The sequence below is a fragment of the Desmodus rotundus genome, chromosome 9 (genome assembly GCF_022682495.2).
Source record: "Desmodus rotundus isolate HL8 chromosome 9, HLdesRot8A.1, whole genome shotgun sequence".
In the NCBI taxonomy this organism is placed as follows: Eukaryota; Metazoa; Chordata; class Mammalia; order Chiroptera; family Phyllostomidae; genus Desmodus; species Desmodus rotundus.
The window spans coordinates 44,066,276-44,138,364 of NC_071395.1; the positions used below are offsets into that span (position 1 = coordinate 44,066,276).

General features: G+C 39.8%; 2 protein-coding genes and 5 pseudogenes across 4 annotated transcripts; 4 read left to right on the forward strand and 3 right to left on the reverse strand.

Annotated features, from left to right (window-relative positions):
• Nucleotides 1–1,935: 1,935 nt before the first annotated feature.
• LOC112301427 (olfactory receptor 7A5-like) lies at nt 1,936–2,858 on the forward strand (annotated as a pseudogene).
• A 7,526-nt stretch (nt 2,859–10,384) lies between these two features.
• On the reverse strand, nt 10,385–11,770 carry LOC112301428 (eukaryotic translation initiation factor 3 subunit E pseudogene; annotated as a pseudogene).
• A 6,053-nt stretch (nt 11,771–17,823) lies between these two features.
• Nucleotides 17,824–18,744, forward strand: LOC139440274 (olfactory receptor 7A5-like; annotated as a pseudogene).
• Nucleotides 18,745–29,728: 10,984 nt separating this feature from the next.
• On the reverse strand, nt 29,729–31,042 carry LOC128781571 (eukaryotic translation initiation factor 3 subunit E pseudogene; annotated as a pseudogene).
• Nucleotides 31,043–32,442: 1,400 nt separating this feature from the next.
• Nucleotides 32,443–38,559, forward strand: LOC112301459 (olfactory receptor 7A10). 2 transcript variants are annotated; one of them, XM_024556906.3, is made up of 2 exons: nt 32,443–32,611; nt 34,422–38,559. In XM_024556906.3, the coding sequence occupies exons 1-2, from the start codon at nt 32,562–32,564 to the stop codon at nt 35,356–35,358; spliced, it is 987 nt and encodes a 328-aa protein (XP_024412674.3). In that variant the 5' UTR covers nt 32,443–32,561; the 3' UTR covers nt 35,359–38,559. The 2 variants fall into 2 exon arrangements, with proteins under 2 accessions (XP_024412674.3, XP_045048388.2); XM_045192453.2 differs by having other exon boundaries at nt 34,490–38,559.
• A 7,162-nt stretch (nt 38,560–45,721) lies between these two features.
• On the reverse strand, nt 45,722–47,059 carry LOC112301430 (eukaryotic translation initiation factor 3 subunit E pseudogene; annotated as a pseudogene).
• A 1,389-nt stretch (nt 47,060–48,448) lies between these two features.
• On the forward strand, nt 48,449–56,707 carry LOC112301470 (olfactory receptor 7A5). 2 transcript variants are annotated; one of them, XM_053930533.1, is made up of 2 exons: nt 48,449–48,619; nt 53,946–56,707. In XM_053930533.1, exons 1-2 carry the CDS (start codon nt 48,504–48,506, stop codon nt 54,880–54,882), a joined length of 1,053 nt encoding a protein of 350 aa, XP_053786508.1. In that variant the 5' UTR covers nt 48,449–48,503; the 3' UTR covers nt 54,883–56,707. The 2 variants fall into 2 exon arrangements, with proteins under 2 accessions (XP_053786508.1, XP_053786509.1); XM_053930534.1 differs by having other exon boundaries at nt 48,532–48,619; nt 53,630–56,707.
• The last annotated feature ends 15,382 nt before the right edge of the window (nt 56,708–72,089 follow it).

The following is a 72,089-nucleotide window of genomic DNA, read 5'->3' on the forward strand; positions in this document are numbered from 1 at the left end:
GAAGCCATGCTTCAGATCTGACATCATTTTTTTCTGTTTTTAAATTAGCAGATTTTTTTTTCCAATTGTGAATTTTTATATTTTTTTATTTATATCTCCACACTATTTTTTTATTGTTATTCCAGAAACGTTGTCTCCATTTCCCTGCCACCAATCTCCCTCAACCCATTGTGATGGTGAAGGCAGAGTACGGTAAATTAAATGTTTGCAAGATAACGTGGTTGGGCTTAAGTCCCATAAAGAAAGTCACTCAGTGTAACAGGTTGGATTGTCATGGTGTGTGCAGGCTTTATTGCTCACTTCCTGAGGAGGCCTTTGCATGTTGGATGAAGACCAGAAGCAGAATTAGACAGTGCCTACTGATTTCCCAAAAATGAGGTCCAAATCCAAAGTCCAAGAAAAAGAAAGGGGCCACTTGAGAAAAGTGAGGGAGGGTTTTGTCTCATCTGCATTTTAACCTTATAAAAACCCACTGGTCAAATAACTATAGAATAGACACAGGAAAAGCCAGTCTTCCACTGCTTGATATTAAAAAGGTTTCCTTTTGTAAAATATAGTTTGTTTTGTTGGTCACTTTTCACTATGTAGTCAATCTGCAAGGTGTTTCCACACAATATGTACATAAGTACCTTTGTGTTTTGGATAAATACATCTTTTGTCCTTTATTATTTTTGCTTGACTAAAAGGGAGTGTAGTTAGGGTTAGAAAGCTGCCAGAATCCAAATACATTTCTTCCTCATCATCTCTCAGAGATCACTTGAACTTATTATCAATAGATATTTTTCTACCTCATATCCATTTTATTCCTCTCTCTCCCTCTATGTTTATGTTTCTTTAAACACAGGGCACAAAATGGACATTCCTGTATGGGACCCCAAGCTTATTTGTGCATGCACCCTTACCATACCAGTATTGAGGTAGTATGTCTAAATTTTTTTTGGAAAAGATACTTGATCTGGACTCATGAGTGGTATCTAGTCACAGCCTACATAGTGAGTGAGACAAACATGGAAACCACACCCATGAGGAGACCTGGTGTGTGTGTGCACCTGCCTCGTAAGCTGAGAGCAGTGCTCAGAGTAGGGCTACCTGGACCCATGTATTCCAAGGTGACGTATCACACAGGGGCCAGAACTCCATCAAGAGAAGGGACTAAGGAGGAAATTCTTTTCAGTTCACAGGATGCTTTTCCAAGCAGATTAATAAAGTGCAAGAATTTCATAGGTTGCAAAAGGGACTCTCTGTGACTTGAAGTTTCAACAGCAACATGGAGGCCCCCCTTTTTATTAATATTCTCTGACTCCATCTCTCTGGGCCCAGACACACTGGCGTGTTCTGAGCCTTGATTTTCTAAAACAATCATCTTACCCAGGGTCTTTGCTCTGTCTGTATCCACTGCCTGGAAAACACTTGGTCCTCCTTAGCCTCCCACTAACTCTTCTTTGAGGTTCCTGTTAACGTGTTGCCTGTTGGTAAGTCTTGACAAAAAATAGAACAACCTCTATCAACTTTCTTCACTTATCGAATTTGCCTTTCTATATAGCATCTGCACTACTAGATATTATTATTTTTGTTTTATTATATTTGTCTATGATTTGTTTCTAGATACTCTTGTTTTCGTCATCCTGTACTCTGAACAGTGCCTGAAACATAGTCTAAAGTCAATATATGAGTATATTCCTCAGAAGCTTGAACTACTTCCTTAATTAAACAGCAATATACATTGAGTTTGAAGAATAGGTTGATGGTAGAAAAGGAAATTCTAATGAGCAATGGCATAGGACATGCCGTAACAGGAAACAGATCCTACACTAAAAATGTAAATTTTTTTGGATTCTAAAATATAAAAGTAGCATTTATTTTAGTTACTAATGTTTACCAGTGTGAAAATTAATTATTCATTTGCTTCTATCTTTTGGTAGTCACCTGCACCACATGGAACCAGGCAATGTTACACAGGTTTCAGAATTTCTTCTCCTGGGATTTTCAGAGACACCTGGACTGCAGCCCCTTCTATTTGGGCTCTTCCTCTGCATGTACCTGATCACGGTGTTGGGAAACCTGCTCATCATCCTGGCTGTCAGCTCAGACTCCCATCTCCACATGCCCATGTACTTCTTCCTCTCCAACCTGTCCCTGGTAGACATCTGTTTCACTTCTACCACCATCCTGAAGATGCTGGTGAACATCCAGACACAGAGCAAAGGCATCACCTATGCAGGTGCATCACCCAGATGTATTTTTTTATGCTCTTTACAGTGTTAGATGACTTCATCCTTACCGGCATGGCCTATGACAGGTATGTGGCCATCTGTCATCCCCTGCATTATACAGTGATCATGAACTCCCAGCTCTGTGGAGTGCTGGTTCTGGTGTCCTGGATCATGAGTGTCCTGAATTCCCTGTTACAATGCTTAATGGTGTTGGATCTGTCCTTCTGCTCAGACTTAGAAATCCCCCACTTTTTTTGTGAACTCAAACAGGTGATCCAACTTGCCTGTTCTAACACTTTTCCTAATGACCTGGTGATGTACTTTTCAGCAGGGCTGCTAGGTGGTGGTCCCCTTACTGGGATCCTTTATTCTTACACTAAGATAGTGTCATCCATATGAGCAATCCCCTCAGCTCAGGGGAAGTATAAAGCATTTTCCACCTGTGCCTCTCACCTCTCAGTTGTCTCCTTATTTTATGGTACATGCCTAGGTGTGTATCTCAGCTCTGCTGGTACCCGCCACTCACAGTCAAGTACCACAGCCTCAGTGATGTACACTGTGGTCACACCCATGCTGAACCCCTTCATCTACAGTCTCAGGAACAAGGACATAAAGAGGGCCCTGGAAAGATTCCTTGGCAGGTAGGCTTTTCAAGGGCCAACTGTATGAGGGTGAAGAAATGTCCATGAATGTTCAAAGCTGCCCAGCAAGATGTTTGACACAAGTTAATACAATCTTTGGGCCATATGTAATTACAAATTCTCATGTATCTCATGGATTAACATGAATTACTTTAACCTAATTTATTGTCTTATGACATAAGAAAATTTATTTTCTTATATCATTCCAAGTAATATTTGTGTTGTTTTACTAAAAGAATAGTCATGAATTCTACACTCCTATGGCCCAAACTACACTTGGATACTGAGGTCATTTACATAATTTTGTTGTAGAGGAATATCTGAGACCAGAATTTTCACTTCCATGGTCATCACTATTTTCTATAGCAGTACCTTTACCACACTTCTTGACAATGTAGACTTGAACATGCTGGTATGTTTTATAGCTGGCCTCCTGGTTTTATACACTTAATTCTGTTATTCAGCTGTGTGTCCACATGCCTACCATAGCCCCTGGAAAAAAATGATTATCAAATCCATATGTTCAAGATGAGTCTACCAAGAGACATACATTTTAATAAATAGACTGATCTAATATGTAACAGTTGACCATACATATAATGAAGCAAAAATTGGCAGACTATTTATTATTGTTCAAACTATTTTTCATGGTGCACATCTACTCATTGAAGTGTGGAATATGATTTCCATGTGTGAGGGCTGAAGAATTATGTGGAATATTTTGTGGGTTTTTTCTGATCTATTTTCCTGTTTCTGCTTGAATGCTTTCAACTGCTCCCTACAAATGGGACTCCTTCTAGTGCTCTAAATGAAAAGTCTCCCCTTTTCTAAATGTTTTTAAATCCACCAAAGGGATAGTGTGTGACCCATATGAATGTCATACAATATATATCTCCTTTATACTCCAGAATATCTTCAGTTTTTTCCATCAAAGGATGTATCACACAGGAATTAAAATCCTACCCATTCATTTGAAAAGTGATCACCAATTTTCCTGCACAAAGGTGCACGTCATTCCACCCTGTCCTGACTACCTGGAAGGGAATCTTAGTGGATTTGCTTTTATGCAGTTATCTCAAATACATTTGAATAAAGGCATGATTGTGAATCCTGTCCTCCATGAGTACAAATGCTAAAAGTAAGTAACTGATTATTATAATTATCTCAGTTGTGTTTGCTTTGATTATAATATCAGTTTGTTATTGCTATATAACCAGCCATCCCCAAAGGGAACAGTTTAATATAATTCCTTTATTTTCTAATGCATTTTTATAGTGGGGAGGTGTTCCGATGTCTTCTGGTCTCCACATGAGTCTGTAGTCAGCTATGGGTCAGCCAGGGTGTGTCTGCTGACCTTGGCTGTGCTGTGGTATATATTAGGGGTTCAGGTATTGTGGCTGATCTAGAGAGGCCTAGATTGAGATAAGTGAGCTGTGTGCAAACGTCCTCTCCTCTGGAAGGCCCACCTGGTATGTTCACACAGCTGAGCCAAAATTCTGAGTGTGAGCAGCCAAAACGACGAGTCCTGGGAAAACACAGTCACTTCCACCATATTTATTGGCCAAAGCAAATAAGAATTCATAAGTGTATCCCAGTTCCAAAGGTAGAGAAATAGACTCTGCCTTTGTATGGGAGGAGATTCACAGTCACATTGCCAAAGAATACAAACAAATAATTGGGACCACCTTTGCAAACAGACTACCTACCATTTATGTAAATTTCAATTCAGTCATGTTTTATTTCTGCATCCCCCACCTCAAACTGAATGTTGTTAGAGAATAAGGTGAGACTAAAAATATGTTTAATGAGCAGATGTGGAAATTCCACTCTAGAGGGTCAAACAGCTCTGCATATGAACACCACCACCCTCTCCCCCTGCCTCCAGCTTGCCTTTTCTAGGCTGAAAAGAAATAAAACTTTCCCTCCAGAATTCTCGAGTCCAGGGACTTAACTCATGGATTAACAGAGCTAGGGAGCTCTTCCTTTCCTTGAACCATCTCTTTGGGCTTCCTCATGTAGACAGTGCTTTTCTTTTTATTGGCCTCCTCTTCACATATTCATAATGATTCCCAATCTGATACTTGTATTTGCCTGGGGTGGGCGCCTGATGGACAAAGGCGGCATTTGAAATGCAGATAGAACAGAGAATGGAATTTGAAAGAAGAGGGGGCGTTTCTGTGTAAGTTCCACTGTGAATACCTTGAATGGGAAGGTTGAAGAGAGATGAGAATCTCTGGAGACTACAAGTAACCCAGCAGGGAGGGCAGTAAGTGATGTCACAAGTGCCCATCCATGCCAGGTTCCTTTCTGGTGGAGGGCAGGTTCTGTGACCACTAAGACTTTACTGACGCAGAGAAAAAATCTCTAAACTTTTCATTTGGTTTCCCTATGGCATTTTGGGGATTTATTTTTTAATTATCTTCAGGATTCTTATTTCTCAAGGCTTTTTAAAAACATGCCCTCACCCTAGGATTTGTTTATTGATTTCCAGAGAGAGGAAGGAGGGGAGGGAGAGAGGCAAACGTCAATGTGACAGAGAAACATTGATTGGTTGCTTCCTTACGTACCCCAACCAGGATCAGACCCTTAACCTACTGGGAATGTGCTCTACTGGGAATTGACCACAACCATTTGGTGTTCCGGACGATGCTCCAACCCACTGAGCCACTGGTGTTCACAAATTACAAAAATACAGATATACTTTTTACGACAGTGTGTTAAATCATGGATGGCCTAGCTCAAAGGATCTGCCATAAAAAGACTTTTATAAATTAAAACTACTTTTTTGTAAATCACAGATGTAGAGTTAGGGAGGAAGTTCATAGCTACTCTGACAGTCTCATGAAATTGTTAAAGAAAGAGTCTTATTTTATACGCACCAAGATTCTTTCTGTGAGTGTTTTGTCCTCGAGGTCACAGACTAGCTGCTGTATTTCCAAACAGTCAAACTGTCAGCCACACAGGAAGTCTTGGAGGAATTCAGAGGGTAGTATTGGAGAGTATGAGAAGGGATTTTTATTCCTTTGAAGTGCAAAGTACTTATGGAATATTATCATATCAAATGTTCAATGAACTTTCACAAACCTAATATATTCTCTGTAATTGTAACTCAGACCAAAAAATAGTACATGTCCAGCCACGCAGTAGCTCCCTTTGTGCCTAAATCCAGTTACCACTTGTCGCCACTCTCCAGATTTCTAACAGCATAGATTACTTATTGCACCTTTGGACTTCATATAAACAGAATGTTACAATGTATATTTTCATGGCTGCCATTGTTTGCTCAATATCATGCTTGCATTGCTGAATATTATGCCAGTTTCTATATTGATATTTTGATTAAAAATATTATTTAAATTAAAAACTACAGGATTTCCAAAAAGTTCCACCTAACAGACTTCCATTGGCATGTCTTTGGCCAGAATCCTGTCACATAATGTGGCAGGCAGAATAATGGCCTCCCAAAGACGTCCACCTCCTGAACCCCAACATTTGTGATTATAGGCTACATGAATTAGATGATAGATGACATAAAGGTGTCTAATTAGCTAACCTTCAATCAGGAGAGTATCCTGAATTATCTGAGTGGACCCAAAGTAATCATATTTCCTTACCTGTGAGAGAGGAAGGCCAGAAGTGATGTGATGCAGGAAAGACTTGCTCCCCCATTGCCGACTTTGAAGATGGGGATGGGCATAGAGCTAAGGAGTGTTGTCATTCTGCAGAACTAGGAAAAGGTAAACAGAGAGATTATCCTTTATTTTCCCCTAAAGAGAACACAGCTCTGTGGACACCCTTACCTTTAATAAAATGAGGCATGTTTTGGACATTGGACCTTATGAACTGAATGATAATAATAGTGTGTATGTATTTTTAAATATAATTGACCTTTAACATTATAGTAGTTTCATCTGGACAACATAATGATTCACCAAATAAGTCAAGTTACCATCCATCACCACACAATGTAACAAAAATATTTTTCTTATGATGAGAACCTTTAATAGGTACTCTCTCAACAGCTTTTAATACACAGCACACTGTTATCAGATGTTGTCATTGTGGATTACAACCCCAGAACTTACTGATTTTGTAACTGGAAGTTTCTACCGTTTGACCCACTCCATCTGTTTCACCTATGTCCCCATCTCCCACGTCTGGCAATAATCGATTTCTTCTCTGTGTGTATAAGCTCTAGTGTTTAGACAGAGATAATACACAGTTTTTGAATTTCTATGTCTGACTTATTTCCTTTAGCACAATGCCCTCTACATGCAACCAGGTTGCCACAAACAATACAATTTCATTCTTTTCTAAACGAGTAATATTCCATTCTATATATGTAGGTCATCTTCTTTACCAAATCATCTATCGATGGACACTTGGGTCATGTGTTCTTATTCACTCAGCCACCCTATGTCTTTTGATGAGAGCACTTAAAGTAATTATTGATAGGTATGTAGTTATAGAATTCATATCTAAAGAGCAGTGACCTCCTTCTCGGAAGAAAGGGGACAAAGACATAAGAACCCAAAGAGGTCTCCCAGGACTAAATCGGGCACAAGTTTGCATTCTGTTTTTCTCTCCTAGCTCCAGGCAAATGAATCTCTCTGGAAACAGAAAGACAAAAGAAAATGTCTTCAGTGAGGCACATGGGAATTGAGCTCCTCAAGCCACAGAAACCCTTAAATGCTTCCACTCAGTGCTCTCAGGTGTACTCTACCAATCGCAGTTTATGGGAAACACAGTTATATCTTCCAGAGGTCACATGAGTGCTTCAACCTCCCTGCCCTTTCTTGGGGCTATAGAACAGGAGCCCCACAAGAAATGTTCTATTCCTGAGTCTGGAGGGAGTTTCTGGGTTACCAGAGTGTCTTCTTTCTCCCATCTGTCTTTTCTGGCATTAGCCTTTGTCCTAGGCATCCCTCCCCTTGTTTCATTGCTCCTCATTTCCCACCATGGAGGACGTATCTGTTTCCCTCACTCAACTCTCTGGTTTTGAGGTCTCTGCAAATATTTATTAAGCAATTACTGTATGGTAAGCACTAAAATATATTCTGTGGAGGGAGAAAATAGTAAGATTTGCTCCTTCTTTTAAGCTCAGAGTCTAAACTTGGGCAAAGTCATGTAAATGAATAAATTAATACTGTCAGGTGTTACTGTACTCTTGTTGATAGTATCCCCAAATAGTCAACTCCTCTTGCAGGTCCACCAAGGCCCCAGGCCAGCCAACAGTAGCATTGAAACTTGAAGGACGAGGGGAGTTATATTCCAGGTGCAGTAGGAAATAAGCACACACCAGAAAATGCTACAGAAAAGTAATTGGGCATTATAATGAAATGTTAAAGTGTTGTTAGCAAATGAAAAATAGCTGGTAGTACATGATGAACAATGAGGAGCAGATGATAAAAACTGACACATGAGTCTAGCTATGTGGGCAGTCACCAGATAACAGAGAGTCTTATATTCTGGCTACAGAATTGTTGACTAATTCTAAAATTAGTGGAGAGTCAGTGCAGGGTTTATGGCAAGTGACCTTGAGAATCAACCTCACCCTGTGGAAAGGTCATCCGAGATCAAGTTTTTATCTTCATGTGATGAACATATTATATGAAAGTCATAGATAAAAGTGAAGTATATATACTTTGATGGCAATAGGCAAATTGGTAGAGGAAAAGAGGTTACCAGAGGATGAGATAAGAGAAAATGATGGATAATTGCTTCAGAGATACAGGATTTCTGTTTAGGATGATGAAAATGTAAGGTGGTGATGGTTGGACATCGTGAATGTACTTAATGCCACTGAATTCACATTTAAAAATGGCTAAAATGGGAAAGACAATTGTGTGTTGATATTTTCTTGCACTTTGTTGAGTATTTTCAGTATTGCAATCTGAAATTCTCTGTCATTTTTAATACATATATCCATGTGTTCTACTTTGCTTTCTGGAGACTTTTGTTTTCTTTCTAAGCTGCTTCGTTACCGTGGTTATTCAATCTATTTGATGGGTTCCTTCTGTGTCTAGGCATCTCTGTATGTGTGGCACTTCTATAGTAGAATCCTAGGAAGAGGTCTTGCCATTATTTTCTAGGATGTGGCACTGAGTCTACAGTTTTTGAGCTGTGTGAAATCCCAGAATTGACCTCAGTAGCTGCTGTCACTGTAGCAGCAATGCTCGGGGGTGGGATTTTCTACAGTTACCAGATTCACTTTTTCTTTTGCCCTGTTGTTGTAGGTGAACTTGGACCTCCGTGGGGCCCCCTCAGCACCCAAACTTGGGGTCAATGTCAGAGTGAAATCTTTACTCAGGAGAAATAGTGATTGTATAGTAAGCATTATTCATTTTGCACATAAAGTACTCCACAACCTGACACCAAGTGTGACGGAAGGTGAGTTTTGGGAGTCCATAGTATGGAAGGACTCAGTGGTTCTTTTTCCTTTTCTGGAATGCCAACTGCCTGAAAGCCACAGCCGAGCCCCTGTGCTCTGTCCTTTTCCAGGTCCATCATATATTCTTCCCTCCTCTGTTTGTTCACTCTGGCCCACCTTAAATGTTTCAATGTGTAGGTCTCTGAGGCATACATGTCCATTGAGCAATGAATCCTTTGTCAAATTATAGCTGTTCAAATTGTTGACATTTCCGGGGAGACACCAAGGGGATCTCTCACACAGCCACTTCTCTGACATCACTCCCCTTTACCCATCTTTAAAGCCAGCAGTGTAGCATTTCTAATCCTTGCTCTGATACCAACTATGTCTTTGTCCTTCCTCTTGTACCTTCAGAGAACCATGGTGATAATTTTAGCCTCACCTGTGTAGTTATGGCCAATTTTATGTTTTTAATTTATTTTTAATTACAGTTACCATACAACATTATATTAGTTTGAGGTATATAACATAGTGATTCAATACTTATATACCTTACAAATTGATGAGTACAATAAGTCTAATAACCACATGTCACTGTACATAGTTATTGCAGTATTATCAACGCTATTGCTTATGCTGTACTTTACATCCCTATACTTATGTTATAACTAATGTTTATACTTCATAATCCCCTTCCTGTTATTACCCAATCCCATTCCCTCCCTCTCTAGTAACGTTAGTTTGTTCTCTCTATCTATCAATTTGTTTCTGCTTCGTTTTGTTTATTTATTGTCCTTTTTAGAGTGCACTTTGCGTTTTTCCCAAGTAGAAGAGATACCTTCTACCATTTCTAAGTGTGAATCAGCTACCTGAGCTCTAGATCCTACTCCAATCCATGCACTGCTATGCTTTTTTCCTTCTAAGTAATTTATTGAAGTATCATTGTATAATATAACTGGAACATGATTCAAATATTCAATGTGATGAATAAAAGTCATAAAACTTAAAGTCCATACCTGACATTTCTAGTTGTGTATAAGTCAAGAAAGTGCACAATAAACTTTTATTTAATGAAACAGGCAGTTTTATTCAAATTCTCCAAAATTTATACTCAAGATGTTGTTTCTAAAATGTATGTCACCATTTATATAATGGTTTTATTATTTCATCTTTCCTTTACAGTTTCTGTTGTTGTTTTTTTGTTTTTTTGTTTTGTCTTTATAGTTCTTCAGTAGAAGGCAGTCTTGAGTTGCCCAGTTAGGAGCCTCTGAGCCACTATTCTGTTTAAGTTTCTTCTCAATATTCATGGCCAACATCTGCCTTCTAAATGAAAGGCTTTTGGTCTTTTCAATCACTTCCTGAGAGGATGAGACTACATTGTTACCCATAATCACATGACCTAATTTAGAATCAATTTTGTCATCCAGTCTTGCATTTCTAATCAAATTTGCATCCACCTTTCAACTTCTTCTGGAGTCATGTTAATGCTGATGCACTGGTGGATGCAACAATGAGTTTCAAATATGAAGAAATGAGCATTTTCAATAAAATCCTCAATATAATCCACTAAGAAGACGTCATTCACAAGCACTCATTTACAAACCCTCAGCTTTTTCTGAACTCCATGAAACACAAAGTTAACACATAAACATTCAACAAACTCTGTAATTGGGTCTTTATATGTGTAAGACTCCTGTTGAATAACTTTAACTAGATCTTTTAGCACCTGTTCGCATTGTCCAACATCTTTGTTTGTTATGACTGCTGTAGTTAAATAGCAAAGAACATGTGGACACATTGAATTGCATTAAGATACTGTGGCTGGTAAAGGAAGAGATCAATAATATTATCATGCCCTTTGGGGTGGTTGAAGAAAACAAACAGAGACCAGTGAATGAGCCGTGTTCACTGCTGAAGAGACTGGAGTGGAGAACTCACAGTATTATTATCGATGGTCTCTTTTAACTCGGTAAGGTCTTCCATGGCTACATCCCAATTCTGCATTAAGATTTCAGATGCCAGTTTCCCACAGAGTAAACTCAAAGCATCTCTATCCATTGCTGGAACCAATACTCTAAATAAGTAGAGCTATTCTTCTGCTCCAGAATAATTTCTACATTCATATTGGAATTTTGCATACCTGTAGAGTGTGTCTAAATATTCTTGCCTAAAACCATGCTTGTCTGACAGGCAGTCAGACAGCATCCGACCATCCCTGCCTGACTGCATTTGCCTTGTAGTTTCTGGATCTTCAAGCATCTTCACAGTTGGTTCTGTTTATGCCTGAATCTCTTTCAGGTGTGCAACAACTGTGGTTCTTTTTCTCTCAAAGCATGAGGAATATCACGAGAATAAAGGTTTTTGTTTACATCCATAGCAAAGTCTACCATGTTGGTATCACTAAGAAGATCCAATTTTCCTTGTAATAATTTCTTTTCATTATATGACTCCTTTATGGAAAGAAACTAAAACAATGGAAAGACTAGATGCAGATCCAAAAAATGCACGATGACAGTGGTCAAGTGGTACTCTGGAATGTTGCCAAAGAAGAGGCCCAAGAACGTTTAATGGCTTCTCAATGTAATTGTTAAACTTGAGCCTCAATTTCCTTATGTCTGAAGGTAAAGTAGGATAGCTAACAAAACTTGAGATGAATGTTGGAAGAAATAAATGAGATGTGGATGTTTTCTTGACTCCAAATAAACTGTTCAAGGTAAAGTTGTATGTATGCATATAAGTATATTTGTGTACATTTTATTTCAAATAAACACACACACATATGTAGAAAACCACACACCCATATATACTCTCACATTTGTAAGGACACTTAAGAGAAAGTTGAAATGATAAAAAAGAAAAGGATGAGTATAAAAGATAATATAATAAAATTTTGCTATAAAATTTAAAGATGGAGAAATTTAGACACAAAGATTTAAAGTAAATGCTACCCCGAAATTTAAATGAATCTTTTTGTTATATTAATATTTGGAAAGCATAAAATATGAAGTCCATTGACACTTGGATGACAAGAAATTCACTACCAGCCAGAGAAGCTGAATATCTACAAAATGATTATACATGTCTTGCAATTAAGGGGGGAATACAATACAAAATGCCTTTATGCAGGTGAGGCTAAATGAATGAAATGAGACACTTCCTCTCAATTTTCTAAACACATTCCTTTAGATAAATGTCTGATTTCAATTATTAAGGCTAATGTAAAATTACCACACTAGTGATTTAAAAACAAACACATTTATGCTGTTACAATTCCTGAGGTCTCCTGGGCTAAAGTCAAGCTGTTTGCAGACCTAACTTTCTTCAGGAGACTACGTGAAGAATCTATTTACTTTTCTGTTCCAAGCTTAGATTATATTTAAAAAAATTCTCACTATATTTCTTATAAGCAACAAATATTTCATTGTGAGGGACTAAATGACAGCTCTTGTGATATGAGGTTGAAATTCCAAAATGTTTTGGTCAATGTGTTATTAAACCCAGTGTGTAACCCTCATGGTTTAATCAAAGGAACTTAGTTCTCCCACCTGTTGAAAAGAAAATAGGAATTTTCTGTGGACATCAGGGGTTGTCTCTCTAACACAAATCAATATTTAGAGATTTGAGTTTTTCTAATCCAGACTGGATCCTCAGTCTTAAATTTGGAAAAGTTTTACATGAGGGTTTCGATACAGTGTTAGGAGGTTAGTCTTTTTGACCCCACAGTCTTTATGAGGAGGAACTAGTAAAAATAGGATTCACTGGACTTCCAAGCTCGTCTTTTGGGAACACAGAATCTCCAGGAATACCGTCCCTTCTGTCTAGACCCTCAGGGAAAGCATGCAATTACAGGTTGGAAGAACAGAATGGAAATGTACCTAATGAGCAGACATAGGGAGCTGTAAATAGCTTCTCATCTCCAGCCTATCAGTGTGTGTGACTATGGGCTGGATGGGACCTGACTGTTGCTTTGGAACCCTAAGATTGTCTAGGAGACCAATGCTTCCATCCTTCCTGCTGTCTTGTCTGAGCTGAGAGCTTCCCCCTCCATTGTCACCCATCCAGGAGGTTAGACTTCCTTTACTGGGAGTCTACCCTCTCAGAGCTCGGGATCAGGTGAGCCTATCCTGTCAGAGCTCTGGTTCAGGTGAGACCAAGGGTGTATTAGGGCGTCCAAGAAAGGGTCAGAGAGAGCCAAAGCCAAGTACATTCACCTGAGGTCTCTTGACAGCCATCAGCCTCTGGTTATTTGCTTCCCTGATTAACTAGTTCATGAGTTGTTTGTGATGCTAAAAAGAGAAGTGAACATGGAAGTCAGCAACACATGTGTCATGGCTCACTACTCCCTGATGGAAGTCCAACTGAGGTGGCAATGGGAGGCATAAAGTATTTCAAGTGAAAGTAGAACAGGTACAATGAGTTTTCATCTAAAGGGAGTAGGAAAATAGAGTACTAGCTGTGGAGAGCTGTGCAGTAAAGTGAGGGCAGTTCTTTATTTTTATCATGGGGCATTTTAAACACTGTTTCCATATTGATGACACGGATCCATATTCAGTACACTTCTTGCAAATATTACCTTGCAACAGTGGTCATGAGCAGTACATTCCACAGTCTACTTTCATTCTGGGTATTCAATTAGCATGAAAGAGTATGTGTTTGATAAGTAAGAAGAGGTGTGCTAAATAGTTTGACTTTGCCATTACTTCATTACCTGTGACCCCATACACTTGTGAGTTAGTTATTCATTGTTTCTTCTAGTGTAAATTGTCTGCAAATTCCAGACATTTGCAGGGTGGGGTCGGCATACTTTGGTTCCTGTTTTTTATTGCTTTCTTCTAAACAAAGAATTGGGGAAGTTTTTTTTCTACCAACTTTCTTGTTGTCATTGAATCCTTTTCTATACATATATGTGGAGAACTGTGAGCATTTATGAACTGTGTAGGCTCAAATCTATCACTCAGTCACATTGTATTCTCTCCATTGCTTTCTTATTTTTTGCTTTTCTTACTGAGAAAAAAATACTGCTGTTACTTTTATATTCTTCACTTGTGAATCCTTGCTATAAACAAAACATGAAAGTGAAAGTTCTTGTGTGTAGGTAGCACTAATAAATCACCTACACACATACTGCCCCTTGTCCACGTCTCCTTCATTCTGTATTGCTCCTTTGGCTTCTGTGGTCAGCTCCACTTTCAAAATGGGCATCATCTTCTACCATCCTCTGGAAGGTATTCTTTATAAAGATTTGACTAAAGATTATCTGTAATTTCCATAAGATATTTGAGTCCACATATCTCTATATAAGAAGAAATTCTAACTTAGATACTGCTCTCTCCCTGATTTTAAAAGCCTGTTTATAACATTCTTTTATTTCCAAGTTTTGAAATTTAATCTGTGATTAGTTGCCTTTTCTCTTGATGCTTTTAAGATTCTCTCCTTATCTTTAATCTTCAGTAATGTAATTGTGATGTGTCTCGGTGTGTGCTTTCTTGGGCCAAATTTCTTTGGGACACTTTGAGCTTCCTGGAAGTGTATTTCTTTTGCCAGATTGGGAAAGTTCTTCTGCATTATTTTTTCAAAAAAGTTTTCAATTTCTTGCTTTTACTCTTCTCCTTCTCACACCCCTATGATTTGGTTGTTGGAACACTTAAAGTTGTCCTGGAGGTTCCTCAGCCTGTCCTCATTTTTTTTTGAATTACTGTTTCTTCATTCTGTTCTGGTTGAATGTTTCTTTCTTCCTTCTGCTCAAAGCCTTTGTTTTGAGTCCTGGTTTCCTTCCCATCACTGTTATTTCCCTGTACATTTTCCTTTATTTCACTTTGCATAACCTTTACTTCTTCCCTCTTTTGTGACCATACTCAACCAATTTTGTGATCATCCTGATTACCAATGTTTTGAACTGTACATTTGATAGATTGGCTATCTGTAGATCACTTAGTTCTACTTTTGGAGCTCTCATCTGTCCTTTCATTTGGGCCATATTTTTTTCTCGGTATGCCTGTTACATAGTAAGGGGCGAAGCATTAGGAATTTTCTAGGGTAGGTCAACCCAAGTTGCCATGCAGTGGCACTGAATATGGGAGAGGGGTCAGAGAGGGAATAATGCCTCTTGGTCAGCTCTCTATGGGCTTTCAGTCACTTTTGCCACTACCCACAAGCAAATTGGGCCCTTCTGGTGCTGATTCCAAGGTGGGTGGTTTTGTGTATATTCTAGGACCCTGTGGGTCTCTCCAACGAACTCCCCTGTGAGGCTGGGAATTTTTTCCACCACCTCAGCCCTCACAGGTATTTTAGTCAGAAGTTCTGAGGCTTTATTTCCCTGCATTGAAACCTGGTCTGTCTCACTTCCCAGTTGTTCCTCCCAGTTTATCTTCACACAAAGGTGGGACCACCCACTGTACCATCCACTGCCTTGCTAGGAGTCCTCTCTGCCCAGCTGCCCATCTCCACCCCTCCTACCAGTCTGGATGAATGTTCTTCTTTAAATCCTTGGTTGTTGGACTTCATTACAGTTCAATTTTCTGTCAGCTCTGGTTGTTATTTCTTTTGAAATTTGTTGTTATCCTTCTTTTGGATGTGTGAGGAGGCACAGTATGTCTACCTATGCCTCCATGTTGGCCAGAAATCTCATTTTCCTCCATTCAATTTTCTTTAACACAGGTACTAAATCACTCTGTTTAAGCAGGTTTTATTCTGCTTGCCATTTCTTTCATTTCATAGCTTCACATTTACTTAAATGGGTTCCTAAGTAAGTGCACATATATATACATACTTTTTGGAAAATATAAATGTGAACCAAGCAAGTGAAGCTGTGCTTGCTCAGATCTGGGATTGTGATGGTGAAGGCAGAGTACAGTGAAAGAAATGTTTCGGTGATAATGTGCTCAGGCTTAAATCACATGAAGAAAGTTACTCAGGGTAACTTTACATGATTTATTGTCATGTGCAGGCTTTATTGGTCAGGTCCGGGGAGGCCTTTGCATGTTGGCTAAGGACCAGAACCAGAATTAGACAGTGCCTACTGATTGGCTAAAAATGACATCCAAACCCAAAGTCCAAGAAAGAGAATGGGGCCACAAGGAAATGTGAGTGAGGTGTTTGTCTCATCTGTATTTTAACCCTGTAAAAACCCACTGGTCAAATAACTATAGAATAGACACAGGAAAAGCCAGTCTTCTACTGATTGATATTAAAAAGATTTCCTTTTGTAAATACTAGTTTATTTTGCTGGTCAGATTTCATTTGGAATAGTCAATCCATAAGGTGTTTCCACACCATGTGTTGGTAACTACCTTTGTCTTTTGGACAAATATGTACTTTCTACATTATTATTTTTGCTTCACTTTAAGGGAGTATAGTTAGAGTTGGAAAGCTGCCATTATCCAAACAGTTTTGTTCCTCATGATCTCTCAGAGATCACCTGAGCTTATTATCCATAGATCTTTTTTCCTCCTCATGTCCATTTTATTCTCTTTCCCTCTACATTTATGTTTCTTTAAATACAGTGCATAAACTGGACATGCCAGTACGAAACCCCAAGCTTATTTTTCCATGGGAAGCTTCCCATAGCACTATTGAGGTAGTATGCCTAAATTCTTTTTGGAAAAGATACTTGATCTTGACCGATGAGTTGTATCTAGTCATAGCCTAAATAGTGAGTGAGACAAACATGGAGACCACACCCATGAGGAGACCTGCTGTGTGTGTGCACCCACCTCGTAAACCAAGAGCAGTGTTCAGAGCAGGGCTACCTGGACACATGTATTCCAAGGTGACCAATCACACAGGGGCCAGAACCCCATCAAGAGAAGGGACTGAGGAGGAAATTCTTTTCAGTTCAAAGAATGCTTTTCCAATCGGATGAATAAAGTGCAAGATTTTCATAGTGTACAAAAGGGACTCTCTGTGAGTTCAGGTTTCAACAGCAGCATGCAGGTCCCCTTGTTTCCTAATATCATCTGACACCATCTCTCCTGCCCCTGACACACGGGCTCAGTGTGAGCCTTGATTTTCTAAAACTACCATCTTCCTTAGGGCCTTTGCACTGTCTGTTCCTCCTGCCTGGAAAAGACTTGCTCCCCCTTAGCCTCCCACTTAGTCTTCTTTGAGGTGCCTGTTAACGTGTTGCCTGTTGGAAGTCTTGACAAAAAGAACAACCTCTATCAACTTTCTGCATTTAATGTGATTTACCTTTTATATAACATGTGCTCATTGGTTGTGTTGTATTATTATTTTATTTGATCATATCCTTTGTCTATGATGGTTTCTAGAGACTCTTGTTTTTCTTCAGCCTGGACTCTGAAGAGTAACTGGAACATAGTCTAAAGTCAATATATGAGTATATTCCTCAAATACACAAAATACATCCTTAATTATACAGCAATACACATTGTGATGGAAGAATAGGTTGATGGTACAACAGGAAATTCTAGTGAGGAATGGCATAGGACATGCCTTAACAGGAACCAGATCCTGCACCAATTATGGAAATTGTTTTTGGATCCTAAAATACAAATGTAGCATTTATTTCAGTTACTAATGCTTGTCAGTGTGAAAATTAGTTATTCACTTGCTTCTATTTTGTGGTAGTCACCTGCGCCACATGGAACCAGGCAATGTTACACAAGTTTGAGAATTTCTTCTCCTGGGATTTTCAGAGACACCTGGACTGCAGCCCCTTCTATTTGGGCTCTTCATCTGCATGTACCTGATCACTGTGTTGGGAAACTTGTTCATCAAACTGGCTGTCAGCTGAGACTCCTACTTCCACATGCCCATGTACTACTTCCTCTCCAACCTGTCCCTGGTAGACATCTGTTTAACTTCCACCACTGTCCTGAAGATGCTGGTGAACATCCAGACACACAGCAAAGCCATCACCTATGCAGGCTGCATCACTCAGATGTATTTTATTATGCTCTTTGCAGGGTTGGATGACCTCATCCTGACTGTCATGGCCTATGACAGATATGTGGCCATCTGTCACCCCCTGCACTACATGGCTATCATGAACCCCTGGCACTGTGAGCTGCTGGTTCTGGTGTCTTGGATCGTGAGTGCCCTGTATTCCTTGCTACATTATTTAATGATTTTGGATCTGTCCTTCTGCTCAGACTTGGAAATCCCCCACTTTTTCTGTGAACTCAAACAGGTGGTCCAACTTGCCTGTTTGACACTTTTCCTAATGACCTGGTGATGTACTTTTCAACAGGGCTGCTGAGTGGTGGTCCCCTTACCGCGGTCCTTTATTCTTACTCTAAGTAGTGTCCTCCATATGTGCAATCCAATCAACTCAGGGGAAGTATAAAGCATTTTCCACCTGTGCATCTCACCTCTCAGTTGTCTCCTTGTTTTATGGTACAAGCCTAGGCATGTATCTCAGCTCTACTGGTACCCACAGCTCAAAGTCAACTGCAACAGCTTCAGTGATGTTCACTGTAGTCACACCCATGCTGAACCCCTTTATCTAAGTCTCAGGAAGAAGGACATAAAGAGAAACCTGGAGAGAATCCTTGGCAGGTAGGCTTTTCAAGGGCCAACTGTATGTGGCTGAAGAACTGCCTGTGAATGTTCCAAGCTTCAGAGGAAGAAGTTCTGACACAAGTCACTACAATCTTTGGACCATATGTAATTACAAATTCTCATGAATATCATGGGTTAACATGAATGACTTTAACCTAATTTATTCTCTTATGACATTTATTATTCTAAGTAATATTGTTCTTGTTTTACTGAAAGAGTAGTCATGTATTATACTACTTGTACGTACTAAACTACACTTGGATACTGAGGTCATTTATATAATTTTGTTATAAAGGACCATCTCAGAGGACAGTTTTCACTTCCATGGTCATCACTATTTTCTATAGCATACATTTACCACACTTCTTGATAATATGCACTGGAACATGATAGTAGGTTTCATAGCTGGTCTCCTGGTTTTATACACTTCATTCTGTTATTCAGCTGTGTGTCCAGATGCCTATCATAGCCCCTGGAAAATATTAACTATCAAATCTATGTTTACAAGAAGAGTATTATGAAATATGTTTTAAAAACTGTTTGATCTAATATGTAATAGATGAACTTACATATAATGAAACAAAAATAGCAAGACAATTTATTATTGTACAAAATATTTTTCATGCTGCACATCTACTCACTGATGTGTGGAATATGATGTCTATGCATGAGGGGTGAAAAATTACAGGGAGTGTTTTGTGGTTTTTTTCTGAATTATTTTCCTGTTTCTGCTTGAAAACTTTCAAAGTGTTCCCTACTAATGGGACTCTTCCAATGCTCTAAATGAAATGTCTCCCCTTTTGTAATGTCTCCAAATCCACCCAAGACACAGTGAGTTACTGGTATGAACTTCATACAATATTTATCTCATTTATACTCAGGATGTCTTCAGTCTTTATGATCAAAGGATGAATCACACAGGAGTTAAAATCCTGCCCAGTCACGTGAAAAGGGGTCACCAATGTTCGTGCACAAACGTGCAGGTCATTCCCCCCTGTCCTGACTGCTTGGCAGGGAACAACTGTGAACTCGCTTTTGTGCAGTTATTAGAAATACATCTGAGGAAAAGCAAATTCTGAATGCTATCTTCTATCAGTACAAAAGCTAAAATTAAGAAGTAACAGATTATTAAAATGCCCTCAGTTCTGTTTGCTTTGATAATAGTATCAATTTGCTATTGCTAGAAAACAAGCCATCCCAAAGCCAATGGTTTAATAAAAGTCTTCATTTTATTTATTTATTTTTATTTTTTTATTTTTATTCAGTTACAATTATCTGAATTTTCTAATTGGTTTGTGTAGTAGGGAAGTGTTCTGATGTCTGCTGGTCTCCTCATGAGTCTGTAGTCAGCTATGGGTCAGCCAGGGTGTATCTGCTGACCGTGGCTGGGCTTTTTTTTGTTGTTGTTGTTATTCAATTACAGTTGTATGCCTTTTCTCCCCTTCCTTCCTCCCACCCCAGCTGAACCCACCTCCCTCCCCCACCCCCACCATCCCCCCCGATTTTGTCCATGTGTCCTTTATAATAGTTCCTGCAATCCCCTCTTCCCACTGTCCCCACCCCACTCCCCCCGGCCACTGCTAGACTGTTCCCCCCCTCAATGACTCTGGTTGTATTTTGTTTGCTTTTTTCTTTTGTTCATTATGTTCCAGTTAAAGGTGAGATCATATGGTATTTGTCCCTCACCGCCTGGCTTATTTCACTTAGCATAATGCTCTCCAGTTTCATCCATGCTGTTGCAAAGGGTATAAGCTCCTTCTTTCTCTCTGCTGTGTAGAATTCCATTGTGTAAATATACCATAGTTTTTGGATCCACTCATTTGCTGATGGGCACTTAGGTTGCTTCCAGTACTTGGCTATTGTAAATTGTGCTGCTATGAACATTGGGGTGCATAGGTTCTTTTGGATTGGTGTTTCAGGGTTCTTAGGGTATAATCCCAGCAGCGGAATTGCTGGGTCAAAGGGCCATTCCATTTTTAGTTTTCTGAGCAAATTCCATACTGTTTTCCACATTGGCTGCACCAGTCTGCATTCCCACCAACAGTGCACTAGGGTTCCCTTTTCTCCGCATCCTCTCCAACATTTGTTTGTGGATTTGTTTATGCTGGCCACTCTGACTGGTGTGAGATGGTACCTCATTGTGTTTTTTTTAAATATATTTATTGATTATGCTATTACAGTTGTCCCATTTCCCCCCCCACTCCAATCCATCCTGCCCACCCCCCTCCCTCCCACATTCCCCCCCTATAGTTCATGTCCATAGGTCATACTTATAAGTTCTTTGGCTTCTACATTTCCTACACTATTTTTCACCTATCATCTATGCTACTTATTCTCTGTACATTTCCCCCCCCTCCCCCTCCCACTCCCTTAATGACAACCCTCATCTTCTAGTTGTTTGCCTAGTTTGCTTTCGTTTTTGTTTTATGTGTGGCCGTTAATAACTGTGAGTTTGCTGTCATTTTTACTGTTCCTATTTTTGATCTTCTCTTTCTTAGGTAACTCCCTTTAACATTTCATATAATAAGGGCTTGGTGATGATGAACTTCTTTAACTTGACCTTATCTGAGAAGCACTTGATCTTCCCTTCCATTCTAAGTGAAAGCTTTGCTGGATACAGTAATCTTGGATGTAGGTCCTTGCGTTTAATCTTGGGTAATGTAATTATGGTGTGCCTTGGTGTGTTCCTCCTTGGGTCCAGCTTCTTTGGTAGTCTCTGAGCTTCCTGGACTTCCCGGAAGTCTATTTCCTTTGCCAGATTAGGGAAGTTCTCCTTCATTATTTGTTCAAATAAGTTTTCAATTTTTTGTTCTTCCTCTTCTCCTTCTGGCACCCCTATAATTCGGATGTTGGAACGTTTCAAGGCGTCCGGGAAGTTCCTAAGCCTCTCCTCATTTTTCCAAGTTCTTGTTTCTTCATTCTTTTCTGGTTGGATGTTTGTTTCTTCCTTCTGGTCCACACCATTGATTTGAGTCCCAGTTTCCTTCGCATCACTATTGGTTCCCTGTACATTTTCCTTTGTTTCTCTTAGCATAGGATTCATTTTTTCATCTGTTTTTCAAACAGATTCAAGCTATCTCTTCCTCGCTTAGTTGTATTTTTTCTGGAGCTTTGAAGTGTTCTGTCATTTGGGCCTTTTTTTTTTTTTTTTTGTCTTGGTGCCTCTGTTACTTTAATGGGTGGAGCCTAGGTGTTCACCAGGGCGGGGTAATGCTGCGCTGTGACCTGTACGTGGGGGAGGGGCCGAGTGGGAGCAATGGCGCCCACCTCACTCTCCTCCGGCTTTCAATCTTTCACTCCGCTACCCACAATCAAACTGGGCCCCTCTGGTGCTGGTTCCTGAGTAAGTGGGCCTGTGCACACTCTAGCCCCCTGTGGGTCTCTCCAATGACCTCTCCTGTGAGGCTGGTAGTCTCTCCTGCTGCCGCCCCAACCCCCATGGACGTTTTCAATCAGAGGTTTGAGGCTTTATTTCCCTGAGCTGGAGCCCTGGGTTACGCGGTCTGCTTCGCTGCCCGCCATTCGTCAGGTTTATCTGTGGGCGAATGTGGTGCCGTGGGGTGCTACCCGCTGCTCTGCCTGCCCCACTCTCCGCCACTCTGAGTCCGGCCCTCTGGGTTTATCTGTGCAAATGTGGGGCCGCAGGGTCTGCTAGTGCTCAGACTGCCTGCGCCATTTGTCCCACACTCCGCCAGTCTCAGTCTCGCCACAGCCACGCGAGTCCTCTCTACCCCAGTGCCATCTCCGCCCCTCCTACCAGTCTGGATGAATGTTTATTTTCTATTTCCTTGGTGTTGGTCCCCCTTGCTGTTCGATTCTCTGTCAGTTCTGGTTGTGCGAGGAGGCGCAGTGTGTCTACCTATGCTGCCATCTTGGTTCCCCTCATTGTGGTTTTGATTTGCATCTCTCTGATGGCTAGTGATGCTGAGCATCTTTTCATATGTCTCTGGGCCCTCTGTATGTCTTCCTTGGAGAAGTGTCTGTTCAAGTCCTTTGCCCATTTTTTAATTGGTTTTTTTGTCTTCCTGGAGTGCAGTCGTGAGAGTTCTTTATATATTTTGGAGATCAGGCCCTTGTCTGAGGTATCATTGGCAAATAGGTTTTCCCATACTCTTGGTTCTCTTTGAATTTGGTGATGTTTTCTTTAGCCATGGAGAAGCTTTTTATTTTGATGAGGTCCCATTTGTTTATTCTTTCCTTTATGTCCCTTGCTTTAGGGTATGTGTCTGTGAGGATGTTGCTGCGTGGAATGTCTGAGATTTTCCTGCCAATGTTTTCCTCAAGGACTTTTATGGTGTTACAACTTACATTTAAGTCTTTTATCCATCTTGAGTTTATTTTTGTGTATGGAGTAAGTTGGTGATTGAGTGTCATTTTTTTGCACGTAGGTGTCCAGATCTCCCAACACCATCTGTTGAAGAGGCTGTTTTTGCTCCATTTTATGCTCCTGCCTTCTTTGTCAAATATTAATTGACCGTAAAGACTTGAGTTTATTTCTGGGCTCTGTTTTCTGTTCCATTTGTCTATGTGCCTGTTTTTATGCGTGGCTGGGCTTTTAAATACACTAGTGGCTCAGCTATTGTGGTTGATCTAGGGAGGACTTACCTGGAATAAGTGAGCTGTGTCCACATGTCCCCTCCTCCTCTGGGAGTTCCACCTGGATTGTTTACTTGGCTGAGACAGCATTCCGAGTGAGAACTGCCAAAATTACGAGGAATGGTAAAGCATACTCTCATTTCCACAATATGTACCTGCCAAAACAAAAAAATTACTAAGTCCATCCCTGTCTCAAAGATGGAGAAATAAATCCTCCTCTGGATGCGAGGAGCTTCACAGTCACATTGCCAGAGACTGGAAGCAGACAGAGAGTTGGGGCCAACTCTTCAAATAGTCTACCTAGCACTTGTGTAAATTTCAATTCAGTCATGTTTTATTTGTGCATCCCCCACTTCAAACTGAATGATCTTAGAGAAAAAAGTGAGAGTAAAAGTATGTTTATTGAGCAGATGTGGAATTCTACTGTAAAGGGTCAAACAGCTCTGCATATGAACACCACCACCCTTGCCCACTGCCTCTAGCTTGCCATTTTGATGCTAAGAAGAAATAAAAATTTCCCTCCAGATTTCTCCAGTCCAGGGTTTCTTGGATAACAAAGCTAGGGGGCTCTTCCTTTCCTTGAACCATCTCTTTGGGCTTCCTCATGTAGACAGTGCTTTTCTTTTTATTGGCCTGCTCTTCACATATTCATAATGATTCCCAATCTGATACTTGTATTTGCTGTGGATGGTGTGCCTGATGGACAGAGGTGGCATTTGAAATGCAGATACAACAGAGAATGGAATATGAAAGAAGATGGGGTGTTGCTGCATAAGTTCCACTGTGAATACCCTGAATGTGAAGGTTGAGGAGAGAAGAGAATCTCTGGAGACTGCAAGGTACCCAGCAGGGTGGGCAGTAAGTGATGTCACAAGTGCCCATCCATGCCAGGTTCCTTTCTGGTGGAGGGCAGGTTCTGTGACCGATATGTATTTACTTATGCAGAGAAAAATCTCAAATGTTTCATTCGTTCTTGCTAAGGCATTTTGGGGGTCTATATTACTAATTATCTTCTGGAACTCTTCTAATTTCTCAAGGCTCTTTTTAAAAAAAGTCCTCACCCTAGGATATGTTTATTGATTTTCCAGAGAGAGGAAGGAGGGGAGGGAGAGAGACAAACATCAATGTGACAGAGAAACATTGATTGGTTGCTTCCCTACATGCCCCAACCAGGATCAGACCCTTAACTTAGTATGTGCTCTACTGGGAATTGAACCAGACCCTTTTGGTGTTCGGGACAATGCTCCAACCAACTGAGCCATTTGTGTGCACCAATTATCAAAAATACAGATACACTTATTACAGCAGATGTGTTGAGTTTGGAACGGCACTAATATTAAAGGGATGTTCTGCCACCATAAAGACCTCAATAAATTAAACCTTTATTTATTTGCACATCACAGGTGCAGAGTTAGGGAGGGAGTGCAGGGCTACTCTGATAGTCTCGTGAAATTGTTAAAGAAATAATCTTCCACTCCATGAACATGGTAAATGCTTTTATTTGTTTGTGTCTTCCTTAATTTCTTTCTTCAGTGATATGTGGTTTTCTGAGTACCAGTCTTTTACCTCCTTGGTTAGGTTTATCCCTAGATACTTTATGTTTATTGTTGCTATATAAAATGGGAATTTTTTCCAGATCTCTGTTTCTGATATTTTATTGTTGGTGTACAAAAATGCCTTTGATTGTTGGATATTGACAGACATTTCTCCAAGGAGGACATACAGAGGGACCAGAGACATATGAAAAGATGCTCAACATCACTAGCCATCAGAGAGATGCAAATTAAAACCACAGTGAGATTCCACTTCATACCAGTCAGAATGGTGTTCATAAACAAATCAATAAACAACAAGTGCTGGAGAGGATGTGGAAAAAAGGGAACCCTAGTGTGCTGTTGGTGGGAGTGCAGACTGGTACAGCCACTGTGGAAAATAGTATGGATTTTCATCAGAACTAAAAATGGAACTACCCTTTGATGTGGCAATTCCACTGCTGGGATTATATCCTAAGAGCCTGAAACACCAATCCATAAGAACCTATGCCCCGTAATGTTCATAGCCAAACAATTTGCTATAGTCAAGTACTGGAAGCAACCTAAGTGCCCATCAGCAAATGAATGGATCAAAGAACTATGGTACATTTACATGATGGAATGCTATGCAGCAGAGAAAAAGGATCTCCTACTCTTTCAACAGCACATATGGAACTGGAGAGCATTATGGTAAGTGAGATAGCCCAGGCAGTGAAGGAAAAATATGATATGATTTCACCTGTAAATATAACCTAATCAACAAAACAAACAAGCAAGAAAAATATAACCAGAACATTGAAATTAAGGACAATCTGACAGTAACCAGATGGGAGGTGGGAGGAGATAATGGGGGGGAAGGAGGGAAGGGGTTTCTGGAACATCTATAAACATCACATGGGCAAAACCAAGGGGGTGTGTGGGATTAGGGCTTGGGGGGTGTGGATAGCCAGGACAGTGGGGGAAAAATGCCACCAAGTGTACATGCACAGCAATAAGTTTTTTTTTAATGGGCATATAAGCCAACAAAAAGAAAAAAATTAAAATTAGGAACAACAAAAATAGAAATAGTCTTATTTTTTACGCACCATGATTCCCATTGTGACTCCTCAAGCCACAGAAACCCTTAAATGCTTCCACTCAGTGCTCTCAGGTGTACTCTACCAATCGCAGATTATGAGAAAACACAGGTTTGTCTTCCAGAGGTCTCATGAGTGCTTCCACCATCCTGCCCTTTCTTGGGGCTATAGAACAGGAACCCCACAACAAATGCTGTATTCCCAAGTCTGCAGGGAGATTCTGGGTTACCACAGTGGCTTCCTTCTCCCATCTGTTTTTCTGGCATTGACCTCCATCCTGGGGCATCCCTCCCCTCATTTCACTGCTCCTCATTTCCCACCAGGTAGGACCTATCTGTTTCCCTCACTCAACTGCCTGGTTTTGCAGCCTCTGCAAATATTTATTAAGCAATTACTTTACAGTAAGAACTAAAATACATTCTGTGGAGGAAGAAAATAGTAAGATTTGTTCCTTCCTTTAAGCTCACTATCTAATCTTGGGTAAAGTCCGATAAATAAATAAATGCAAAACTGTCATTACAAGTGTTACTGTAATGTTGTTATAAGTATCCCCAAATAGTCAAATCCTCCTGCAGGTCCTTGAAGGCCTCCTATACCAGCCTACAGTAGCCTTGAAACTTGAGGGACAAGTGGAGGTACATTCCAGGTGCAGAAGGAAATGAGCACACACCAAAAAATTCTACAGAAAAGTAAGTGGGCATTACAATGAAGTGTTAAGGTGTAGTTAGGAGATGAAAAATAGCTGCTGGTACATGATGAGCAATGAGGGGCAGAGGATAAAAACTGAACCATGAGTCTAGCTATATTGGCAGCCACCAGATAATAAAGAGTCTTACATTCTGGCTACACAACTGTTGACTAATTCTAAAATTAGTGGAGAGTCAGTGCAGGGTTTATGGCACTGGCATCCAGAATCAGTCTCACCCTATAGAAAGCTCATCCTAGATGAAGTTTTTACCTTCATGTGATGAACATATTATACAAAAGTCATAGATCAAAATGATGAAGTGCATATACTTTGATGGCAATAGGCAAATTTGTAGAGGAAAAGAGGTTACCAGAGGATGAGATCAGAGAAAATGAGGGATAATTGCTCTATAGATACAGGATTTCAGTTTGGGATGATGAAAATCTAAGGTGGTGATGGTTGGACATTGTGAATGTACTTAATGCCACTAAATTCACTAAAATGGGAAATATTATTGTGAGTTGATATTTTCTTGCACCTTGTTGAGTATTTTTAATACTGCTATCCTAATTTCTCTGTCATTTTTAGCACATATTTCCATGTGTTCAAGTTTGCTTTCTGGAGACTTTTATTTTCTTCCTAAGCCTCCTCATTACCGTGTTTATTCAGGCTATTTGATGGGTTCCTCCTGTGTGGGGAACTGTTCCAAGCATGGGAAATGTGGCTCAGCCCCCACTTGGAGAAGCCAGTGGGGAGCAAGGTTGGTGGACAGGAACCATGTCCATGGACAGATTCTCCAGTGGGAAATCAGGCCTGCATTGTACCTTGACTCCTATGAGACTTGCTCTTGCTAAAACTCCCTCACCCTGAGGCAGTAAACGTTTACTGAGTATCTTTATCTTCCTAAAATCTGAGCTAGACCTTCAAGATATGGAGTATAACCGGTTTTGACCATTTCTCCCTTTACATTGCAAATATCCTTCTTTGATGTATTTAGTGACATCATCTCCTTTGTTGTCTGTAAAAGATAACCACCCAAAACAAACCTATGCATAGTACATGAGGACCATCTTTGACATCAGGGGCTTAGAAAAATACTAAAAGACTGTCAAGGCAAGGGTCAGGGCACTCTCCTCTTGAGAGAGTGGCTGTGCTGTCCCTTTTTCTCCACAGCACTCAGTAGTCCGTGTATATTTGTGTACTGCAGCCACAACATCAGATCCTGTGGGCTGGGACCCGTGTCACTTCTGTGTCTAGACAGCTCTGTATGTGTGGAACGTCTCTAGCAGATTCCTAGGAAGTGGTCCTGCCATTATTTTCTAGGACGTGGCACTGAGTCTACAGATTTTGAGGTCTATGAAATCTCAGAATTGACCCCAGTAGCTGATCTCATTGTAGCAGCAGTGCTCGGGGGTGGGGTTTTCTGGGTAACCGGACCGACTTTATTGTTTTGCCCTATTGTTATAGGTGAACTTGGACCTCCGTGGGGCCCCCGCAGACCCCAACTAGGGGTCAGTGACAGAATGCATTCTTTTCTCAGAGGAAAAGTGATCCTACAGTACCCGTTTTTGGCTATGCAGATAAAGTACTCCACAACCTGACACCAAGGGTGCCAGAAGGTGAGTTTTGGAAGTCCACAGGACAGCAAGATTTAATGGCTCTTTTCTTGGTCTGGAATGCCAACTGCCTGAAAGCTGCAGCCAAGACCCTGTGCTGTATCCTTTTCCAGGTCCATCATATATTCTTGCCTCCCCATTTCTTCCCCATGGCCCATCCTTAAATGTTTCAATGTGCTTGTGTCTGAGGCATACATGTACGTTGAGTAGGGAATCCTTTGTCAAATTATAGCTGTTCAAATTGTTGACATTTCCGGGGAGACACCAAGGGGATCTCTCACACTGCTATTTCTCTGACATCACTCCCCTTTACCCATCTTTAAAGCCACCAGTGTAGCATTTCTAATCCTTGCTCTGATACCAACTCTGTCTTCTTCCTTCCTCTTCTACCTTCAGAGAACCATGGTGATTACATTAGCCTCACCTATGTAGTTATTGCCAATTGTACCTTTAAAATTTACTTTTAGATACAGTTAACATACAACATTATATTAGTTTCAGGTATATAACATAGGAATTCAATATTTATATACCTTACAAAGTGATGGCTACAACAGTCAAGTAACCACATGTCACCATACATAGTTATTACAATATTATCCACTCTATTGCCTATCCTGTACTTCACATCCCCATGACTTACCTTATAACTGGATGTTTATACTTACTATTCCCCTTTGTGTTATTCCCCCATCCCACACCCTCCCTCTCTAGTAACCATCAGTTCATTCTCTGTATCTATCAAATTGCTTCTGCTTCATTGTACTTATTTTCTCTTTTAGATTGCACTTTGCATTGTCCCACATATAAGAGATACCTTCTACCATTTCTCACTGTGAATCAGCTACCTCAGCTGTAGATCCTACTCCAATGCATGCACTGCTATGCTTTTTTCCTTCTAGGTAATTTATTGAAGTATAATTGTATAATATAATGGGGACATGATTCAAATATACAATGTGATGAATAAAAGTCATAAAACTTAAAGTCCATACCTGACATTTCTAGTTGTGTATAAGTCAAGAAAGTGCACAATAAACTTTTTTAATGAAACAGCCAATTTTATTCAAATTCTCCAAAATTTATACTCAATATGTTGTTTCTAAAATGTATGTCACCATTTATATAATGGTTTTATTATTTCATTTTTCCTTTACAGTCTTTTTTTTATATTTTTATTGTTATTCAATTACAGTTGTATGCCTTTTCTCCCCATCCCTCCACCCCACCCCAGCTGAACCCACCTCCCTCCCCCACCTCCACCCTCCCCCTTGGTTTTGTCCATGTGTCCTTTATAGTAGTTCCTGTAATCCCCTCTTCCCACTGTCCCCGCGCCCCCCCCCCGCCCCCCCGCCCTGGCTATTGTTAGATTGTTCTTAACTTCAATGTCTCTGGTTATATTTTGTTTGCTTTTTTCTGCTATTGATTTTGTTGTTGTTTTTTGTTGTTGTTTTTTTGGTCTTGTCTTCATAGTTCTTCAGTAGAAGGCAGAGTCTTGAGTTGCCCAGTTAGGAGCCTCTGACCCAATATTTTGATTAAGTTTCTTCTCAATATTCATGGCCAACAGCTGCCTTCTAAATGAAAGGCTTTGGCCTTTTCAATCACTTGCTGATAGGGTGAGACTGCATTGTTACACATAATCACATGACCTAATTTAGAATCAATTTTGGCATCCAGTCTTGTATTTCTAATCAAATTTACACTCCACCTTTCAGCTTCTTCTGGAGTCATGTTAATGGTGATACACTGTTGGACGCAACAAAAAGTCTCAAAATGTAGAGACGAGCATTTTCAATAAAATCCTCAATACAAGCCACCAAGAAGTCATTCACAAGCACACATTTACAAACCCTCAGCTTTTTCTGAGCTCCATCAAACCCAAAGTTAACATATAAACATTCAACAAACTCTGTAATTGGGTCTTTCTATGTGTGAGACTCCTGTTGAATAACTTTAACTAGATCTTTTAGCACCTGCTGGCATTTTTGGACATCTTTGTTTGTTATGACTGCTGTAGTTAAATAGCAAAGAACATGTGGACACATTGAATTGCATTAAGATACTGTGGCTGGTAAAGGAAGAGATCAATAATATTATCATGCCCTTTGGGGTGGTTGAAGAAAACAAACAAACCAGTGAATGAGCCGTGTTCACTGCTGAAGAGACTGGAGTGGAGAACTCACAGAATTATTATCGATGGTCTCTTTTAACCAGGTAAGGTCTTCCGTGGCTGCATCCCAATTCTGCATTAAGATTTCAGAGGCCAGTTTCCCCAGAGTGAACTCAAAGCATTTCTATCCATTGCTGGAACCAATACTCTAAAGAAGTAGAGCTATTCTTCTGCTCCAGAATAATTTCTACATTCATACTGGAATTTTGCATACCTGTAGAGTGTGTCTAAATATTCTTGCCTAAAACCATGCTTGTCTGACAGGCAGTCAGACAGCATCCAACCATTCCTGCCTGACTGCATTTGCCTTATAGTTTCTGGATCTTCAAGCATCTTCACAGTTGGTTCTGTTTCTGCCTGAAGCTGTTTCAGCTGTGCAACAACTGTGGTTCTTTTTTCTCTCAAAGCATGAGGAGTATCATCAGAATAAAGGTTTTTGTATACATCCATAGCAAAGTCTACCATGTTGGTATCACTAAGAAGATCCAATTTTCCTTGTAATAATTCCTTTTCTTTATATGACTCCTTTATGGAAAGAAACTCAAACAATGGAAAGACTAGATGCCAATCCAAAAAGTGCGGGATGCAAGTAATCAGGTCATACTTCACCATGTTGCCAAGGAAGAGCCCCAAGAACGTTTAACGGCTTCTCAATGTAGTGGTTAAACCTGAGCCCCAATTTCCTTATTTCTGAAGGTAAAGTAGGATAGCAAACAAAACTTGAGATGAATGTTGGAAGAAATAAATGAGATCTGGATGTTTTCTTGACTCCAAATAAACTGTTCAGGATAAAGTTGCATGTGTGTGTATAAATTTATTTATGTACTTTCATATTTCAAATAAACACACATATATGTACTCAAACATAGACCCATATATAGTCTCATATTTGAAAGGACACTTAAGAGATAGTTGAAAAGGATAAAAAAGAAAAGAATGAATATAAAATTTAATATAATAAAATTTTACTATAAAATTAAAAGATGGAGAAATATAGACACAAAGATTTAAAGTAAATGCTACATATAAATTTAAATGAATCTTTTTCTTATATTAATATTTCAAAAGCATAAAATTTGAAGTACATTGACACTTCGGCAGGAAGAAATTCTCTATGAGCCAGAGAGACTGCAAATCTACAGAATGATTTTACGTGTCTTCCACTTAAGGGGAACACAGTGCAAAATGCCTTTACCCAGGGGAGGCTAAATGAATGAAATGAGACACTTTATCTCAATTTGCCTAACAAATTCCATTTGATAAGTATCTGTTTTCAATTATTAAGGCTAATGTAGAAGTACCACACCAGTGATTTATAAACAAACACATTCAATCTCTTATAGTACCTGAGGTCTCAAGGGGCTGAAGTCAAGATATTTGCAGAGGTAACTTTCTTCAGGAGGCTACAGGGAAGAATCTATTTACTTTTCTGTTCCAAGCTTAGATTATAGTGGGAAAAAAATCTAACTGTATTTCCTATAAGCAAAAAATGTATCATAATGAGGGACTAAATGACAACTCTTCTGATATGAGTTTGAAATTCCAAATTGCTTTGGTCAACGTGTCATGAAGCCCAGTGTGTAACACTCAAGGTTTAATTCATGGCATTTAGTTGTCCCCCTTTTTCAAAAGAAAAATAGCAATTTTCTGTGGACATGAAGGGCCGCATCACTACCACAAGTCAATACTTAGGTATTTGAGTTTTCTAATCCAGACTGGATCCTCAGTCTTAAATTTGGAAAAGTTTTAAGTGAGGGTTTGGATAAAGTGCTGGGAGGTTAGTCTTCTTGAAGCCTCAGTCTTTATAAGGAGGAACTAGTAAGAACAGCATTCATTGGACTTCCAAGCTGGTCTTTTGGGAACACAGAATCTCCAGGAATAAAGTCCCTTCTGTCCAGGCCCAGAGGGAAATCATGCAATTAGAGTTTGGAAGAACAAGATGGAAATGCACACAATGAGCAGACATACGGAGCTGTAAATACCTCCTCATCTCCAGCCTATCAGTGTGTGTGACCATGTGTTGGATGGTACCTAGTTGTTGCTTTTGGAACCGTAAGTTTGTCTAGGAGACCTATACTGGCACCCTCTCTGCTGTCTTATCTGAGCAGAGAGCTTTAGCCTCCATTGTCATCGATCCAGGATGCTAGACTTTCCTTACCTGGGATGTCGTCTTTCGGAGCTATGGAGCAGGTGAGGCCAAGTGTGCAGTAGATGCTCCAGGAAAGGGTTAGAGAGAGCCAAAGCCAAGCACATTCACCTGAGGTCTCTTGACAGCCATCAGCCTATGGTGTTTGCTTGGCTGATTAACTAGTTCATGATTTGTTTGGGATGCTAAAAAGAGAAGTGAACATTGAAATCAGCAATACATGGATCATTGCTCACTACTCACTGATAGACACCCAATCAAGGTGGCAATGGGAGGCACAAAGTATTTCAAGTGAAAGTAGAACAGGTACAGTGAGTTTTGCAACTAAAGAGAGTAGGAAATAGAGTAGTAGCTGTGGGGAGCTGTGCAGTAAAGTGAGGGCAGTTGTTTATTTTTATCATGGGGCATATTCAACACTGTTTCCATATTGATGAGGCAGATCCATATTCAATATACATCTTGCAAATATTACCTTGCAACAGTGGTCATGAGATGAACATTCCACAGTATCTTCTTTTACTCTGGGTATTCAATTAGCATGAAAGATAATGTGTTTGGTAAGTAAAAAGAGGTATGCTGAATAGCTTGACTTTGCCATTACTTCATGACCTGTGATCCGATACCCTTGTGGGTTAGTTATTCATTTGTTTCCTCTATTGGAAATTGTCTGCAAATTCCAGACATTTGTAGAGTGCGGTCAGTATGATTTGATTCCTGTTTTTTATTGCATTCTTCTAAACAAGGATTTGGAGGGTTTTTTTCCCCCACCAACTTTGTTGTTGTCATTGAATCCTTTTATGTACATATATGTGGAGAATTGTGGGTATTTATGAACTGTGTGGGCTCAATTCTATCCCTCAGTCACATTGTATTCTCTCCATTGCTTTCTTATATTTTACTTTTCTTACTGAAAAAAAATACAGCTGTTACTTTTATATTCTTCACTTGTGAATCCTTGCTATAAACAAAAAATGAAAGTGAATGTTCTTCTGTGTACTTAGCACTAATAAGTCACCTACCCACATACTGCCACTTGTCCACGTTTCCTTCATTCTGTATTGCTCCTTTGCCTTCTGTGGTCAGCTCCATTTTCAAAATGGGCATCTTCTTCTACCGTTCTGGAAGGCACTCTTTTTATTTTCTTATTTCTATTTATTTATTTGTATTTTCACACAGTAGTTTCAGTGTACATTGGTGAATTCAGCAAAGGCATAACACACAATATCAATGTATGTTGAAGAGAGGTATCCAATTAAAAGGCATCTAAGATACTAAGTCATTTTCTTTTATGACACCAGGTCTTTTAGAAATTTGTGATTATTTCAAAAATATTGGAACTACTACAATATGAACATAAATGTGTCATATGGCTAAGCAATTTCTCTGTTAATTGCAAATCCAAAAGAAAATACTGCATGAGTATTATCAACTTTCTCCATTTAATGTGATTTACCTTTTTTACAACATGTGCTCCATTGGTTATGTTGTATTATTATTTTTATTGGATCTTGTTCTTTGTCCATGATGGTTTCTACAGACTCTTGTTTTTCATCAGCCTGTACTCTGAAAAGTGCCTGAAACATTGTCTAAAGTCAGTATACGAGTATATTCCTCAAATGCTTGAACTGCATCCTAAATTAAACAGCAATATACATTGTATTTAAAGATTGGGTTGATGGTAGAAAAAGAAATTCTAATGAGCAATGACACAGGACATGCCTTAAAAACAAACAGATTCTACACCAAATATGGAAATTATTGTTTGGATTCTAAAATATAAATGTAGCATTTTCTTCAGTTACTAATGCCTGCTAATGTGAAAATTAGTTATCATTGGCTTCTATTTTGTGGTAGTCACCTGCGCCACATGGAACCAGGCAATATCACACAAGTTTCAGAATTTCTTCTCCTGGGATTTTCAGAGACACCTGGACTGCAGCCCCTTCTATTTGGGCTCTTCCTCTGCATGTACCTGATCACTGTGTTGGGAAACCTGCTCATCATCCTGGCCGTCAGCTCAGACTCCCACCTCCACACGCCCATGTACTTCTTCCTCTCTAACCTGTCTCTGGTAGACATCTGTTTCACCTCCACCACTGTCCCAAAGATGCTGGTGAACATCCAGACACACAGCAAAGCCATCACCTATGCAGGCTGCATCACCCAGATGTATTTTTTCATTCTCTTTGCAGGGTTGGATGACTTCATTCTTACTGTGATGGCTTATGACAGATATGTGGCCATCTGTCACCCCCTGCACTATATGGTCATCATGAACTCCCAGCTCTGTGGACTGCTGGTTCTGGTGTTCTGGATCTTGACTGCCCTGTATTCCTTGTTACATTGCTTAATGGTGTTGAGGCTGTCCTTCTGCTCAGACTTGGAAGTCCCCCACTTTTTCTGTGAACTCAAACAGGTGGTCCAACTCGCCTGTTCTGACACTTTTCCTAATGACCTGGTGATGTACTTTTCAGCAGGGCTGCTGGCTGGTGGTCCCCTCGCTGGGATCCTTTATTCTTACTCTAAGATAGTGTCATCCATATGTGCAATCCCATCAGCTCAGGGGAAGTATAAAGCATTTTCCACTTGTGCCTCTCACCTCTCAGTTGTCTCCTTATTTTATGGTACAAGCCTAGGCGTGTATCTCGGCTCTACTGGTACCCACAGCTCCCAGTCAACTGCAACAGCTTCAGTGATGTACACTGTGGTTACACCCATGCTGAACCCCTTCATCTACAGTCTCAGGAACAAGGACATAAAGAGGGCTCTGGAGAGATTTCTTGCCAGGTAGGCTTCTCAAGGGCCAATTGTAGAAGGCTGGAGAAGTGCCCATGAATGTTCAAATCTTCAGAGCAAGAAGTTCTGACACAAGTCAATACAATCTTTGGACCATACATAACTAGAAATTCTCATGTATCTCATGGGTTAACATGAACTACGTTAGAATAATTTATTCTTTTGTGACATATATCATTACAAGTAATGTTTCTGTCATTTTGCTGAAATAGTTCTCATGAATTATCCTACTTGTATGTACTGAAGTACACTTGTATACTGAGGTCATTTACATAATTTTGTTGTAAAACAGCATCTCAGATGACAGTTTTCACTTGCATGGTTATCACTATTTTCTGTAACACTACCTTACCTCACTTCATAATAATGTAGACTTGAACATGCTGGTCTCCTGGTTTTATGTACTTCATTCTGTTTTTCTGCTGTGTGTCCACATGCCTACCATACCCCCTGGAAAAAACTGACTATCAAATCCATATATCCAGAATAGTCTAGTATGAAATATACATTTTAGTAAATAGTTTCATCTAATATGTAACAGATGATCTTACATATAATGAAACAAAAATAGCCAGACATGTAATTGTTACACAAAGTATTTTTCATGGTGCACATCTACTCCCTGAGGTCTAGAATATGATGTTCATGTGTGGGGGGTGAACAATGACATGGAGTGTTTTGTGTTTTTTTCTGAATTATTTTCCTGTTTCTGCTTGAAAACTTTCAATGTGTTCCCTACAAATGGGACTCCTTCTAGTGCTCTAAATGAAATGTCTCCTCCTTTTAATGTTTCCAAATCCACCAAATGTACAGTGAGTTGCTAGTATGAACATCATACAACATATATCTCGTTTATGCTCAGGATGTCTTCAGTCTTTATGATCAAAGAATGAATGACGCAGGAGTTAAAGTCCTGCCCAGTGATGTGAAAAGGGGTCACCAATTTTCCTGCACAAAAGTGCAGGTCATTCCACCCTGTCCTGACTACCTGGAAGGGAGCCTCAGTGGACTCACGTTTATGCAGTTATCTGAAATACATCTCAGTAAAAGCAGGATTGTGGATGCTGTCCTCCAGCATCAGTGCTAAATCTAAAAGCAAGTAGCAGATTGTTATAATTGCTTTAAGTTCTGTTTGCTTTGATTATAATACATTTTGTTATTGCCATATAACCAGCCATCCCAAATAGGAACAGTTTAATATAATTCCTTTATTTTCTAAAGGGTTTGTAGAGTGGGGAGTGGTTCTGATCCTGCTTATCTCCTCATGAGTCTGTAGTCAGGTATGGGTCAGCTGGGGTGTGTCTGGTTACCTTGCCTGGGCTTTGCAATATATTAGGGGCTCAGGTTCTGGGACTGATCTAGAGAGGCCTTGGGTAGGATAAGTGGGCTGTGTGTGAATGTCCCCTCCTCTGGAAGGCCCACCTGCTATGTTCACACAGCTGAGCCAGCATCTGAGTGTGAGCAGCCAAAATGACAAGACATGCTTAAGCACACTGTCACTTCCACCATGTTTATTGGCCAAAACAAATAAAAATTCATAGTCCATCCCAGTTTCAAAGGTGGAGAAATAGACTCTGCCTTTGTATGGGATGAGCTTCATATTCACAAGGCCAAAGACTGTAAACAGACAAAGAATTGGGGCCAACTCTGTGAACAGTCTAGCTCTTGTGTAAATTTCAATTCAATCATGTTTTATTTCTGCATCCCCCACCTCAAGCTGAATGATCTTAGAGAAAAAAGTGAGAGTGAAAATATGTTTAATGAGCAGATGTGGAATTCTTCTGTAGAGGGTCAAACAGCTCCCCATGTGAACACCACCACACCTGCCCCTGGCCTCCAGCTTGCCATTTCTAAGCTGAAAAATAAGAAAACTTTCTGTCCAGATTTCTCGAGTCCAGGGACTTAACTCTTGGATTAACAGAGCTAGGGAGCTCTTCCTTTCCTTGTACCGTCTCTTCCCATTCCCTCGTGTAGGCAGTGGTTTCCTTTTTATTGCCTGCTCTCACATATTCATAATGATCCCCAATCTGGTACTTGTATTTGCTGGGGGTGGGATGCCTGATGGAAAGAACTGGAATTTAAAATGCAGATACAAGAGAGAATGGAATTTGAAAGATGAGGGGTCGTTGCTGCATAAGTTCCACTGTGAATACCCTGAATGTGAAGGTTGACAGGAGGTGAGAATCTCTGGAGACCACAAGGTACCCAGGAGGCAGGGCAGTAAGTGATGTCACAAGTGCCCATCCATGCCAGGTTCCTTTCTGGTGGAGGGCAGGTTCTGTGACCACTAAGTATTTTCTTATGCAGAGAAAAAATCCGTAAATTTTTCATTTGGTCTTCCTATGTCATTTTTGGCGTGTATTTTAATAATCATCTTCAGGATTCTTCTTATTTATCAAGGCTTTTTTTTTTTAAAAAGTCCTCACCCTAGGGTATGTTTATTAATTTTCCAGAGAGAGGAAGGAGGGAAGAGAGACAAACATCAATGTGACAGAGAACCATTGATTGGTGGCTTCCCTATGTACCCCAATCAGGATCAGGCTCTTAACCTAGTATGTGTTTTACTGGGAATTGAACCAGAATCTTTTGGTGTTCAGGACAATGCTCCAACTCACTGAGCCATTTCTGTGCAGCAATTACAAAAACACAGATACAGATATTACAACGGTGTGTTGAGTTTGGGATGGCACTTAGCTTAAAGGGATGTTCTGCCACAATAAAGGCACACAACTGTAATTGAATAACAATAAAAAGTAAAAAATAAATAAATAAATAAAAAGACTTCAATAAATTAAACCTTTATTTATTTGCAAATCACAGGTGTAGAGTTAGGGAGGGAGTTCAGGGCTACTCTGACAGACTCATGAAATTGTTAAAGAAAGGGTCTTTTTTTATGGACCATGATTCCTTGTGCGCGTGTTTTGTTCTTCTGGTCAAAGAATAGCTGCTCTACCTCCAAAACTCAATCTGTGAGCCACACAGGAAATCTGGGAGGAATTAAGAGGGGAGTATTGTAGAGTATGAGAAGGGGTTATTAATGTCTTTGAAGTGCAACATACTCATGGAAAATTATCATATCACATGTTCAATGAACTTTCATAAGCCTAATATAATCCTTGTAATCATAATTCAGAGCAAAAAATAGAACATGTCCAGCCACACAGTAGCTTCCTGGTGCCTAATTCCAGTCACCTCTTCTCCCCACTCTCCATATTTCTGACAGCATAGATTACTTCTTGCTCCTTTGAACTTCATATAAACAGAATGTTGCAATGTGTATTTTCATGCCTGACACAGTTTGAACAATGTTATGCTTGCATTGCTTAATATTATGTCAGTTTGTATATTCATATTTTTAATTAAAAATATTGTTTAAATTAAAAAGTATAGGATTGCCAAAAGTTCCACCTAACAGACTTCCATGACGTGTCTTTGGCCAAAATGCTGTCACATAATGTGGCAGGCAGAATAATGGCCTGCGAAAGATGTCCACTTCCTGAACTCCAACATTTGTGAACATAGGCTACATGAATTAGATGATAGATGAAATTAAGGTTTCTAATCAGCTAAGCGTCAAGCAGGAGAGAGTATCCTGAATTATCTGAGTGGACCCAAAGTAATCATATTTCCTTGATTATGAGAGAGGAAGGCCAGAAGTGATGTGATGCATGAAAGACTTGATCCCCCATTGCCAACTTTGGAGATGGGGACAGGGCAGAGAGCTAAGGAGTGTTGTCATCCTGCAGAATCAGGGAAAGGCAAACATTCAGATTATCCTTTACAGCCCCCTAAAGAAAACACAGTTCTCTGGAAAACCTGACGTTTATTGAAATGAGGCATATTTTGGACTTTTGACCTTAAGAACTGAATTATAATAAATGTGTGTGGGGTTTTGTTTTAACATATACTTGACTTTTAACATTATAGTAGTTTCGTCTGGACAACATAATGATTCCTCAAATAAGTCAAATTACCATCCATTACCACACAATGTAACAAATATGTTTTTCTTATGACGAGAACCTTCAATATTTACTCGATCAACAAATTTTAAATACACAGCACAGTGTTATCAGATGTTATCACTGTGGATTACAACCCCAGAACTTATTGATTTTGTAACTGGAAGTTTGTACTGTTTGACTGGCTCCATCTGTCTCAACTATGTTCCCATCTCCCACCTACAGAAACCACCGATATCTTCTCTGTGTGTATAAGCTCTAGTGTTTAGACAGAGATAATACACAGTTTTTGAATATCTATGTCTCAGTTACTTCCTTTAGCACAATGTGCTAAATGTCCTACCAGGTTGCAACAAGTAGTACAATTTCACTCTTCTCTATCACCGAATAATTTTCCCTTGTATATACGTAGCACATCTTCTTTACCAAATCATCTATTGGTGGACACTTGCATCATGTGTTCTTATTCACTCAGCCACTCTATGTCTTTTGATGAGAGCATTTAAAGTAATTATTGATAGGTACGTAGTTATAGAATTCATATCTAAAGAGCAGTGACCTCATTCTGGGAAGAAAGAGGACAAAGAGATAAGAACTTCAAGAGGTCTTCCAGGCCTAAATCTGGCACAAGTTTGCATTCTGTTTTTCTCTCCTACCTCCAGACAATTAAATCTCTGAGGGAACAGAAAGACAAAAGAAAATGTCTTCAGTGAGGCACATGGGAATTGAGCTCCTCAAGCCACAGAAACCATTAAATGCTTACACTCAGTGCTCCCAGGTGTACCCTACCAATCACAAATTATGAAAAACACAGTTGTGTCTTCCAGAGGTCACATGAGTGCTTCCACCTCCCTAACCTTTCTTGGGGCTGTACAAAAGGAACCCCACAACGAATGTTGTATTTCCGAGTCTGCAGGGAGATTCTGGATTACCAGAGTGTCTTCTTTCTCCCATCTGTCTTTTCTGGCATTAGCCTCTGTCCTGGGACATCGCTCCCCTCGTTTCACTGCTCCTCATTTCCCACCAGGTAGGACCTATCTGTTTCCCTCACTCAACTGTCTGGTTTTGCAGCCTCTGCAAATATTCATTAAGCAATTATTGTATGGTAAGCACTAAAATATATTCTGTGGAGGGAGAAAATAGTAAGATTTGCTCCTTCTTTTAAGCTCAGAGTCTAAACTTTGGCAAAGTCATGTAATTAAATAAATGCAATACTGTCAGGTGTTACTGTACTCTTGTTGACTGGGTCCCCTAATAGTCAACTCCTCCTGCATGTCAACCAAGGCTTCAAGACCAGCATAAAATAGCATTGGATCTTGAAGGACAAGTGCAGGTATATTCCAGATGGATAATGAAATAAACACACACCAGAAACTGCTACAGAAAAGTAATTGGGCATTATAATGAAGTGTTAAAGTGTAGTTAGGAGATGAAGAATAGCCAGTAGCACATGATGAACAATGAGGAGAAAACCATAAAAACAGACCATGAGCCTAGCTACGTGGGTAGCCACTAGAAACAGAGAGTCCTATATTCTGGCTACATGAACGTTGACTAACTCTAAAACTAGTGGAGAGTCCGTGCAGGGTTTATGGCAACTGACGTCCACAATCATTCTCACCCTGTGGAAATGTCATCCTAGATGAAATTTTTCTCTTCATGTGATGAACATATTATATGAAAGTCAGAGATCAAAATGATGAGGTGGATATACCATGATGGGAATAGTCAAATTCATGAAGGAAAACAGGATGAGGTAAGAGAAAATGAGGGATAATTGCTTCATAGATACAGGATTTCTGTTTGGGATGATGAAAATGTAAGGTGGTGATAGTTGGACATTGTGAATGCACTTAATGCCACTAAACTCACATTTAAAAATGGTTACAATGGGAAAGACAATTGTGTGTTGATATTTTCTTGCACCTTGTTGAGTATTTTCAGTGTTGCAATCTGAAATTCTCTGTCATTTTTAGCACATATTTCCATGTGTTCAAGTTTACTTTCTGGAGACTTTCATTTTCTTTCTAAGCTGCCTCGTTACCATGGTTATTCAAGCTATTTGATGGGTTCCTTCTGTGTCTAGGCAGCTCTGTATGTGTGGCACTTCTCTAGCGGATCCCTAGGAAAAGGTCTTGCCATTATTTTCTAGGACGTGGCACTGAGTCTACAGTTTTGGAGCTCTGTGAAATCTCAGAATTGACCCCGTAGCTGCTCTCATTGTAGCAGCAATGCTCGGGGTGGGGTTTTCAGGGGCAACTGGACTGACTTTTTTGTTGTACCCTCTTGTTATAGGTGAACTTGGACCTACAGGTGGTCCCCTCACCACCCCAACTTGAGGTCAGTGATAGAGTGCAATCTTACTCAGGGGAAATAGTGATCCTACAGTAACCGTTTTTGGCTTTGCAGATAAAGTACTCCACAACCTGACACCAAGGGTGCTGGAGAATGAGTTTTGGGAGTCCACAGGACAGCAGGATTCAATGGTTCTTTTTCTTTGTCTGGAATTCCAACTGCCTGAAATCCACAGCTGAGCCCTTGTGCTGTGTCCTTTTCTGGGTCCATCATTTTTGGGAACTGCCCTGCCTAGTTTCAAAAGCTGTAACCCCCCCCCCATGGGTAAGGCTGTGTGAGAAAACTTGGCACCATAACTTACTGAGGAGACAAAGCTTATCTCCCGGGCATGGGCACCGCCTCCACCCCCTTTCACTTCATCCTGCTTGGCCCTGGGAAGATGACTGGTTAGACAATGGCCAGTAAGATTCCTCAAAGAAGGGATGACCTAAGACAGGCATGGTCATGAAGAGGCCCTCAGGAATGACTTGGGGAGCTATAGAAAGAGGGGGTGATGGATCCTCACCCCCCAGCTTTGACATAGCCTGAGTCTTCATTCTGTCTGCAAGAAGTCTCCTAATCTCTTGGCTGCCTTACTTCCACTGCCTGACTTAAGCCTGAAACAATGCTGGAGGTGGGTGGGGCCCTGTGCTGGAAAGGGCAGGTTCCCTGGGGCTATCAGGCCTAAGAAAGGAGGCATAAAATCCTGTGAAACCTGCTTTGCTAATACTCTCAATTTAAATAATAAGGGTCCAAATATAGAATGAGTTTTTCTCCAAAGTTTTATGACATTTAGGCTATCTGACCCGGAATCTAAGTAAGCCCTCATAGTTCTTTGAATGTTATCCAGTGTTTGATCATTGCTGCCTGACATGATTGAGCTTTACATATACACCCTGTATTCCTATGCAAATTACACTCCAAATAAGCCCATTGAGGAACAGGTTCCTGGCCCTTCTCCTTTGAAAGAACAGCCACCTTTCCTCCCCAAGCAGACCATATCTTGGTATACTTATTCTCATCTGTGGTGTACCCGGGGGGGGGGGGGGGGGGGAGGTCCATGCTGGTGGAACCCTACCTCCCCCCACATCATATCTTCTTGCCTCCCCTGTTTGATCCCTCTGGCCCGCCTTTAAATGTTTCAGTGTGCAGATCTCTCAGGTATCCATGTACATTGAGCAGGGAATATTTTGTCAAATTATAGCTCTTCAAATTGTTGACATATTCAGGGAGACACCAAGAGGATCTCTCACACTGCCATTTCCCTGACATCACTCCCCTTTACCCATCTTTAAAGCCACCAGTGTAGCATTTTTAATCCTTGCTCTGATACCAACTCTATCTTCTTTCTTCCTCTTCTACCCTCAGAGAACCATGGTGATTACATTAGCCTCACCTGTGTAGTTATTGCCATTTGTACCTTTTAAATTTATTTTTAATTACAGTTAGCATACATTATATTAACTTCATGTATATAACATAGTTATTCACTGTTTATATACCTACAGTAAGTCTAGTAACCACATGCCACCATACATAGTTATTTCAACATTATCGAATCTATTGCCTACGCTGTACTTTACATCCCCATGACTTATGTTATAACTGGAAGTTTATACTTCCTAATCCCCTTCCTGTTATTCTACGATCCCATACCTCCCTCTATAGTAACCATCAGGTTGTTCTCTGTATCTATGAAATTGTTTCTGCTTTATTTTGCTTACTTATTTTCTATTTTAGACTGCATTTTGCTTTTTTCCCAGGTACAAGAGATACCTATTACCCTTTCTCAGTGTGAATCAGCTACCTGAGCTCTAGATCCTACTCCAAACCATGCACTGCTATGCTTTTTCCCTTCTAGGTAATTTATTGAAGTATAATTGTATAACATCACTGGAACATGATTCAAATATACAATGTGATTAGTAAAAGTCATAAAAATTAGAGTCCATACCTCATGTTTCCAGTTGCGTATAAGTCAAGAAAGTGCACCATAAATTTTTTTTAATGAAACAGTCAATTTTATTCAAATTCTCCAAAATTTATACTCAATATGTTGTTTTTAAAATGTACATCACCATTTATATAATGATTTTATTATTTTATTTCACCTTTACACATTTTATTTTTTTTTTTTGGTGGGGGACTTGTGTTTAGTTCTTCAATAGACACCAGAGTCTTTTTTAAAAAATGTATTTTATTGATTATGCTATTACATTTGTCCCATTTTTCCACCTTCAGTCCACTCCATCCAGCACACCCCCTCCCTCCCACATTCCCCCCCAAGTTCATGTTCATGGGTCATACATATAAGTTCTTTGTCTTCTACATTTCCTGTACTATTCTTACCTTCCCCCCTGTGTATTTTCTACCTATCATTTATGCTATTTATTCTCTGTACCTTTCCCCTGTCTCTCCCCCTCACACTCCCCTGTTGATAACCCTCTATATGATCTCCATTTCCGTGGTTCTCTTCCTGTTCTAGTTGTTTGCTTAGTTTGCTTTTCTTTTTGTTTTAGGTGTGGTTGTTAATAACTGTGAGTTTGCTCTCATTTTTACTGTTCATATTTTTGGTCTTCTTTTTTTTAGATAAATTCCTTTAACATTTCATATGATAAGCGCTTGGTTATGATGAATTCCTTTAACTTGACCATATCTGAGAAGCACTTTATCTTCCCTTCCATTCTCAATGAAAGCTTTGCTAGATAGAGCAATCTTGGATGTAGGTCCTTGCCTTTCATGACTTGGAATACTTCTTTCCAGGCCTTTCTTCCCTGTAGGGTCTCTTTGAGAAATCAGCTGACAGTCTTAAGGGAATTCCTTTGTAGGTAACTGTGTCCTTTTCTCTTGCTGCTTCTAAGATTGTCTACTTCTGTTTCATCTTGGGTAATGTAATTATGATGTGCCTTGGTGTGTTTCTCCTTGGGTCAGGCTTTTTTGGGACTCTCTGAGCTTCCTGGATTTCCTGGAATTTTATTTCCTTTGCCAGATTAGGGAAGTTCTCCTTCATTATTTTTTCAAATAAGGTTTCAATTTTTGCTCTTCCTCTTCTCCTTCTGGCAATCCTATATTTTGGATGTTGGAACGTTTCAAGATGTCCTGGAGGTTCCTAAGCCTCTCCTCATTTTTTAAAATTCTTGTTCCTTCATCCTTTTCTGGTTGGTTGTTTCTTTCTTCCTTCTGGTCCACACTGTTGATTTGAGTTCCAGTTTCCTTCCCATCACTATTGTTTCCCTGTACATTTTCCTTTGTTTCTCTTAGCATAGCCTTCATTTTTTCATCTAATTTGTGACTAAATTCAACCAATTCTGTGAGCGTTCTGATTACCAGAGTTTTGAACTACGCATCTGATATGTTGGCTATCTCTTCGTGGCTTAGTTGTATTTTTGCTGGAGCTTTGAAGTGTTCTTTCATTTGGGCCATTTTGTTTGTTTGTTTTGCCGCATCAGTTATGTAAAAGGGTGGATCCTTAGTGTGGGGCAACCCATATTGCTGCACTGGGATGCTGTATATGGGGGAGGGGTCCGATAGGGATCAATGGTGCTTGCTCCACTGCCTGCGGGTTTTCAGTCACTCCCTCCATTACTCACAATCAAATTGGACCTTTCTGGTGCTCCTTCCTGAGTGGGTGGGCCTGTGTACATTCTAGGACCCTGTGGGTCTCTCCCAGGAACTCTCCTGTGAGGTTGGGAGTTTCTCCCGCTGCCACCTCAACCCCACAGGTGTTTTCAATCAGTGGTTTCAGGCATTATTTCCCCTCACTGGAAATCTGGGTTGCCGGGTCTATCACCTGGTCTACCAGCTGCTGCCTTGCTGGCCAACTGCACCTTTGCCCACCCCACTCCACAATCCACCACCTCGCTGGTTCTGCCAGCGGTCGCCTTGCCGTGAGTCCTCTCCACCTGGCTGTCTGTCTCCACCACTCCTACCAGTCTGGATGAATGTTTCTTCTTTATTTGGTTGTCAGACTTCCATACAGTTCGATTTTCTGTCAATTCTGGTTGTTTTTGTTTTTAAATGGTTGTTGTCCTTCTTTTGGTTGTGCAAGGAGGCACAGTGTGTCTACCTATGCCTCCGCCTGGGCCTGAAGTTGAAGCCAGAGTCTTGAGTTGCCCAGTTAGGAGCCTGTGAGCCACTATTCTGATTAAGTTTCTTAATATTCATGGTCAACATCTCCTTTCTAAATGAAAGGTTTTTGGTCTTTTGAATCACTGGCTGATAGGGTGAGATTTCATTATTACCCATAATCACGTGACCTAATTTAGAACCAGTGTTGGCATCCAGTCTTGCATTTCTAATCAAATTTACAATCCACTTTTCAGCTTCTTCTGGAGTCATGTTAATGCTCATACACTGGTGGATGCAACAAAAAGTCTCACCTATGTAGAGATGAGCATTTTCTATAAAATCCTCAATACAATCTACCAAGAAGTCATTCACAAGCACACATTTACAAACCCTCAGCTTTTTCTGAGCTCCATCAAACCCAAAGTTAACATATAAACATTCAACAAACTCTGTAATTGGGTCTTTCTATGTGTAAGACTACTGATGAATAACTTTAACTAGATCTTTTAGCACCTGCTGGCATTTTTGGACATCTTTGTTTGTTATGACTGCTGTAGTTAAATAGCAAAGAACATGTGGACACATTGAATTGCATTAAGATACTGTGGTTGGTAAAGGAAGAGATCAATAATATTATCATGCCCTTTGGGGTGGTTGAAGTAAACAAACAAACCAGTGAATGAGCTGTGTTCGCTGCTGAAGAGACTGGAGTGGAGAACTCACAGAATTATTATCGATGGTCTCTTTTAACCAGGTAAGGTCTTCCGTGGCTGCATCCCAATTCTGCATTAAGATTTCAGAGGCCAGTTTCCCCCAGAGTGAACTCAAAGCATTTCTATCCATTGCTGGAACCAATACTCTAAAGAAGTAGAACTATTCTTCTGCTCCAGAATAATTTCTACATTCATACTGGAATTTTGCAGACCTGTAGAGTGTGTCTAAATATTCTTGCCTAAAACCATGCTTGTCTGACAGGCAGTCAGACAGCATCCAACCATCCCTGCCTGACTGCATTTGCCTTGTAGTTTCTGGATCTTCAAGCATCTTCACAGTTGGTTCTGTTTCTGCCTGAAGCTGTTTCAGCTGTGCAACAACTGTGGTTCTTTTTTCTCTCAAAGCATGAGGAGTATCATCAGAATAAAGGTTTTTGTATACATCCATAGCAAAGTCTATCATGTTGGTATCACTAAGAAGATCCAATTTTCCTTGTAATAATTCCTTTTCTTTATATGACTCCTTTATGGAAAGAAACTCAAACAATGGAAAGACTAGATGCCAATCCAAAAAGTGCGGGATGCAAGTAATCAGGTCATACTTCACCATGTTGCCAAGGAAGAGCCCCAAGAACGTTTAACGGCTTCTCAATGTAGTGGTTAAACCTGAGCCCCAATTTCCTTATTTCTGAAGGTAAAGTAGGATAGCAAACAAAACTTGAGATGAATGTTGGAAGAAATAAATGAGATCTGGATGTTTTCTTGACTCCAAATAAACTGTTCAGGATAAAGTTGCATGTGTGTGTATAAATTTATTTATGTACTTTCATATTTCAAATAAACACACATATATGTACTCAAACATAGACCCATATATAGTCTCATATTTGAAAGGACACTTAAGAGATAGTTGAAAAGGATAAAAAAAGAAAAGAATGAATATAAAATTTAATATAATAAAATTTTACTATAAAATTAAAAGATGGAGAAATATAGACACAAAGATTTAAAGTAAATCTACCTATACAATTAAATGAATCTTTTTCTTATATTAATATTTCAAAAGCATATAATTTAAAGTACATTGACACTTCAGCAGGAAATTCTCTACCAACCACAGAGATTGCATATCTACCAAATGATTATACGTGTCTTCCACTTAAGGGGGGAATAGAATGCAAAATGCCTTTTCCCAGGGGAGGCTAAATGACTGAAATGAGACATTTAAACTCAATCTCCTAAACAAATCCCTTTTGCTAAATATCTGTTTTCAAGTATTAGGGCTAATGTAAAAGTAACACACCAGTGATTTATAAACAAACATACTCAATCTCTTACAATTCCTGAGGTCACATGGGTGTAAACCAAGACATTTGAGGTATTCGCTTTCTTCTGGAGGCTACAGGGAAGAATCTATTTACTTCTGTATTCCAAGCTGAGATTATAGTGCAAAAAAATGTAACTATTTCTTATACGTAACAAATATTTCATAGTGAGGGACTATACGACACCTCTTGTGGTTTGAGGTTAAAATTGCAAATTCTGTTCACCAAAGTGTCATGAAACCCACTGTGTAATCCTCAAGGTTTAATCAAAGGAACTTAGTTCTCCTCCTTGTTGAAAAGAAAATAGCAATTTTCTGTGGATATGAAGGGCCGTGTCCCTACTACAATTCAAATATTGGGGATTTGAGTTTTCTAATCCAGACTGGATTCTCAGTCTTAAATTTGGAAAATTTTTAAATCAGGGTTTGGATAAAGTGCTGGGAGGTTAGTATTCTCGAAGCCCCAGGCCTTTTCAGAGGAACTAGTAAAAACAGGATTCACTGGACTTCCAACCTGGTCTTTTGGGAACATAGAATCTCTAGGAAAAAAAAATTCCTTCTGTCCAGACCCACAGGGAAACCATGCAATTAGAGGTTGGAAGAACATGGAAATGCACCTAACGAGCAGACATAGGGAGCTGTAAATAGCTCCTCATCTCCAGCCTCTCAGTGTGTGTCACCTTGGGCTGCATGGGCCCTGGTTGTTGCTTTTGGAACCCAAAGTTTGTCTAGGAGACCAATGCTTGCCTCCTTCCTGCTGTCTTGTCTCAGCAGAGAGCTTCTGCCTCCATTGTCATCCATCCAAGAGGCTCGACTTTCTTCCTGGGAGTGTGCCCTGTCAGAGCTCTGGATCAGGTGAGGCCATGTGTGCAGTAGGTGCTCCAGGAAATGGTCAGAGAGATCCAATGCCAAGCACATTCACCTGAGGTCTCTTGACAGCCATCAGCCTACGGTTGGTTGTTTACCTGACTAACTAGTTCATGATTTGTTTGGGATGCTAAAAAGAGAAGTAGACATTGAAGTCAGCAACACATGTGTCATTGCTCACTACTCCCTGAGGAAGCCCAATTGAGGTGGTAGTGGGAGGCATAAAGTATTTCAAGTGAGAGTAGAACAGGTACAATGAGTTTTGAACCTAAAGGGAGTAGGAAAATAGAGTAGTAGTTGTGGAGAGCTGTCCAGTAAAGCAAGGGCAGTTCTTTATTTTTCTCATGGGGCATATTCAATTCTGTTTCCATATTGATGAGACAGATCCATATTCAGTACACTTCTTGCAAACATTACCTTGCAACAGTGGTCATCATATGTGCATCCACAGTATCTTCTTGCACTCTGCATTTTCAATTAGAATTAGAGAGAATTTCTTTGATAAGTAAAAAGAGGTGTGCTAAATAGCTTAACTTTGCCATTATGTCAACCTGTGACCTGAATACATTTGTGGGTTAGTTATTCATTTGTTTCCTCTATTGGAAATTGCAAATTCCAGACATTTACAGAGTCTGGTCACCGTGCTTTCATTCCTGTTTTTTATTGCTTTATTCTAAACAAAGAATTGGGGAAGATTTTTTTTCGACCAACTTTGTTGTTGTCATTGAGTCCTTTTGTGTACATATATATGGAGAATTGTGAGTGTTTATTAACTGAGTGGGCTGAAATCTATCACTCATTCCTGCTGTATTTTCTCCATGGCTTTTAAAAATATATTTTACTGTTATTCACTTACAGTTGTCTGCATTTTCTCCCCACCCCTCTATCCCACTTCAGCCAAACCCATCTCCCTCCCCTGTTTCAACCCCCCCTTGTTATTGTCCATGTGTCCTTTGTAATTGTTCCTGTAAACTCTTCACCCTTTTCCTCTTTAATCCCCTCCCTTCTCTGCTCTGTCCTCTGCCAGCCTGTTCTCAATTTCAGTGTCTTTGGTTATGTTTGGCTTGCTTGTTTGTTTTGTTGATTAGGTTCCTGTTAAAGTGGAAGGCACTTTTTATAAAGATTTAACTGAAGATTACCTGTACCTACCATAAGCAGATTTGAATCCATATATCTCTATATAAGAAGAAATTATGACTTAGATACTGCTTTCTCCCTGACTTTATAAACCTCTTTATAACATTCTTTTATTACCAAATCTATGGCAATTTAATCTGGGATCAGTGGCCCATGTTGATATTGTTATTATGTTCTCTCTTAATATGAATTAATTTGATTCTCACCTGATTATTTTTCAAACAATCGTTTGTAATCAGTATACTTAACCTAATTACATTCCTGCTGCTAATCTGTATTCCATAAGGTCTTCGTTTCTTTTTTAAAATCTTGTCTTCCTATGTTATGCTCACATACACACTCATGTGCTTTTGTACAGATGCATGAACAGCATCCTGGCCCATCAGAAATGCCCTTTGTGTGTTGTATAGTTTTGGGTTTTTTTTTTCCTTTGTGTCCACTCTTCCTACCTACTCAACAATACCTACGGTCTTCCCTCCAGTCAAAGAGGGTGTAAGATCATGATTCATTATTTCCATGTCTACATAATATTCTGTGGCATGGCTGTGCTAGTCACACTTGAAATCTAAGATATACCTTCCCATTACATTGCTATTATAACAATATATGAAAATATTTTGAGATTGTTCCGTTAAAACTCTGGTTCTCCCCCAGAGGAAATACTGTTAGCCTATGGGACACAAAGCAATCTTTTGGAGACATTTTTGGCTGTCACATGGGAGGTGTCAGTAAAGTCCAGGTTGCTCTAAACCTCCTGCCATGGCCAGGAGAGACCACACCTCAGACAAAGACCTGGCCCAGAATGGCAGTCCTGCAGAGACTGAGGAGCCCTGTGTTAGAGACACAGGTGCTGGTAGTGTGTGCAGCTGCCTGCAGTCTGTTTTCCCAATGCTGTAACACTCCACAGTTCTGCCAGGAAAAAACAGAGCACCCCTTTGCTCCCTGTTTGAAAGTCTGTATCCCACTAAATGTGACATTTTTCTAAGTTTTTCTCCAAGCTGACAGGTGTGAAAGAACTCTTTTGTTGTTTGCTGAACTTTTTCTGATTTTCATGAAGGATTCATATTTGATGTTTTTGAATGATTTGAATATTACTATATGTTTACTAATTTTTCATGTCAGGCTTTTAGATGCCTTTTAAAAATTATGTTGGTTGGATGTAGAAGAGGGTGAAAGGGGGATAAGTGTTGACAGAAGGAGTCTTGACTTGGGGTACTGAACACACAATACAAAATATAGGTGATGAATTAGGTAGTTGTACAGCTGAAACCTATATAATTTTATTACGCAATGTCACCCCAATAAATTCAATAAAAATTAAGAACGTAAAAAGAAAAATAAATAAAAATTATTATTTCTCAATTGACTTACGGGATGTTTGGCCATAAAAATGTTTTGCATTTTATTTGTTAAATATGTCTGTCTTTTTACTCCTGATTCTCTGACTTGATTAGGGTGGTTTGGCCCACCTTTCAATATTAATATGTAGTTTTCATTCTGTTCACCTAAAAGGACTGGTTACTCTTTCAGTGAGTAGGGAATCCACCAGATTTTATGTAACATAACAGAGGTAGGGAATCAACTTCATTTTCTTGCAGGTAGATGTTTATTTTCCCAGCTTTTATTCAGCAATCCCACCTCTCAAAACATATAGAAATACAACGTTACCATGAGTTAAAAGTATTTATATACTGAGGACTAATTCCTGATTCATCCAACAAATAACACTGAGCCTCTGTTTGCCACCCTGTCTGGGAACATCATACATTACCTTCTGTGTCTATGCCTTTGCCAATTTAATTACAAATGTACGTTGGTATTTATATCTTGTTTTCCTTACTTTTTGATGCTCCCCTCATTTTCTTTAACACAGTTGCTAAATCACTTTATTCAATCAGGTTTTATTCTCCCTGCCATTCCTTTCATTACTTCACTTTCACTTCAACGGATTCCTGGGTAAGTGCACAGGTATTCACAACATCCACGAAAGTACAGAGGTGAGCAAAGCAGGTGAAACCCTCCTTGTTCAGATCGGGCATTGTTTTCTTTTGTTTTTAATTTAGCAGATTTTACTTATTTATTTTTTCAATTATCAATTTCTGTTTTGATTTTTATTTATTTTTTATTGTATCTCCACACTATTTTTTAAATATATTTTATTGATTGTGCTATTGCAGGTTCCCCACATTCTCCTCTTTGCACCCCTTCACCCAGCACACTCCCTCCCGTCCACATTCCGCTGCTTTTGTTCATTTCCATGGGTTATACATATAAAAGTTGCTTGCCTTCGACATTTCCTCTATTATTCTTATGCTCCCTTTGTCCATTTTCTACCTACCATTTATACAACAGACACAACTGCACCCACTATTTTTCATTGGTGTTACAGTACAGTTGTCTCCATTTCCCCACCACAACTCTCCCCCACCACATTGTGATGGTGAAGGGAGAGTATAGTGAAATAAATGTTTGCATGATAACATGGTTGGGCTTAAATCACATGAAGAAAGTTCCTCAGTATAAAAGGACGGATTGTCATGGCATGTGCAGGGTTTATTGTTCACATCCTGGGGAGGCCTTTGCATGTTGGATGGAGACCAGAACCAGAATTAGTGTGTACTGATTTGTCAAAAATGAGGTCCAAATCCTAAGTCCAAGAAAAAGAAAGGGGACACATAAGAAAAGTGAGGGAGGGCTTGTGTCATCTGCAATTTAAACTTATAAAAACCCATTGGTCAAATAACTATAGAATAGGTACAGGAAAAGCCAGTCTTGTACTGCTTGATATAAAAAAGAATCCCTTCTCTAAAATATAGTTTGTTTTGTTGGTCACTTTTCACTAGGTAGTCAATCTGCAAGGTGTTTCCACACCATATGTAAATAACTACCTTTGTGATTTGGATAAATACATCTTTAGTCCATCATTATTTTTGCTTGACATCAAGGGTTGGAGTTAGGGTTTGAAAGCTGCCAGAATTCAAATGCATTTCTTCCTCATCATCTCTCAGAGATCACCTGAACTTATTATCAATAGATATATTTCTACCTCATGTCCATTTTATTCTATTCTCTCCCTCTACATTTATGTTTTTTTAAATACAGGGCATAAAATGGACATTCCATTATGGAACCCACAGCTTATTTGTGCACTTACCATAGCAGTATTGAAGTAGTATGCCTAAATTCTTTTTGGAAAAGATATTTGATCTGCACAGCTGAGTTGTATGTAGTCACAGCGTAAATAGTGAGTAAGACAAACCTGGAGACCACACCCATGAGGAGACCTGGTGTGTATGTGCACCTGCCTTGTAAACTGAGAGCACTGCTCAGAGCAGGGGTACCTGGACCCATGTATTCCAAGGTGACTTATCACAGGGGCCAGAACTCCATCAAGAGAAGGGACTGAGGAGGAAGTTCTTTTCAGTTTACAGGATGCTTTTCCAAGCAGATTAATAAAGTGCAAGATTTTCATAGTGTGCAAAAGGGACTCTCTCTGACTTGAAGTTTCAGCAGCAGGATGCAGGCCCCCATGTGCCCTAATATCATCTAACACCATCTCTCCTGCCCCTGACACACTGGCTCAGTGTGAGCCTTGATTTTCTCAAACGACCATCTTCCTTGGGGGCTTTGCACTGTCTGTTCCTGCTGCCTGGAACACACTTGCTCCCTCTTGGCCTCCTGCTTAGTCTTCTTTGAGGTGCCTGTTAGCGTGTTGCCTGTTGGAAGTCTTGACAAAAAGAACAACCTCTATCAACTTTCTCCATTTAATGTGATTCACCTTTTATACAACATGTACTCCATTGATTATGTTGTATTATTGTGTTTATTTGATCATATTCTTTGTCCATGATTGGTTTCTAGAGACTCTTGTTTTTCATCAGCCTGTACTCTGAACAGTGCCTGGACCATGGTCTAAAGTCAATATACGAGTATATTCCTCAAATGCACAAACTACATTCTTTATTACAGCAATATACATTTTGCTTGAAGAATAGGTTGATGGTACAAAAGGAAATCCTAATGAGCAATGGCAAAGGACATGCCTTAGAAGAACCAGATTATACACCAAATGTGGAAATTATGTTTTGGATTCTAAAATATAAACGAGCATTTTCTTCAGTTACTAATGCTTGCTAATGTGAAAATTAGTTATTTAGTTGCTTCTATTTTGTGGTAGTCACCTGCGCCACATGGAACCAGGCAATGTTACACAAGTTTCAGAATTTCTTCTCCTGGGATTTTCAGAGACACCTGGACTAGAGCGCCTTCTATTTGGGCTCTTCCTCTGCATGTACCTGATCACTGTGTTGGGAAACCTGCTCATCATCCTGGCCATTAGCTCAGACACCCACCTCCACACACCCATGTACTTCTTCCTCTCCAACCTGTCTTTGGCTGACGTCTGTTTCACTTCCGCCACCATCCCAAAGATGCTGCTGAACATCCAGACACAGAGCAAAGCCATCACCTATGCAGGCTGCATCACCCAGATGTATTTTTTCATTCTCTTTGCAGGGTTGGATGACTTCATTCTTACTGTGATGGCCTATGACAGATATGTGGCGATCTGTCACCCCCAGCACTACAGAGTCATCATGAACACCCAGTTCTGTGGACTGCTGGTTCTGGTGTCCTGGATCTTGACTGCCCTGTATTCCTTGTTACATTGTTTAATGGTATTGAGTCTGTCCTTCTGCTCAGACTTGGAAATCCCCGACTTTTTCTGTGAACTCAAACAGGTGGTCCAACTTGCCTGTTCTGACACTTTTCCTAATGACATGGTGATGTACTTTGGGGCAGTGCTGCTTGGTGGTGGTCCCCTTACTGGGGTCCTTTATTCTTACTCTAAGATAGTGTCATCCATATGTGCAATTCCATCAGCTCAGGGGAAGTATAAAGCATTTTCCACTTGTGCCTCCCACCTTTCAGTTGTCTCCTTATTTTATGGTACAAGCCTAGGCGTCTATCTCGGCTCCGCTGGTACCCACAGCTCACAGTCAAGTACAACAGCCTCAGTGATGTACACTGTGGTCACACCCATGCTGAACCCCTTCATCTACAGTCTCAGGAACAAGGACATAAAGAGGGCCCTGGAAAGATTTCTTGGCAGGTAGGCTTCTCAAGGGCCAACTGTACGTGGCTGAAGAAGTGCCCATGAATGTTCAAATCTTCAGAGCAAGAAGTTCTGACACAAGTCAATACAATATTTGGACCATATGTAATAGACATTCTCATGTATCCCATGGGTTAACACGAACTACGTTAGAATAATTTATTCTCTTGTGACATATATCATTCCAAGTAATATTTTTGTCCTTTTACTAAAAAAGTTCTCATGAATTATACTACTTGTATGTACTAAACTACACTTGGATACCGAGGTCATTTACATAATTTTGATGTAAAGGACCATCTCAGAGGACAGATTTCACTTCCATGGTCATCACTAATTTCTATAGCACTATCTTTACCACACTATTTGATAATATAGATTTGAACATATTGGTAGTTTTTATAACTGGTCTCCTGGTTTTATGCACTTCATTCTTTTAAGCTGTGTGTCCACATAGCCTACCACAGCCCCTGGAAAAAACTGTCTATCAAATCCACATGTCCAAGAAGGGTCTACTATGAAATATAATATTAGTAAATAGTTTGATCTAACATGTAACAGATGACCTTACATATAATGAAACAAAAAGAGCCAGACATGTTATTGTTACACGAAATATTTTTCATGGTACACATCTACTCATTGAAGTGTGCAATATGATGTCCATGTGAGAGGGGTGAACAATGACATGGAGTGTTTTGTGATTTTTCCTGAATTATTTTCCTGTTTCTGCTTGAAAACTTTAAATGTGTTCCCTACAAATGGGACTCCTAGTGCTCTAAATGAAATGTCTCCTCTTTTTAATGTTTACAATTCCACCAAAGGGACAGTGAGCGACCAGTATGAATATCATAGAATATATATCTTATTTTTGCTCAGGACGTCTTCAGTCTTTACGATCAAAGGATGAATCATACAGGAGTTAAAATCCTGCCCAGTCATGTGAAAAGGGGTCACCAATTTTCCTGCACAAACGTGTAGGTCATTCCACCCTGTCCTGACTGCCTGGAAGGGAATGTCAGTGGACTCACGTTTATGCAGTTATCTGAAATACATCTCAGTAAAAGCAGGATTGTGGATGTTGTCCTCCAACATCAGTACTAAAGCTAAAAGCAAGTAGCAGATTGTTATAATTGCCCTCAGTTCTGTTTGCTTTGAGTATAATATCAGTTTGTTATTTCCATATAACAAGCCATCCCAAAAGGAAACACTTTAATATAATTCCTTTATTTTCTAATGGGTTTGTAGAGTGGGGAGTGGTTCTGATCCTGCTTATCTCCTCATGAGTCTGTAGTCAGGTATGGGTGACGCTGGTGTGTGTTTGGTTACCTTGGCTGGGCTTTGCAATGTATTAGGGGCTCAGGTATTGGGGCTGATCTAGGGGGGCCTTGGCTGGATTAAGTGACCTATATGTGAATGTCCCCTCCTCTGGAAGGCCGAACTGCTATGTTCACACAGCTGAGCCAGCATCTGAGTGTGAGCAGCTGAAATGACAAGGCATGGTTAAGCACACTGACACTTCCACCATGTTTATTGGCCAAAACAAATAAAAATTCATAATCCATCTCAGTTTCAAAGGTGGAGAAATAAACTCTACCTTTGTACAGAAGGAGCTTCACACTCACATTGCCAGACTGCAAACAGGCAAAGAATTGGGGCCAACTCTGCGAACAGTCTACCTAGCACTTGGGTAAATTTCAATTCAGTCATGTTTTATTTCTGCATCCCCCACCTCAAGCTGAATGATCTTAGAGAAAAAAGTTAGAGTAAAAATATGTTTAATGATCAGATGTGGAATTCTTCTGTAGAGGGTCAAACAGCTCCCCATGTGAACACCACTACGCCTGCCCCTGGCCTCCAGCTTGCCATTTCTAAGCTGAAAAATAAGAAAACTTTCTGTCCAGATTTCTCGAGTCCAGGGACTGAACTCTTGGATTAACAGAGCTAGGGAGCTCTTCCTTTCCTTGTACCATCTCTTTGGGCTTCCTCATGTAGACAGTAATTTTCTTTTCATTGTCCTGGTCTTCACATATTCATAATGATTCCCAATCTGGTACTCGTATTTGCTGGGGGTGGGGTGACTGATGGAAAGAGCTGGCATTTAAAATGCAGATAAAACAGAGAATGGAATTTGAAAGATGAAGGGTCGTTGCTGCATAAGTGCCACTGTGAATACCCTGAATGTGAAGGTTGACAGGAGGTGAGAATCTCTGGAGACCACAAGGTACCCAGGAGGCAGGGCCGTAAGTGATGTCACAAGTGCCCATCCATGCCAGGTTCCTTTCTGGTGGAGGGCAGGTTCTGTGACCACTAAGTAATTACTTATGCAGAGAAAATTCTGTAAATTTTTCATTTGGTCTCCCTATGGCATTTTTGGGGTGTATTTTAATAATTATCTTTAGGATTCTTATTACTTATCAAGGCTTTTTTTAAACAAAAAGTCCTCACCCTAGGGTATGTTTATTGATTTTCCAGAGAGAGGAAGGAGGGGAGGGAGACAAACATCAATGTGACAGAGAAATATTGATTGGTTGCTTCCCTATGTGCCCCAACCAGGATCAGACCCTTAACCTAGTTTGTGCTCTACTGGGAATTGAACCAGAACCTTTTGGTGTCGGGACGATGCTCCAACCCACTGAGCCATTTCTGTGCAGAAATTACAAAAACACAGATACACTTATTACAACGGTGTGTTGAGTTTGGGATGGCACTAAACTTAAAGGGATCTTCTGCCACAATAAACACTTCAATTAATTAAAGCTTTATTTATTTACAAATCACAGGTGTAGAGTTAGGGAGAGAGTTCAGGGCTACTCTACAGACTCATGAAATTGTTAAAGAAAGAGTCTTATTTTGTATTCACCATGATTCCTTGTGTGGGTGTTTTGTCCTTGTGGTCACAGAATAGGTGCTGTACTTCCAAAACACAGTTGTTAGCCACACAGGAATTTTGGATGGAATTAAGAGAGGAGTATTGTAGATTATTAGAAGGGACTATTTTATGTCTTTGAAGTGCAACATACTCATGGAAAATTATCATATCACATGTTCAATGAACTTTCCACAAGCCTAATATAATCCTTGTAATCATAATTCAGCGCAAAAAATAGAACATGTCCAGCCACACAGTAGCTTCCTTTGTGCCTAATTCCAGTCACCTCTTCTCCCCACTCTCCAGATTTCTGACAGCATAGATTACTTCTTGCTCCTTTGAACTTCATATAAACAGAATGTTGCAATGTGTATTTTCATGCCTGACACAGTTTGAACAATGTTATGCTTGCATTGCTTAATATTATGTCAGTTTGTATATTCATATTTTTAATTAAAAATCTTGTTTAGATTTTTTAAAGGATTTCCAAAAGTTCCACCTAACACACTTCCATTGACATGTCTTTGGGCAAAATCCTGTCAAAAATGTGGTAGGCATAACAATGGCCTCCCCAAGATGTCCACCTCCTGAAACCCAACATTTGTGAATATAGGCTACGTGAATTATATTATAGATGAAATTAAGGTTTCTAATCAGCTAAGCTTCAAGCAGGAGAGTATCCTGGATTATCTGAATGGACCCAAAATAATTATATTTCCTTAACTATGAGAGAGGAAGGCCAGAAGCGATGTGGTGCATGAAAGACTTGATCCCCCATTGCCAACTTTGGAGATGAGGATGGGGCAGAGAGGTAAGGAGTGTTATCATCCTGCAGAATCAGGAAAAGGCAAGCAAACAGATTATCCTTTACAGCCCCCTAAAGAAAACACAGTTCTCCAGAAAACTTGACGTTTAATTAAATGAGGCATCTTTTGGACTTTTGACCTTAAGAACTGAATGATAATAAATGTGTGTGTGAGGTTTTTTAACATATAATTGACTTTTAACATTATAGTAGTTTCATCTGGACAACATAAGTTGACTTATTTCACCAAATAAGTCAAGTTATCATCCATCACTACGCAATGTAACAAAAATGTTTTCTTATGCTGATCCTTTAATATTTACTCGACCAAGAAATTTTAAATACACAGCAAGTGTTATCAGATGTAGTCACTGTGGATTACAGCCCCAGAACTTACTGATTTTGTAATTGGATGTTTGTATCCTTTGACCCACTCCATCCATTTCACCTATGTCCCCATATCCCACCTACAGCAACTACCGATCACTTCTCTGTGTCTACAAGCTCTTGAGTGTAGACAGAGGTAATACACAGTTTTTGAATTTCTATGTCTCACTTTTTTCCTTTAGCACAATGCTCTCTACATCCAATCAGGTTGCCATATATCATACAATTTCATTCCTTTCTATCACCGAGTAATATTCCATAGTATATATGTAGCAAGCACATCTTCTTTACCAAATCATCTATGGATGCACACTTGTGTCATGTCTTCTCATTTACTCAGCCACCCTATGTCTTTTGATGAGAGCATTTAAAGTAATTATTGATAGGTAGTTATTTAAAATTCATATCTAAAGAGCAGTGACCTCCTTCTGGGAAGAAAGAGGAGAAAGAGGTAAGAAACCCAAGAGGTCTCCCAGGACTAAATCTGGCACAAGTTTGCATTCTGTTTTTCTCTCCTAGCTCCAGGCAATTAAATCTCTCAGCAAACAGAAAGACAAAAGAAAATGTCTTCAGTGAGGCACATGGGAATTGAGCTCCTCAAGCCACAGAAACCCTTAAATGCTTCCACTCAGTGCTCTCAGGTGTACTTTACCAATCGCAGATTATGAGAAACACAGTACTGTCTTCCAGAGGTCACATGAGTGCTTCCACCTCCCTGCCCTTTCTTGGGGCTATAGAACAGGAACCACAAGAAATGCCGTATTCCCCAGTCTGCAGGGAGATTCTGGATTACCAGAGTGTCTTCTTTCTCACATGTGTCTTTTCTGGTGTAAGCCTCTGTCCTGGGACATCCCTCCCTTTGTTTTACTGCTCCTCCTTTCCCACCATGGAGGACGTATCTGTTTCCCTCACTCAACTGTCTGATTTTGCAGCCTCTGCAAATATTTATTAAGCAATTACTGTATGGTAAGAACTAAAATATATTCTGTGGAGGAAGAAAATAGTAAGATTTGCTCCTTCTTTTAAGCTCAGAGTCTAAACTTTGGCAAAGTCATGTAATTAAATAAATGCAATACTGTCAGGTTTTACTGTACTCTTGTTGACTGGGTCCCCAATAGTCACCTACTCCTGCAGGTTTACCATGGCTTCACAGACCAGCCTACAATATCATTGAAACTTGAAAGACACGTGGAGGTATATTCAGGTGCAGAAAGAAATGAGCTCATACCAGAAAATGCTACAGAAAAATAAGTGACATTATAATGAAGTGTTAAAGTGTAGTTGGGAGAAGAAAAATAGCTGGTAGTACATGATGCGTAATGAGGGTCAGAGTATAAAAACTGAACCATGAGTCTAGCTCTGTGGGCAGCCTCCAGATAACAGAGAGTCATATATTCTGGCTACATGATTGTTGATTAATTCTAAAATTAGTGGAGAGTCAGTGCAGGGCTTATGGCAAGTGATGTCAAGCATCAGTCTCACCCTGTGGAAAGGTCATCCTAGATCAACTTTTTATCTTCATGTGATGAACATATTATATGAAAGTCATACATCAAAATGATGAAGTGCATATACTTTGAAGGCAATAGGCAAATTCATAGAGGAAAAGAGGTTACCAGAGGATGAGGTAAGAGAAAATGAGGGATAATTGCTTCATAGATACAGGATATCTGTTTGGGGTGATGAAAATATAAGGTGGTGATGGTTGGCCATTGTGAATGCACTTAATGCCACTAAACTCACATTTAAAAATGGTTACAATGGGAAAGACAATTGTGTGTTGATATTTTCTTGCACCTTGTTGAGTATTTTCAGTATTGCAATCTACATTCTCTGTCATTTTTAGCACATATTTCCATGTGTTCAAGTTTACTTTCTGGAGACTTTTATTTTCTTTCTTTCAGCTGCCTCATTACCGTGGTTACTCATGCTATTTGATGGGTTCCTTCTGTGTCTAGGCAGCTCTGTATGTGTGGCACTTCTCTAGCGGATTCCTAGGAAGAGGTCCTGACATTATTTTCTAGGACGTGGCACTGAGTCTACAGTTTTTGAGCTGTGTGAAATCTCAGAATTGACCCCAGTAGCTGCTGTCATTGTAGCAGCAATTCTCGGGATGGGGTTTTCTGGAGCAATGGGACGGACTTTTTTGTTTTGCCCTCTTGTTATAGGTGAACTTGGACCTCCATGGGGTCCTCTCAGCACCCCAAGTTGGGACAATGACAGAGGGCAATCTTACTCAGGGGAAATAGCGATTCTATAGCAAGCATTATTGGTTTTGCAGATAAAGTACTGCACAACCTGACACCAAGGGTGCCAGAAGGTGAGTTTTGGGAGTCCATAAGAAAGCAGGACTCAATGGCTCTTTTTATTTGTCTGGAATGCCAACTGCCCAATAGCTGCAGCTGAGCTGCTGGGCTGTGCCCTCTTCCGTGTCCATCATTTTTGGGAACCGCCCTCCCTCATTTCACAACCTGTAACCCCCCATGGCTAAGGCTGAGTGAGAAAACGTGGGACCCTAATCTACTGAGGAGAGAAAGCTTCTCTCCCGGGCATGGCCCTGCCTCTCCTCCTTTCACTTCACACTGCTTCGCCCTGGACGGATGACTGGTTAGACAATGGCACATAAGATTCCTTAAAGGAGGGACAACCTAAGACAGGCCGAGTCACAAAGAGGGCCTCAGGGAATGACTTGGGGGGCTATGGAAAGACGGGGTGATGGACCCTTGCCCCTCAGCTTTGACATAGCCTTAGTCCTCATTCTGTCTGCAGGAAGTCTCCTAATCTCTTGGCTGCCTTACTTCAACTGCCTGATTGAAGCCTGAAACAATGCTGGAGGTGGGTGGGGCCCTGTGCTGGAAAGGGCAGGTTCCCTGGGGCTATCAGGCCTAAGAAAGGATGCATAAAATCCTGTGAAATCTGCTTTGCTAATACCCTGAATTTAAATAATAAGGATCCAAGTATAGAAGGAGTTTGTTTACCCAAAGTTTTATGGCCCTTAGGCTATCTGACCTGGAATCTAAATAGGCCCTTATAGTTTTATGAATGTTATCCAGTGTTTGATTATTACTGCCTGACAATGATTGAGATTTACACGCACACCCTGTATTCCTATGCAAATTACACCCAATAAAAGCCCATTGAGGAACAGGTTCCTGGCCCTTCTACTTTGAGATATCCACCACCTTTCCTCCCCAAGCAGATCATGTCTTGGTAGATTTATTCTCATCCATGGTGGATGGGGTGGGGGGAAGTGGGCAGATCCCCACCCTGCCCCACATCATATCTTCTTGCCTCTCCTGTTTGCTTCCTCTGGCCCGCCTTTAAATGTTTCAATGTGCAGTCTCTGAGACATACATGTACATTGAGCAGTGAATCCTTTGTCAAATTATAGCTGTTCAAATTGTTGACATTTCTGGGGGAGACACCAAGGGGATCTCTCACACTGCCATTTCTCTGACATCACTCCCCTTTACCCATTTTAAAAGCCACCAATGTAGCATTTTTAATCCTTGCTCTGATATCAACTCTATCTTCTTCCTTTCTCTTCTACATTCAGAGAACCATGGTGATTACTTTAGCTTCACCTATGTAGTTATTGCCAATTGTACCTTTTAAATTTATTTTTAATGACAGTTAGCATAAAATATTATATTAATTTTATGTATATAACATAGTTATTCAATGTTCATATACCTATATACCTACAGCAAGTCTACTAACCACATGTCACCGTACATAGTTATTACAATATTATCAGCTCTATTGCCTATGCTGTACTTTACATCCCCATGACTTATGTTATAACTGGATGTTTATACTTCCTAATCCCCTTCCTGTTTTTCCCCCATCCCACACCCTCCCTCTCTAGTAACCATCAGGTTGTTCTCTGTATCTATGAAATTGTTTCCACTTTAGTTTGCTTACTTATTTTCATTTTTATATTGCACTTTGCTTTTTTCCCACGTAGAGAGATACCTACTACCCTTTCTCAGTGTCAATCAGCCACCTGAGCTCTAGATCCTACTCCAATGCATGCACTGCTATGCCTTTTCCCTTCTAGGTAATTTATTTAAGTGTAATTGTATAATGTAACAGGAACATCATTCAAATATACAATATGGTGAGTTAACAACAATCTAACAATAGCCAGGGCGGGGGGGGGGGTCGGGGACAGTGGGAAGAGGGGATTACAGGAACTACTATAAAGGACACATGGACAAAACCAAGGGGGAGGGTGGAGGTGGGGGAGGGAGGTGGGTTCACCTGGGGTGGGGTGGAGGGATGGGGAGAAAAGGCATACAACTGTAATTGAATAACAATAAAAATTAAAAAAAAAAACGAAAAACAAATATACAATATGGTGAATGAAAGTCATAAAAATTATAGCCCATACCTCACATTTCCAATTGTGTATGAGTCAAGAAAGTGCACAATAAACGTTATTGTTTTCTCAATGTAATTCTTAAATCTGAGCCTCAATTTCCTTATTTCTGAAGTTAAAGTGGGATAGCAAACATAACTTCAGATGAATGTTGCCAGAAATAATGAGAGGTGGATGTTTTCTTGACTCCAAATCAACTGTTCAAGGTAAAGTTGTATGTATGCATATTAGTTTATCCTTGTATATTTTTATTTCAAATAAACACACACACATATATATATATAAACACAGACCCATATAAAATTTCATATTTGAAAGCCAACAAGAGAAAATTGAAAAGGACAAAAAAAAAGAATGAAAATGAAATTTAATAAAATTTTAATATAAAATTTAAAGGTGGAGAAATTTAGACACAAAAGATTTAAATTAAATGGTACATGTAAATTAAAAAGAATTCCTTTTCTTATTTTAAATTCTCAAAGGCATAAAATATGAAGCCCCCTGACACTTAGGCAAGAAGAAATTCTCTACCAGTCAGAAAGGCTGAATATCTACAGAATGCTTATATGTGTCTTCCACTTAACAGGGAATACAATGCAAAATGCCTTTACCCAGGGGAGGCTAAATGAATGAAATAAGACACTTTATCTCAATTTCCTCAACAAATCTTTTGGATAAATATCTATTTTCCGTTATTAAGGCTAATGTAAAATTACCACACTAATGATTTAGAAAGAAACACATTTATGCTCTTCTAATTCCTGAGGTCTCAAGGGCTAAAGTCAAGATGTTTGCAGGGCTAACTTTCTTCAGGAGGCTACGGGGAAGAATCTATCTACTTTTCTGTTCCAAGATTAACATTATAGTGCAAAAAAATCTAACTGTATTTCTTGTAACAAATGTTTCATATGAGGGACTATGTGACAGTTCTTGTGATATGAGGTTGAAATTCCAAATTGAGTTGGCCAATGTTTCATGAAGCCCAATGTGTAACACTCAAGGTTTAATCAAAGGAACTTAGTTCTCCCCCTTGTTGAAAAGAAAATAGCAATTATCTGCAGACAGCAGGGGCTGTGTCTCTACCACAAGTCAATATTTAGGGATTTGAGTTTTCTAATCCAGACTGGATCCTCAGTCTGAAATGTGGAAAAGTTTTAAATGACAGTTGGATAAACGGTTGGGAGGTTAGTCTTCTCGAACCCACAGGCTTTATGAGGAGGAACTAGTAAAAACAGGATTCACTGGACTTCCAAGCTGGTCTTTTGGGAACACAGTATCTCCAGGTAAATATTCCCCTCTGTCCAGACCCACAGGGAAATCATGCAATTAGCGGTTGGAAGAACAAGATGGAAATGCACATAATGAGCTGACATAGGGAGTTGAAAATAGCTCCTCATCTCCAGTCTCTCAGCATGTGTGACCTTGGGCTGAATGGAACCTAGTTGTTGCTTTTGGAACCCTAAGTTTGTCTAGGAGACCAATGCTTGCCTCCTTCCTGATGTCTTGTCTGAGCAGAGAACTTCAGCCTCCATTATAATCCACCCAGGAGGGTAGATTTTCTTTACCAGGAGTCCACCCTCTCAGAGGTCAGGATCAGGTGAGTCCATCTTCTCAAAGCTCTCTATCAGGTGAGGCTAAGGGTGCAGTAGGGGCTCCAGGAAAGGGTCAGAGAGAGCCAAAGCCAAGAACTTTCACCTGAGGTCTCTTGACAGCCATCAGCCTGTGGTTGTTTGTTTGCCTGATTAATTAGTTCATAATTTGTTTGTGATGCTAAAAAGAGAAGTGAACATCGAAGTCAGCAACACATGTGTCATTTCCTCACTACTCCCTGATGGGAGCCCAACTGAGGTGGCAATGGGAGGCATAAAGTATTTCAAGTGTAAGTAGAACATGTACGATGAGTTTTGCAACTAAAGGGAGTAGAAAAATAGAGTACTAGCTGGGGAGAGCTGTCCAGTAAAGTAGGGCAGTTCTTTATTTTTATCATGGGGCATATTCAATCTTGTTTCCTTATTGATGAGACAGATCCATATTCAGTACACTTCTTGCAAATATTACCTTGCAACAGTGGTCATGACACGTACATTCCACAGTATCTTCTTTCACTCTGCATTTTCCATTAGCATGAAAAAGAATTTATTTGATAAGTAAAAAGAGGTGTGCTAAGTAGCTTGATTTTCCCATTACTTCATTCCTGTGACCTGAATACATTTGTGGGTTACTTACTCATTTGTTTCCTCTATTGGAAATTGTCTACAGATTTCAGACATTTCTTGAGTGCGGTCAGTTTGCTTTGATTCCTGCTTTTTATTGCATTGTTCTAAACAAGGAATTGGAGGGTTCTCCCCCTCAACTTTGTCATTGTCGTTAAGTCCTTTTATGTACATATAGGTGGAGAACTGTGAGTATTTATGAACTGTGTGGGCTCAAATCTATCCCTCAGGCACATTGTATTCTCTCCATTGCTTTTTTATTTTTTACTTTTCTTACTGAAAAGAAAATACAGCTGTTACTTTTATATTCTTCACTTGTGATTCCTTGGTATAAACAAAAAATGGAAGTGAATGTTCTTGTGTGTACTTAGCACTAATAAGTCACCTACACACATACTGCCACTTGTCCATGTCTCCTTCATTCTGTATTGCTCCTTTGCCTCCTGTGGTCTCCTCCACTTTCAAAATGGGCATCAGCTTCTACCGTCCTCTGGAAGGCACTTTTTTTCTCCTTATGTTTATTTATTTATTTTTATTTTCACACAGTAGTTTCAGTGTACATTGGTGAATTCAGGAAAGGCATAACACACAAAATCAGTGTATGTTGGAGGGAGGTATCCAATTAAAAGGCATTTAAGAGACTAAGTCATTTACTTTTATGACACCAGGTCTTTTAGAAATTGGTGATTATTTCAAAAATACTGGAATTAGTGCAATATGAACATAAATATGCCGTATAACTAAGCAATTCTTTTGTTAATGACATATCCAAAGGAAAAGAGTGCATGGGTATACCAAAAAACATGAACAGATTGTTCAGGGCAGTATTATTTTTTTTTAACCAATTTTTAATTGTTGTTCAAGTAGAGTTTCCTACCTTTTCTCCCCAGCACTCCACACGATCTCAGCTCTCCCCACCTCCCTCCCATATTTCACACCCCCTTGTTATAGTCCATGTCCCTTTATAATTGTTCCTGCAAACCCTTCACCCTTTTCCTTTTAACCGCTTCCCCTCTCCCCTCTGATCACTGTCAGCCCATTCTCAATTCCAGTGTCTTTGATTATATTTTGCTTGCTTATTCGTTTTGTTGATTAGGTTCCTGTTAAAGTGGAAGACACTCTTTATAAAGATTTAACTGAAGATTACCTATAACTACCATAAGCAAATTTGAATCCATATATCCCTATATAAGAAGAAATTATGACTTAGATACTGCTTTCTCCCTGACTTTATAAACCTTTTTATAACATTCTTTTATTTCCAACTCTATGGCAATTTACTCTGGGATCAGTGGCCCATGTTGATATTGTTATTATTTTCCCTCTTAATATGAATTCACTTGATCCTCACTTAATTATTTTTCATATAATAGTTTTGTAATCAGTATACTTAACCTAATTACATTTCTGCTGCTAATCTGTATTCCATAAGGTTTTAGTTTCTTTTTTTAAATCTCGTCTTCATATGTTATGCTCACATACACACTCATGTGCTTTTCTACAGATGCATGAACAGCACCCGGGCCCATCAAAAATGCTCTTTGCGTGTTGTATAGTTTAGGTTTGTTTTGTTTTTTTCTATGTATCCACTCTTCCTTCCTACTCAACAATACCTATGGTCTTCCCTCCAGTCAAAGAGGGTGTAAGATGCTGATTCATTATTTCCATGTCTACATAATATTCTCAGGTGTGGCTGTGCTAGTCGCACTTGAAATCTAAGGTATACTTTCTCGTTACATTGCTAGTATAACAATATATGAAAACATTTTGAGATTGATACATTAAATCTCTGGTTCTCCACCAGAGGCAATATACTGTTCCCCCAGGGGACACAGAGCAATCTTTGGAGACATTTTTGGCTGTCACATGGGAGGTGTCAGTAAAGTCCAGGTTGCTCTAAACCTCCTGCCATGGCCAGGAGAGACCACACCTCAGACAAAGACCTGGCCCAGAATGGCAGTCCCGCAGAGACTGAGGAGCCCTGGGTTAGAGACACAGGTGCTGGTCATGCGTGCAGCTGCCTGCAGTCTGTTTTCCCAAGGCTGTAACACTCCACAGTTCTGCCAGGAAAAAACAAACCACCCCTTTGCTCCCCGTTTGAAAGTCTGCATCCCAGTCAATGTGACATATTTCTAAGTTTTACTCCAAGCTGAATGGTGTGAAAGAACTTTTTGTTGTTTGCTGAACTTTTTCTGAATTTGATCAAAGATTCATATTTGATGTTTTTTGAATAATTTGAATATTACTATATGGTTACTATTTTTTTCATTGTCAGGCTTTTAGATAATTTTTTTAAATTATGTTGGTTGGATGTAGAAGAAGGGAAAAGGGGAATAAATGTTGACAGAAGGAGATTTGTCTTGGGGCGCTCAACACACAATATAACATACAGGTGATTTATTACAGAGTTGTACACCTGAACCCTATATAATTTTATTAACCAATGTCATTCCAATAAATTCAATAAAAATTAAGAACGTAAAAAGAAAAATAAATACAAATTATTATTTCTCAGTTGACTTAGGGGATGTTTGTCCATAAAAAAGTTTTGCAATTTATTTGTTAAATATGTCTGTCTTTTTACTCCTGAACTTCTGACTTGATTAGGATGGTTTGGCCCACCCATCAATATTAATATATAGTTTTCATTCTGTTAGATGAAAGGACTGGTTACTCTTCCAGTGAGTAGGCAATCCCCCAGATTTTATGTAATGCAACAGAGGTAGGGAATCAACTTCACTTTCTTGCAGGTGGATGTTTATTTTTCCAGCTTTTATTCAACAATCCAACCTTTCCCAATACAAAGAAATACAACCTTACCATATGTTAAATGTACTTATGTACTGAGGCCTAATTCCTGATTCATCCAACAAATAAAAATGAGCCTCTGCTTTGCCACCATGTCTAGGAACATTAAACATTAACTTCTATGCCTTTGCCAATTTAATTACGAATGTATGTTGGTATTTATATCTTGTTTTCATTACTTTTTCATGCTCCCCTCATTTTCTTTAACACAGTTGGTAAACCATTCTGTTTAACCAGGTTTTATTCTCCCTTCCTGTCCTTTCATTACTTCACTTTCACTTCAACGGGTTCCTGGGTAAGTGCACAGTTATACACAACATCTGTGAAAGTAGAGCTGAACAAAGCAGATGAAGCCCTGCTTTCTCAGATATGGCATTGTTTTGTTTTGTTGTTAAATAAGCAGATTTTATGGGAGAACCAAGATGGCGGTGTAGGTAGACACACTGCGCCTCCTTGCACAACCAGAACTGACAGAAAATCGAATGGCAAGGAAGTCCGACACCAAGGAAATAAAAAATAAAAATCCATCCAGACCAGTAGGAGGAGCGGAGACAGGCAGCTGGGGTGGAGAGGTTTCACGTGGCCATGGCGGGACCGAGACTGGCAGAGTGTGGGACAAACGGGGCAGACAGTCTGAACACTGGCAGACCCTGTGGCCCCACATTTGCACACAGATAAACAGAGAGGCCGGACTCAGAGTGGCAGAGAATGGGGCAGGCAGAGCGGCGGGTAGCACCCCGCCACCCCACATTCGCACACAGATAAACCGGACAACCGCAGGGAGCAAAGCAGACCACGCAACCCAGGGCTCCAGCACAGGGAAATAAAGCCTCAAACCTCTGATTGAAAATGCACATGGGGGTTGGGGCAGCAGCAGGAGAGACTCACAGCTTCACAGGAGAGGTCGTTGGAGAGACCCACAGGGGCCTAGGGCGTGCACAAGCCCACCCACTCGGGAACCAGCACCAGAGGGGCCCAGTTTGATTGTGGGTAACACAGTGAAAGATTGGAGTCCGGTGGAGAGGGGAGCAGGCACCATTGCTCCCTCTCAGCCCCTACCCCATGTACAGCATCACAGCGCAGTGACCAGTGTTACCCGCCCCGGGGAACACCTAAGGTTCCGCCCCTTAAAGTAACAGACGCGCCAAGACAAAAAAAAAAAAAACCAAAAACAAAAACGGCCCAAATGACAGAACACTTCAAAGCTCTAGAAAAAATACAACTAAGCGATGAAGAGATAGCCAACATATCAGATGCACAGTTCAGAACACTGGTTATCAAGATGCTCACAGAATTGGTTGAATCTGTTTGAAAACCAGATGAAAAATTGAAGCCTATGCTAAGAGAAACAAAGGAAAATGTACAGGGAACCAATAGTGATGGGAAGGAAACTGGAACTCAAATCAACGGTGTGGACCAGAAGGAAGAAAGGAACATCCAACCAGAAAAGAATGAAGAAACAAGAATTCGGAAAAATGAGGAGAGGCTTAGGAACCTCCAGGACATCTTGAAATGTTCCAACATCCGAATTATAGGGGTACCAGAAGGAGAAGAGGAAGAACAAAAAATTGGAAACTTATTTGAACAAATAATGAAGGAGAACTTCCTTAATCTGGCAAAGGAAATAGACTTCCAGGAAGTCCAGGAAGCTCAGAGACTACCAAAGAAGCTGGACCCAAGGAGGAACACACCAAGGCATGTCATAATTACATTACCCAAGATGAAACAGAAGGAGAGAATCTTAGAAGCAGCAAGAGAAAAGGCGACAGTTACCTACAAAGGACTTCCCATAAGACTGTCAGCTGATTTCTCCAAAGACACCTTACAGGCAAGAAGGGGCTGGCAAGAAGTAATCCAAGTCATGAAAGGCAAGGACCTACATCCAAGATTACTGTATCCAGCAAAGCTATCATTTAGAATGGAAGGGAAGATAAAGTGCTTCTCAGATAAGGTCAAGTTAAAGGAGTTCATCATCACCAAGCCCTTATTATATGAAATGTTAAAGGGAGTTTCCTAAGAAAAAGAAGATCAAAAATATGAACAGTAAAAATGACAGCAAACTCACACTTATTAACGACCACACCTAAAACAAAAACAAGAGCAAACTAGGCAAACAACTAGAACAGGAACAGAACCATAGAGATGGAGATCACATGGAGGGTTGTCAATAGGGGAATGGGAGGGGGACAGGGGGGAAAGGTACAGAGAATAAGTAGCATAAATGATAGGTGGAAAATAGACAGTGGGAGGGTAAGAATAGTGTAGGAAATGTAGAAGCCAAAGAACTTATAAGTATGACCCATGGACATGAACTATAGGGGGGGAATGTGGGAGGGAGGAGGAGGGCAGGATGGAGTGGAGTGAGGGGGATGGGAAATGGGACAACTGTAATAGTATAATCAATAAATATATTTAAATAATAATAATTAAAAAATAAAAAATAAACAGATTTTATTTTTTTATTTTTCAATTTTCATTTCTATTTTTAGTTGTTTGTTTATTTTTATTTTTTGTTTTTAATTAATTTATTTATTTTTATTTTTTTCACTGTTTTTTTGCAAAACATAGCTCAAACTTTATAAGAACATGTAATAATTGTTAAGTTAATAAAATACCTAATTCTATGCATCTAAAAGCATCTGCAATTAAGAAATATAAAGGTACATGGAGAATCAGCTATCACTTATTATATTTTGCTTACATACTTTCTCAAAAAGTAAATACTATATGGGTTAAGACATTAAATATAAAAAAAAACAATAAAATAGCAGGGAGAAAAATTCCTTTGTAAATATAAAAGTAAAAGGATAAACCTATTGGAATATACAAACACATAATTGAAAATACCCCAAATCATGTTAATATATTTTTTTAACTAGGAAATATTTGTAACATAACTGATGAAAAGTAATTGATTCTCTCAATATACAAAGAACTTGTTCAAGGTCAGAAACAGAAAATGCATAAGAGAAGTACAAATGGACTGTGAGTACACACAAAAAAACACATACACACAGATTTTCCCAACCTGTAACTAAAGAAATACAAATTAGAATTAAAAACCAAGGAGGGAAGGAATGCGGCAGGTGGAAAACTTGGAAAGAAAAGAGCAGTGATCCCTTCCATCGAGAACATGCTTTTTTCCGAGGAGCCACAGTTGTGTGGATGCGGTTAGACTTTTTACACAGGGACAAGTTCTTCCAGCATTTTTACCTGCACGTTCGGAGACAGTCAGGCGCATCGGTCCTTTCAGCAGAACCTGCTTTAGGCATTTAACCTTTCGTGGCTCAGGCACCCCAAGACAAAAAAAATGACCCAAATGAAAGAACAGCTCAAAGCTCCAGAAAAAATACAACTAAGCGATGAAGAGATAGCCAGCCTATCAGATGCACAGTTCAAAACACTGGTTATCAAGATGCTCACAGAATTGGTTGAATCTGTTTGAAAACCAGATGAAAAAATGAAGTCTATGCTAAGAGAAACAAAGGAAAATGTACAGGGAACCAATAGTGATGGGAAGGAAACTGGAACTCAAATCAACGGTGTGGACCAGAAGGAAGAAAGAAACATCCAACCAGAAAAGAATGAAGAAACAAGAATTCAAAAAAATGAGAAGAGGCTTAGGAACCTCTAGGACATCTTTAAACATTCCAACATCCTCATCATAGGGGTACCAGAAGGAGAAGAGGAAGAGCAACAAATTGAAAACTTATTTCAACAAATAATGAAGGAGAACTTTCCC

What these genes read in the sequence shown, in the direction of transcription:
- LOC112301459 (XM_024556906.3), top strand. Translation starts at nt 32,562, where the DNA reads ATGCTAGACTTTCCTTACCTGGGATGTCGTCTTTCGGAGCTATGGAGC. An exon ending in CTTTCGGAGCTATGGAGCAG is followed by an intron (nt 32,612 to 34,421) that starts GTGAGGCCAAGT and finishes ATTTTGTGGTAG; the next exon opens with TCACCTGCGCCACATGGAAC.
- LOC112301470 (XM_053930533.1), top strand. Translation starts at nt 48,504, where the DNA reads ATGCTTGCCTCCTTCCTGCTGTCTTGTCTCAGCAGAGAGCTTCTGCCT. An exon ending in CTGTCAGAGCTCTGGATCAG is followed by an intron (nt 48,620 to 53,945) that starts GTGAGGCCATGT and finishes ATTTTGTGGTAG; the next exon opens with TCACCTGCGCCACATGGAAC.